Raw genomic sequence first — 72,089 nt, 5'->3', positions numbered from 1 at the left:
TATTGAATACAAACAAAGTATCGTTGACAGCGATTAACCTGTTAGTGTGTAGGGGGCGCTATTTTCACTTTGGGAAAAAATCGTGCCCAAATGAAACGGCCTTGTACTCTATTCTAGATCGTACAATATGCATATTATTATTACTATTGGATAGAAAACACTCTCAAGTTTCTAAAACCGTTTGAATTATATCTGTGAGTAAAACAGAACTCATTTTGCAGCAAACTTCCTGACAGGAAGTGAAAAATTAGGCTCTGTTCCAGGGCCTTCCTATTAATTTGCCTGAAATCTATGGATATACATGCACTTCATACGCCTTCCAGTAGATGTCAACAGGCAGTGGGAGGTGGAATGGGGTGTCTAGCTTGATCTGAGGCCGAACAAGAGCTTTTGGAATGACGTGACTGGAAATTTCATTGCATTCGAAGGCGCGAGAAGGAACCCCAGATTGCCTTCTGAAAAGCTTTCGGTATACACGTTAGATATCTCCGGCTCTGATTTTATTTGATAGATGTGATAAAAACATCATAAAGTAGTTTTTTTCAACCGAGTTGTATCAGTTTATTGAACGTTTATTTCGAGTTTTGCAATTTTCTTTTCTTTGCGTCAGGTGAAGTTGGGCACGTTTGCGCCACATGGCTAGCTATGGTTGCTAATTCGACAGGAGAAGAGGACATTCTAAAACCAAACAACGATTTATTCTGGACAAAGAACTCCTTGTACAAGATTCTGATGGAAGCTCAGCAAAAGTAGGAACCATTTATGATGTTATTTCGTATTTCTGTGGAAAATGTTTAGTTCTATTTTCCGCCCTCATTGCAGGCGCTGTCTCGCTATAACGTAAGCTGTATGTCGTACTAAAGTTATTTAAAAAAATCTAACACGGCGATTGCATTAAGAACTAGTGTATCTTTCATTTGCTGTACAACATGTATTTTTTATTAAAGTTTATGATGAGTTCTTTGATTAGATCAGGTGACTGTCCAAAATATCTCCGGAGAATTTTGTGCAGTTTGGCTACATATTCACATTGTAAAACCAGGATTTGTAGCTCTAAATATGCACATTTTCGAACAAAACATATATGTATTGTGTAACATGATGTTATAGGACTGTCATCTGATGAAGTTTGTCAAGGTTAGTGAATAATTTAATATATTTTGCTGGTTTTTGCAATCGCTACATTTTGCTGCTGATAAATGCGTTTGTGTGGTTGGCTAATGTGGTAAGCTAATATAATGCTATATTGTGTTTTCGCTGTAAAACACTTAAAAAATCGGACATGTTGGCTGGATTCACAAGATGTTTATCTTTCATTTGCTGTATTGGACTTGTGATTTCATGATATTTATATGCTATTATTTACTTGTGGCGCTATGCTAGGCTATGCTTGTCAGCTTTTCTGATGAGGAGGATCCCGGATCCGGGAGGGTGATGAAGTAGAGGTTAATGGTTCTTTCTCTGTCTCCCAAAAGCAATTGAAATTGAAATTGAAGGCGATAGCTTGCCCAACTTGGGGAACAGTTGATGTACTGTTAGAGGAAGTATGTTAAAGGACATTTTATTGGTCACATACATGTGTTTAGCAAATGTTATTGCAGGTGTAGTGAAATGCTTTTGTTTCTAGCTCCAACAGTGCAGTAATATATAACAAGTAATATCTAACAAATTCACAACAATACACACTAATCTAGAGTAAACAAATGGAATTAAGAATATATAAATATTTGGACAAGCATTGTCAGAGCGGCATATACTAAGATACAGTAGAACAGAATAGAATACAGAATAGAGTATATATATAATAGAATCCCTCCATAAGGCAATCAAACAGTCAAAACGTCAGAATAGAGAAAAAGTGGAGTCGCAATTCAACGGCTCAGACACGAGACGCATGTGGCAGGGTCTACAGACAATCACGGACTACAAAGGGAAAACCAGCCATGTCGCAGATGCCGACGTCTTGCTTCCGGACAAGCAAAACACAACATTCTTTGACCGCTTTGAGGATAACACAGTTCCACCGACGTGACCTGGGACCAAAGACTGTGGAGTCTCCTTCTCTGTGGCCGACGTGAGTAAGACATACGTAAGAATACTGTTCATTGACTACAGCTCAGCATTTAACACCATAGTACCCTCCAAGCTCATCATTAAGCTCGAGGACCTGTGTCTGAACCCCACCCTGTTCAACTGGGCCATGGACTTCCTGACGGGCAGCCACCAGGGTGGTGAAGGTAGGAAACAACACTTACACTTTGCTGATCCACAACACTGGGGCCCAACAAGGGTGCGTACTCAGCACCCTACTGTACTCCCTGTTCACCCATGACTGCGTAGCCACGCACGCCTCCAACTCAATCATCAAGTTTGCAGACGACACACCGGTAGTAGGCCTGATTAGGTAGTAGGCCAACAATGACGAGACAGCCTACAGGAGTTGAGGGCCCTGTGAGTTTGGGGTTTGAGTTCGGGTGGTGCGGTCTGCCCAACGCATCACCGGGTGAAAACTACCTGCCCTCCAGGACACGTACAGACCCCGATGTCATCGGAAGACCAAAAAGATCATCAAGGACAACAACCACCTAAGCCACTGCCTGTTCAGCCCGCTATCATCCAGAAGGCGAGGTCAGTACAGGTGCATCAAAACTGGAACCGAGACACTGAAAAACAGCTTCTATCTCAAGGCCATCAGATTGTTAAATATCCATCACTTGCACAGAGGCTGCTGCCCTATATAGACTTGAAATCACTGGCCACTTTAATAAATGGAACACTAGCCACTACTCATCTCATATGTGTATACACTGTATTCTATTCTGTTCTACTGTATCTTAGTATATGCCGCTCTGAAAATGCTTGTCCAAATATTTATATATTCTTAATTCCATTTGTTTACTCTAGATTAGTGTGTATTGTTGTGAATTTGTTAGATATTACTTGTTATATATTACTGCACTGTTGGAGCTAGAAACAAAAGCATTTCACTACACCTGCAATAACATTTGCTAAACACATGTATGTGACCAATAAAATGTAATTTGACATACTTCCTCTAACAGTAGATCAACTGTTCCCCAAGTTGGGCAAGCTATCGCCTTTGGTTGTCGACCCCCACACATATACACACATACAAGCATGAACCTTTCATCCAGAAACAGGCTCCAAACAGAACAACAGCTTTATCACTGGTGCGCAGGATATAACACGTTGCTCCGATTTCAGTAGATTTCAGAGGAACCACAGTTTTTGTCTGACTATCAGGAACCCATAAATTACGCTTGTCAGCTCTTGGCTGAGTGCCCAGACTGTAACGTTCGTCATTTTCTTCCTCCTCCTCGGATGAGGAGAGGCGAGAAGGATCGGACCAAAATGCAGCGTGTTGTGAATACATAATGAATTTATTTAAACAAACGAAAGACGAAGCACACTTGAATAATTACAAAATAACAAAACGACGTAAACAGACCTTAACGAACACAAAGAACGCACGAACATGAACAAACGATTACAGTCCCGTGTGGTACACAGACAGACACGGAAGACATTCACCCACAAACAAACGGTGTGAACAGCCTACCTTAATATGGTTCTCAATCAGAGGAAACGTATAACACCTGCCCCTAATTGAGAACCATATCAGGCAACACATTTAAGCCAACATAGAAACACAAAACATAGAATGCCCACCCAACTCACGCCCTGGCCATACTAAACAAATACAAAAACAAGGAAAACAGGTCAGGAACGTGACAGAACCCCCCCCCCCCTCAAGGTGCGAACTCTGGGCGCACCACCTAAAGTCTAGGGGAGGGTCTGGGTGGGCATCTGTCCACGGTGGCGGCTCTGGCTCAGGACGTGGTCCCCACCCCACCATAGTCAATCCCCGCTTTCGTAACCTCCTCCTAATTACCACCCTCCAAATTAAACCCACTGGATTAAGGGGCAATACCGGACTGAGGGGCAGCTCCGGACTGAGGGGCAGCTCCGGACTGAGGGGCAGCTCCGGACTGAGGGGCAGCTCCGGACTGGCTGACGGCTCTGGCTGGTCATGGCTGGCTGACGGCTCTGGCTGCTCATGGCTGGCTGGCGGCTCTGGCTGCTCATGGCTGGCTGGCGGCTCTGGCTGCTCATGGCTGGCTGGCGGCTCTGGCTGCTCATGGCTGGCTGGCGGCTCTGGCTGCTTATGGCTGGCTGGCGGCTCTGGCTGCTCATGGCTGGCTGGCGGCTCTGGCTGCTCATGGCTGGCTGGCGGCTCTGGCTGCTCATGGCTGGCTGGCGGCTCTGGCTGCTCATGTCTGGCATAAGGCTCTGGCTGCTCTTGTCTGGCGGAAGGCTCTGGCTGCTCCTGTCTGGCGGAAGGCTCTTGCGTATCCTGTCTGGCGGAAGGCTCTAGCGGCTCCTGTCTGGCGGACGGCTCTAGCGGCTCCTGTCTGGCGGACGGCTCTAGCGGCTCCTGTCTGGCGGACGGCTCTAGCGGCTCCTGTCTGGCGGACGGCTCTAGCGGCTCCTGTCTGGCGGACGGCTCTGAAGGCTCAGGACAGACGGGCGGCTTTGAAGGCTCAGTACAGACGGGCGGCTTTGAAGGCTCAGTACAGACGGGCGGCTTTGAAGGCTCAGTACAGACGGGCGGCTTCGAAGGCTCAGGACAGACGGGCAGTTCAGGCGGCGCTTGGCAGACGGACAGCTCAGATGGCGTTGGGCAGACGGGCAGTTCAGGCGCCGCTGGGCAGACGGCAGACTCTGGCCGGCTGAGGCGCACTGTAGGCCTGGTGCGTGGTGCCGGAACTGGAGGTACCAGGCTAAGGACACGCACCATAGGGCTAGTGCGTGGAGGAGGAACAGGGCTCTGGAGACGCACAGGAAGCCTGGTGCGTGGTGTAGGCACTGGTGGTACTGGGTTGGGGCGGGGAGGTGGTGCCGGAAATACCGGACCGTGCAGGCGTACTGGCTCCCTTGAGCACTGAGCCTGCCCAACCTTACCTGGTTGTATGCTCCCCGTAGCCCGACCAGTGCGGGGAGGTGGAATAACCCGCACTGGGCTGTGTAGGCGAACCGGGGACACCATGTGTAAGGCTGGTGCCATGTATGCCGGCCCGAGGAGGCGCACTGGAGACCAGACGCGTTGAGCCGGCTTCATGGCACCTGGCTCAATGCCCAATCTAGCCCTACCAGTGCGGGGAGGTGGAATAACCCGCACCGGGCTATGCACACGTACAGGAGACACCGTGCGCTTTACCGCATAACACGGTGTCTGCCCGTACTCTCGCTCTCCACGGTAAGATCAGGAAGTTGGCGCAGGTCTCCTACCTGACTTTACCACACTACCCTTTACCCCCCCCCCCCCCCCCCCCCCCCCAAAGAAATGTTTGGGCTTGACTAACAGGCTTCCTACCGCGTCGTCGTGCTGCCTCCATTCGCCGGTATCCCTCCTCACACTGCGCCAGAGAATCCCAGGCGGGCTCCGGCATTCTCCCTGGGTCAATCGCCCACCTGTCGATCTCCTCCCACGTAGTGTAGTCCAGATTTTGCTCCTGTTTCCGTGCTGCCTCCTCATACCGCCGCCTCTCGGCTTTAGCTGCCTCCAGCTCTTCACGAGGGCAGCGATATTCTCCAGGTTGTGCCCATGGACCTTTACCGTCCAGTATTTCCTCCCATGTCCAGGAATCCTGCGATCGCTGCTGCTGCTTTCTCCCACGCCGCTTGGTCCTTTGTGGTGGGTGATTCTGTAACGTTCGTCATTTTCTTCCTCCTCCTCTGTTGAGGAGAGGCGAGAAGGATCGGACCAAAATGCAGCGTGTTGTGAATACATAATGAATTTACTTAAACAAACGAAAGACGAAGCACACTTGAATAATTACAAAATAACAAAACGACGTAAACAGACCTTAATGAACACGAAGAACGCACGAACATGAACAAACGATTACAGTCCCGTGTGGTGCACAGACAGACACGGAAGACATTCACCCACAAACAAACGGTGTGAACAGCCTACCTTAATATGGTTCTCAATCAGAGGAAACGTATAACACCTGCCCCTAATTGAGAACCATATAAGGCAACACATTTAACCCAACATAGAAACACAAAACATAGAATGCCCACCCAACTCACGCCCTGATCATACTAAACAAATACAAGGAAAACAGGTCAGGAACGTGACACAGACATTATGGGGTCATACTTCCTTAACTAGGCTTCTTATGCTACAATGACAAAAGAAAGCAAAAACAGGCCTGCACTAATGCACACACAATTTCTATCTCATATGATCTAGTTTACTTAACAATCTCAACCTTAATTCCTAGACAACTAGGCTTAAAGAAAGTTATTTTAGTACACAAGCTGTAACGATTGTCGTCGGGATAAGGAGAAGAGGACCAAGGTGCAGCGTGGTACGTGTCCATATTACTTTTAATAAATACGAACACATGAACAAAAACAACAAAACGACAAATTTACAGTTCTGCAAGGTGCAATACACAAAACAGAAAACAACTACCCACAAACAACAGGTGGGAACAGGCTACCTAAGTATGGTTCTCAATCAGAGACAACGATTGACAGCTGCCTCTGATTGGGAACCATACCAGGCCCAACACATAGAAATACAAAACATAGAACAAAACATAGAACGCCCACCCCAACTCACGCAATGACCAAACCAAAATAGAGACATAACAAAGGAACTAAGGTCAGGGCGTGACACAAGCATTAATAGGGTTTAACAGAAATTTCCCTGACATTAGGCCCCTTACAATCTTTACTAGTGACATGCCACTGGCTGACATGCTTAACTTCACACGTCAGCTACTACAGTGAGTTAAATTATTGCAACAGTTAAAACCTGTTGGGGATGGGGGCGCTGTTTAGACTATTTATGCTAATGTGGCTAATTTTTTAAACGGCTTCCCACAAAATCCTTGATCGTACAATATGCATATTATTATTATTATTGGATAGAAAACAGTCTATAGTTTCTATAGGAGTTGAAATTTTGTCTCTAAGTGGAACAGAGCCCATTCTACAGCAATTTCCCTGACATGGAGTCAGATTTGAGAAATGTTGGCCACTTTTCTGAAGTCAGTTAAAAGGGCACTGTCGTTGCTATGACTATACGGACACTTCTTACGTCTTCCCCTGGATGCCTTTACGTGATGACGATTCCAACGGGGTCGATTGCTCGTTCACAGGCCCTACAAATGAAAAAAACCTTTAGCTAGCAAGTCTTTTCTTGCTGCGTAACGCGCGTGGAAGACACCGACCCTCTCCTGTTCCAAGCGTTAGTTTAGCCTGTTATATTTCTCCGGTCATCTTTTCACTCGTTATAGGAGTTACAAACATCATAAAGTAGTTAATTTAAAGCGTTTTATAGCAATTTATATCCGTTTAGTGCGATTTTGGGACATTTATTTTTGCAACGATGTGAAAAGTTGGGCACGCTTTTCAGTTCATCCCGAACGCAGTTGACATTTCCACATGGCAAGAGGACAGCTTTCCACCAAAAGACGATTTCTCCCAAGAAAGGATCCTTTGCCCAAGATACTGATGGAAGAACAGCTCAAGGTAGGACATTTTTATTATGATAAATCGTGTTTCTGTCGAAACATTTTAGTGGCTTAGGACGCCATGTTTTTTGACGTAGCTTCGCTTGGCGCAAACTGTATTGAAAAGTAAGGATAAATTAAAAAATGTAATAACGCAATTGTATTAAGAATTAAATTGTCTATCAATCCCTGTCCACCCTATATTTTTTAGTCACGTTTATGAGTATTTATGTATAAGAGTAGATCACTGTCTAAGTGGCGCAAGGACAAATTCTGACCAGCTGAGTTACATTTCACATTGTCTAACCATGATTTTGGTGGCTAAATATAAACATTTTCGATCAAACTGTATATGCATGTTGTAATGTGATGTTACAGGAGTGTCATCGGAAGAATTCTGAGAAGGTTAGTGAAAAAATTAATATCTTTTGGCGATGTTGACTTTTATCGCTCACTTTGGCTAGAATCAATGCTGGGCTGCTAATTGCTATGTGCTAAGCTAATATAACGATTTATTGTGTTTTCGCTGTAAGACACTTAGAAAATCTGAAATATTGTCTGTATTCACAGGATCTGTGTCTTTCGATTCGTGTATGCTGTGTATTTTTACGAAATGTTTGATGATTAGTAGTTAGGTAAACACGTTGCTCATTGTAATTATTCTAGTCCATTTGTGATGGTGGGTGCAATTGTAAACTATGAAGTCTACCTGAAATATGCACTTTTTTCTAACAAAACCTATCCCATACCATAAATATGTTATCAGACTGTCATCTAATGAGTTTTTTTGTTGGTTAGGGGCTATAAATATCTTAGTTTAGCCGAATTGGTGATGGCTACTGGTGTTGGTGGACAAATAAAAGATGGTGGATTATGCTAATGTGTTTTTAGGTAATAGATGTACATCTTTACATATTGTGTCTTCCCTGTAAAACATTTTAAAAATCGGAAATGTTGACTGGATTCACAAGATCTGTGTCTTTCATTAGCTGTATTGGACTTTAATGTGTGAAAGTTAAATATTTTAAAAATATATTTTTTTTGAATTTCGCGGCACTGGTTTTTCAGTGGGGGGGGGGGGGGGGGGGGGTGTGCCGCTAGCGCCACGCTGATCCTAGACAGGTTTTAACGTAGAGCTGCAGTCAGTTTCAGAATGTGCGGCAAGAAATAAGTTGGTCCTAAATATTTCAAAAACCAGAAGCGCTGTATTTGAGACAAATAATTCTCAAAACTCTAAACCTAAATTCAATCTTGTAATAAATAATGTGGAAATTGAGCAAGTTGAGGTGACTAAACTGCTTGGTGTAACCCTGGATTGTAAACTGTCATGGTCAAAACATGTTGATGAAACAGTAGCTAATATTTGGAGAATTAATATTAAGAATTTTTGTTTCTCAATTCCTGACATTTAGTCCTAGTAAAAATTCCCTGTCTTAGGTCAGTTAGAATCACCGGTTTATTGTAAGAATGTGTAATGTCAGAATAATAGTAAAGAGAATGATTTATTTCACCTTTTCTTTCTTTCATCACATTCCCAGTGGGTCAGAAGTTTACATACACTCAAATAGTATTCGGTAGCATTGCCTTTAAATTGTTTAACTTGGGTCAAACGTTTTGGGTAGCCTTCCACAATAAGTTGGGTGAATTTTGGCCAATTCCCCCGACAGAGCTGGTGTAACTGAGTCAGGTTTGTAGGCCTCCCTGCTCACACACGCTTTTTCAGTTCTGCCCACAAATGTTCTATAGGATTGAGGTCAGAGCTTTGTGATGGCCACTCCAATACCATGACTTTGTTGTCCTTAAGCCATTTTGCCACAACTTTGGAAGTTTGCTTGGGGTCATTGTCCATTTGGAAGACCCATTTGCGACCAAGCTCTAACTTCCTGATTTACGTCTTGAGATGTTGCTTCAATACAGTGGGGCAAAAAAGTATTTTGTCAGCCACCAATTGTGCAAGTTCTCCCACTTAAAAAGATGAGAGAGGCCTGTAATTTTCATCATATGTACACTTCAGCTATGACAGACAAAATGAGAATTTTTTTTCCAGAAAATCACATTGTAGGATTTTTTATGAATTTATTTGCAAATTATGGTGGAAAATAAGTATTTAGTCACCTACAAACAAGCAAGATTTCTGGCTCTCACAGACCTGTAACTTCTTCTTTAAGAGGCTCCTCTGTCCTCCACTCGTTACCTGTATTAATGGCACCTGTTTGAACTTGTTATCAGTATAAAAGACACCTGTCCACAACCTCAAACAGTCACACTCCAAACTCCACTATGGCCAAGACCAAAGAGCTGTCAAAGGACACCAGAAACAAAATTGTAGACCTGCACCAGGCTGGGAAGACTGAATCTGCAATAGGTAAGCAGCTTGGTTTGAAGAAATCAACTGTGGGAGCAATTATTAGGAAATGGAAGACATACAAGACCACTGATAATCTCCCTCGATCTGGGGCTCCACGCAAGATCTCACCCCGTGGGGTCAAAATGATCAGAAGAACGGTGAGCAAAAATCCCAGAACCACACGGGGCTGACCTAGTGAATGACCTGCAGAGAGCTGGGACCAAAGTAACAAAGCCTACCATCAGTAACACACTACGCCGCCAGGGACTCAAATCCTGCTGTGCCAGACGTGTCCCCCTGCTTAAGCCAGTACATGTCCAGGCCCGTCTGAAGTTTGCTAGAGAGCATTTGGATGATCCAGAAGACGATTGGGAGAATGTCATATGGTCAGATGAAACCAAAATATAACTTTTTGGTAAAAACTCAACTCGTCGTGTTTGGAGGACAAAGAATGCTGAGTTGTATCCAAAGAACACCATACCTACTGTGAAGCATGGGGGTGGAAACATCATGCTTTGGGGCTGTTTTTCTGCAAAGGGACCAGGACGACTGATCCGTGTAAAGGACAGAATGAATGGGGCCATGTATCGTGAGATTTTGAGTGAAAACCTGGAGTGAGGCTGGGGGCTGCATGCTCACTCCACGTGGACTCCTCTCACACTCCTGAGAGAAACATGAGAGAAAAGCAGTTGATAGCTTAGATCGGATACTGTGCACTGTAGCATTTCTGGCTCGGCTCTCTTCTCTCCGTAGAAGTGGTTCAGACAGGGCCTTATTCAACGCCTTTGTCACTCTTCTTCAGCCAGTTAGAGGGGGTTTTGAGGTACACACACAGTTCGGTCCAATTAACTCTTCATTGCATTACGATACCGTCTGATGTCACTTTTCATGATAACCTCGAAAGAACAGATCAGAACAACAGTTTAGTTCAGTTCATTAACTACATGATAAATTATTACTTTTACCAATTATTCTTAATACACATGTCTAAACATATTTCAAAGAGAATATCCACACATTTTATTGAAACTATTATTTCAAATTGGCTTATACTCCCTATCACACTGTCAACTCCATCGTAGAGCCAAAGGATCAGGAAGTTAGACCTACAACCCATCGCGAATAGAACAGCACAAACAACACAACAATACAATACACTCCTCCACATATCACTCAAGGTGTGTAAACTTCAATCCAAAACCTCAAAGAACTGAATCCTCACCCATTTTTAACAAATATCTCTCCATGAGAGTAATGTATAAAACAACACTACTACTGGTCAAAAGATAACACAATTTCAAATAACCTAATCAAATAAAATCACTACTCTGAAAAACTCCACAAAGAAAAATAATTTTACCCATATGGTCATCGGAAAATAGACTTAAAGCAGCCTACCCTTAGTTAATATGGCTAAGATCTATATTTATCAATTACACAAATGACCTTAAAATCAGTATTACCAATGACCATACATTCATTATCCAAATGGCTTTTCAATGAGGGTGATCAAGCCACAACAGAAAGTCATGATAAAGGTCATAGGTCATACAAATCCCTTCAAAGAAGTGTTTCTTACTATATTAGACAAAATACAAAAATAGTCAAACATTTCCTACATGTCGTATCCCAGGTTCCCAGAACATTCCTTTATCAAAAGAATTCACGTGTTTAATTAAAACTCAGAAAATAAAAAAACTCATAAAAATTCCATGTACGTGCGTGCCCCTTTAAGATACCTTGGCACTAAAACAAATGAACCACTCAACAAACCCAAAGGAAATTTTAAAACAAATCAAACATAGTATTTTAAAAACACCAACAAATAGTCACAACTAATGTGTTGTGTGTGTGTGTGTGTATTTGCAAACCTTAAGGTAAAAACACACAAAAACTTCCAGGCCCTTTTCAATTTGATAGTTTACGACCTCAATCTCACTCACTTTCCCAAAGATTTTAGTTCCAGGAAACATTTCAAAGGAAGACAATGACACCCCCATTTTCCCAGAAAAAAACACAAAACACTTCGTTAGCATTCATTATACTACACCGATTCAGTAACTCAAAAGTTAACTATAAACAAAACCTTATAATAATGATAATTCCACTGTACCTCAAATCATTAATCATACATTTTAATCTACACCAATGTATATATATGCTTAAGTGAACATACACTACCCTTAGATACAATTATCCTCATATCATTACTATCTAAATGTAACAATCTTTTCCTCTGTTGCAAATGTAGTACATTTCTCAGCGTAAGGAATCAGTGATATTTAATCCCAGGCATTTAAGAAAAGTGTAGACGTGTTCTCCCATGTCTCCTTTAACTTACATACTTTAGATAACTTCCATCCGTCCCGGAAGAAAGAATCCTACTCAAACACATCAGATAATACCATGTTTAATTAAGTAAAATCAACACCTAAAATAAACAATAAACAGTAAACAAATTAACAAACCCATAACCCCTTTAATCAGCAATCTAATCATTTCAACCTGTTGATATGTTTAGTGAAAACTATCCTGACTTTTTAACGAATATAAAATCTTTCAAAAGTTGGCGCTGTCTCATCAGCGTAAAAATCAAAACTAACTTTTTTCCACTCGTATCTAGAAGGTTTGTATTCCCCAAAGGTCAATACTGTTCAGCTCGTACATGAATGATCTTCCTTCTGTCTGTACAGGGTCTGAAGTTCCAATGTATGCAGATGATACAGTGATAAATGCATGCAAATAACAAACAACAAGCTACACAAGAACTCACTACTGTAATGGTTCAGATGACAAAATTGCCCAGAGACTCATGTTTGCATCTCAATTTAAAAAACACAGTCTGCATTATCCTCACAAAGAAAACAACTGATGCCCCTGAGACAGATGTCTATGTATCAGGGGAAAAGCTCCAGGTGGTATCTGATGCCCCTGAGACAGATGTCTATGTATCAGGGGAAAAGCTCCAGGTGGTATCTGATGCCCCTGAGACAGATGTCTATGTATCAGGGGAAAAGCTCCAGGTGGTATCTGATTTTAAGTACCACGGCATCATACTTGATTCCAACCTCTCTTTTAAAAAGGAAATAAAAAAGTAACTCAAATAACCAAATTATACCTAGCTAATTTCCAAAACATATGACATGGTTTTGACTACAGAGGTAACCAAACTATAATTAAAATCTATGATACTCCCCCACTTAACATACTACCTTACTAGTTTGGCCCAAGCTTGCTGTTCAACATTAAAACCCATTCAGTCTGTCTGCAAACCGGCTCTCAGAGTACTTGATATGAAACCCAATAGCTATAGAAAGCATAAGCTCCTGAGTTGGAAAAAATCTTATGCAATACACTGACGCCTAGCTTGTATTCAAGATTCTAAATGTCCAGGCTCCCACTCTCCTCAGTACTTTTGTTGAACAGAAAACCCAAACCTTATGGCATCAGATCCACAACATCCGCCATGAGAGATGACTGTATAGTTCCCTTAAAACTTCTTATGGCTGCAGTCCCGTTAACGGGACCGATATGACAACAGCCAGTCGAAGTGCAGGGCGCCAAATTCAAAAACCAGAAATCTCATAATTAAAATTCCTCAGACATTCATGTGTCTTATATAATTTTAAAGGTAATCTTGTTGTTAATCCCACCAAAGTGTCCGATTTCAAATAGGCTTTTCAGCGAAAGCACTACAAATGATTATGTTAGGTCACCACAAAACCACAATAATCACAGCCATTTTTTCCAGCTAAAGATAGCTTCACAAAAATCAGAATAGAGATAAAATGAATCACTAACCTTCGATTATTTTCATCAGATGACACTCATAGGACTTCATGTATGTTTTGTTTGATTAACCTTTTATGGCTACAGGGGCAGTATTGAGTAGATGGATAAAAGGTGCCCATTTCAAACGGCCTCGTACTCAATTCTTGCTCGTACAATATGCATATTATTATTACTATTGGATAGAAAACACTCTCTAGTTTCTAAAACCGTTTTAACTATATTTGTGAGTAAAACAGAACTCATTTTGCAGCAAACTTCCTGATCAGGAAGTGGAAAATCTGAAAACGATGCTCTGTTCTAAGGCCTGCCTATAAATGGGCTTGATATGTATTAGTACACATGCACGTCATACACCTTCCACTAGATGTCAATAGGCAGTGAGAGAAGAAATGGAGTGTTTATCTTGGTCTGAGGTGGAATAAAAGCTCTTGGCATGACGTGACACCCATTTCCTGTTTCCTGGAACGCGCGAGAAGGAGCCTGGGATTGCCTTCTGGAAAGCTGTCGTTATAGACCGCTAATATCTCCGGCTTTGATTTTATTTGATAAATGTGACAATATCATCGTAAAGTATGTTTTTTCAATATAGTTTTATTAGATTATTGAAATTTATTCGGGACGTTAGGCGTGTTGCGTTGTGTGCCTTTGTTCAGGAAGGAGAGCTTCGCGCTACTTGGCTAGTGTGCTTGCTAATTCAAGAGGGAAAAAGGACGTTCTAAAACCAAACAACGATTGTTCTGGACAAAGGACCCATTGTACAACATTCTGATGGAAGATCATCAAAAGTAGGACCCATTTTATGATGCTATTTCATATATCTGTCGAACTTGTGAACTATTAGTTTTGCGCCCAGGTTTTGGGCACTCTCTCGCCATAACGTAAGCCTTATGTCGTAATGAAGTTATTTTTAGAATTCTAACACGGCGATTGCATTAAGAACTAGTGTATCTATCATTTCCTATACAACATGTATTTTTTAGTAAAGGTTATGAATAGTTAGTGAGTGTCATAAACACACCCGGACAATCTGGGAAAAATATGCTACGTTAGCACAATGTATAACCACTGATATCAGCTCTAAATATGCACATTTTCGAACAAACTATATATGTATTGTGTAATATGATGTTAGAGGACTGTCATCTGATGAAGTTTATGAAGGTTAGTGAAATAATTGATATCTTTTGCTGGTTTATTAGCTATCGCTACCGTTTGCCTTGAATTTTTTAAATGTTCAAATGCTGTTGTGTGTTTGGCTATTGTAGTAAGCTAATATAACGCTATATTGTGTTTTCGCTGTAAAACACTTAAAAAATCGGAAATATTGGCTGTATTCACAAGATCTTTGTCTTTCATTTGCTATACACCATGTATTTTTCAGAAATGTTTTATGATGAGTATTTATGTATTTCACGTTGGTGTCTGTAATTACTCTGGCTGCTTCGGTGCTTTTTGTGACGGTAGCTGTGATGGTAGCTGCAATGTAAAACTGATTTATACCTGAAATATGCAAATTTTTCGAACAAAACATAGATTTATTGTATAACATGTTATAAGACTGTCATCTGATGAAGTTGTTTCTTGGTTAGTTTGGTTGGTTCTAGGTTAGTTTGGTTGGTTTTGTGCATGCTACCTGTGCTGTGAAAAATGTCTGTGCTTTTTTCTATTTGGAGGTGAGCTAACATAAATATACGTGGTGTTTTCCCTGTAAAACATTTAAAAAATCGGACATGTTGGCTGGATTCACAAGATGTGTATCTTTCATTAGCTGTATTGGACTTGTTAATGTGTGAAAGTTAAATATTTAAAAAATATATATTTTGAATTTCGCGCCCTGCACTTGAAGTGGCTGTTGTCATAAGTGTACCGACACCGGGCTGCAGCCATAAGAAGTTAAATTCATATTTATATCAAAAAATCTGAGTTTACATTGAGGCGACTAGATTCCTAGTTGCAAAAACATCAAGTGACTTTGCATAGCCACATCGTTTCAACAGAAATACTCATCATAAATATAGATGATAATACAAGTTATACACTTGGAATTATAGATATACCTCTCCTTAATGCAACCGCTGTGTCAGATTTCATAAAAACTTTACGGAAAAAGAAACGCACGCTATAATCTGAGACGGCGCTCAAAAGTAAAATACCACAGCTGCAAAGATGGCATCAACATAAACACGAAAATACGTGATAAAATTCCCTTACCTTTGATGATCTACATCAGAAAGCACACCAGGAATCCCAGGTCCACAATAAATGTTTGTTTTGTTCGAAAAAATCCATTATTTATGTTCAAATACCTTCTTTTGTTAGCGCGTCTGGTTTACATATCCAAACGCTAATTCTGGTCAGCGTTATATCGGACAAAAACTTCAAAGAGTGATATTACCGGTTGAAGAAACATTTCAAACTAAGTACAGAATCAATCATTAGGATGTTTTTAACATATAGCTTCAATAAAGTTCCAACCGGAGTATTCTTTCTTGTCTTCGTGAGCAATGGAACGCAATGGCTGCTTGATGGACACCTGACTGATTCTGATATCATTCTCTCCCACAACATCATAGAAGTCTCATTATAATTTATATAGATGGTTGACATCTAGTGGAACCCCTAGGCAGTGCACAATCATTCATATCTCAATGGGATTTCATTAGGGACTGGTAAATACATACAAGCTCAGATTTCTGACTTCCTGTTTTGATTACAACTCAGGATTTTGCCTGCCAATATGAGACAATCTCACAGACATAATTCAAACAGTTTTAGAAACTTTAGAGTGTTTTCTATCCAATACTAATAATAATATGCAAATATTAGCAACTATGACTGAGGAGCAGGCTGTTTGATATGGGCACCTTTCATCCAACCTACTCAATACTGCCCCTTCAGCCATAAGAAGTTAAGGAAAATCACTTTTAGTCAATCTGCTTTCAGTGTGAGAGCTTCCCATGTCTGGAATACCCTGCCATTAGACACACACAACTGTGATTAATGTGCACTGTCCCTGTAAAAATAAAAATTACTCAAACTGCAATCAACTTTAATGACCTGACATTGTTCCACGTAATGGAAACAGATTACAATGTTAGAATACAGTTCTTCCTGCTCAAATTCACTGGTGTTACCTAAACAATCAAACCAAGAATCAATAACCATCAGAATACATTATCACAATGTTTCCTTATTCACACCTGAATCGCTTTCAGCTTAAAAAGGCTAGGAGGCGATATTTTCATTTTTGGCTAAAAAACGTACCCATTTGAAACTGCCTATTTCTCAGCCCCCGAAACTAAAATATGCATATAAGTGTCAGATTAGGATAGAAAACACTCTGAAGTTTCCAAAACTGTAAAAATCTTGTCTGTGAGTTAAACAGAACTGATATTGCAGGCTAAAACGTGAGGAAAATCCAATCAGGAAGTGACCCTGTTTTTGAAACCTCTCTGTTCCTATGCATCCCTATTGCCCATTTAAAGGGATATCAACCAGACTTCTTTTTCTATGGCTTCCCTAAGGTGTCAACAGCCTTTAGACATAGTTTCAGGCTTTTATTTTGAAGAATGAGCGTGAACGACCACATTGCGTAAGTGGATAGGTGGGGGCTCTCAGAGTGAGTTCTGCGTAACAGAGAAAGGCGGCCATTGTTCCTCCCGGTCCTAGTGAAAGCCAACTGTCCCGGTTGATATATTATCGAATAGATATTTGAAAAAAACCCTGAGGATGGATTATAAAAAACGTTTGACATGTTTCTGTGGACATTATGGATATAATTTGGACTTTTTGTCTGCGCTGTCGTGACTGCTATTTCCGGTGGATTCCTGGGCATAACGCACCAAACTAACGGAGGTATTTGAATATAAAAAATGTCTTTATGGAACAAAAGGAACATTTGTTGTCTAACTGGGAGTCCCGTGAGTGAAAACATCCGAAGATCATCAAAGGTAAACGATTAATTTGATTGCTTTTCAGATTTTCGTAACCAAGTTACCTGATGCTAGTTGTACTTATTGTTTTGTCGAGCGATCGATAAACTTACACAAACGCTTGTATTGCTTTCGCTGTAAGGCATAATTTCAAAATCTGAGACGACAGGTGGATTAACAAAAGGCTAAGCTGTGTTTTTCAATATTGCACTCGTGATTACATGATATTATATTATATAATTTACCTGTGGCGCTATGCTAGGCTGTGCTAGGCAGCGTTTCTGATGACAATTATCCCGGATCCGGGATGGGTGGTTCAGAAAGGCTAACATATCCTATGTTTTTTTTCTTCCAGTGGGCAAAAATATAACCCCTCTCAAACAACGTTCTGCCTTACCTCTATCGTAAGATTAAAACCAAACTTTACAACTTTCTCTTCTCTTTCCTCTTCCCACTTATGAAATGTCCAAGACTTTAAAAATAACACGTACAGCGCCAAATTTATAACATATGTCAGTCAATCTATAAGAATGAAAAACATTTCGGTGGGCACCACTCTATCGCCATTATCTCTCCGCTATTATTTTGAATTTCTTTAACTTAGGTAACTGCCTCCTCTATGATACAGTAATTTAAATACGACTCCATTCTCAATACGTTATTCCAGCAGATTATTTAGGCAACAGACACCGTCTTGCATCGAAATTCGCTTCGCTATTATTTTTAATGAATTAGTCTCTCAATTTAACCTAAACAATCTATTAAATTATTACAAAATACTCACACAGAGTAACCCAGGGCATACCTGGCTAGCACATTTAAAATACCACCTCTGAGGGTCACTTAGACAGTCACACAGACACTTTCAGAATGACGTCCTTCTTCCAATAGGGCTTCACCAAGTACCGTGTTTCACACAGAACACACAGTCACCCTGGCCCCTCACCCCCACAGACCGCACCAATCCCCAATCCCCAATTCAATGTCAGGACGGCTCTAGGTCCCCCGCAACCGACCAATAGCAGAGTATCTTTGAGTCCGCTAACTCTCAGATTACTCTCCTCTGACTCGGCCCTGTTTACGCCTTCAAGGTGCCCTCCTCACAAAGAAATACACACTCAGAGCCTACGTAACAGAGGTTTTTCTAAACATTTGACTTCAAGTGTGTGTGGTTCGCTCACCTCTTTCTTTAAAAAAAACTAAGTTCTAGATGTGGTATCCACTTGGCTCGCTGCCTCTCAGATCAAAGGTGGGTCCATCTGCTTCGTTCCCAAAGTGTGGTTTCCCTGAGATCCCAAGTTTGAGGGATCCCTCGTGCATGATTTACCTAGGTCGTCAGGAGCGGTCACCGAGTGAAGATTCACATCCCATCCCCGTTGCCAAATGTCGTGGCATTTTCCTGTATTATCAAATGAGGAGAGTTACAAACCACACACTAGTCAGAGTTATACTTAAACTTCAACTTAATCTTAACGCTAGGGGTCAGATTTATTTTATTTTTTAAAATAACGTTCCGAAGGTAAACGGACATTTTCTCTGGCCCAGATCGTAGAATATGCATATAATTTACAGATTAGGATAGAAAACACTCAAAAGTTTCCAAAACTGTCAAAATATTGTCTGTGAGTATAACAATACTTATTCTGCAGGCGAAAACCTGAGAAAATCTAACCCAGAAGTGATATTTAAAAAACAATCTGTGTTTCCTGGACCGTCTATCCTCCATTTAAAGGGGTATCAACCAGATTCCTATTCCAATGGCTTCCTCAGGCTGTGACCAGGCTTTAAACATAGTTTCAGGCTTTTATTTTGAAAAATGAGCGAGATGTTTCAAAAGTAGTCAGGTGTCCTCTGAATAATTCCTGCGCGTGAGAGAGGGGATCCCCATTTTCCTTTTCTCTCTTAAAGAATAGGTTATGGTCCGGTTGAAATATTATCGATTATGTTTGTTAAAAACAACCTGAGGATTGATTATAAAAAACATTTGACATGTTTCTACGACCATTACAGATACTTTTTGGAATTTGTCGAACGGAACAAGGCTTTGGTTTTCTCAACATAATGTGCAACCCAAATGGCGTTTTTTTGTGATAAAAGTAATATTTATCGAACAAAAATAACATTTGTTGTGTAACTGGGAGTCTCGTGAGTGCAAACATCCGAAGATTATCAAAGGTAAGCGATTAATTTTTGTCACGATCGTTGTAAGAAGCGGACCAAAGCGCAGCGTGGTTTGAATACATTCTTCTATTTAATGAAGAACACTTAAACAAACTTACAAAACAAAACGAATAAGACGAACGTGACCGCTATATAAACAATGTGCTAACATGCAACATAACATAGACAATAACCCACAACACAAAACAGGCTACCTAAATATGGTTCCCAATCAGAGACAACGCAAAACACCTGTCTCTGATTGAGAACCATATCAGGCCAAACACATAGAAATATACAAACCAGACATACAACATAGAATGCCCACACAGGTCACACCCTGACCAACCAAAACATAAAACATACAAAGCAAACTATGGTCAGGGCGTGACAATTTTATTGCTTTTCTGACTTTCGTGACCATGCTAATTTGGGGCTAGCTGTTGTAGCATTGATTGATACACTCACAAAAGCTTACATTTCTTTAGCTTTAAAGCATATTTTCTAAATCTGACACGATAGGTGGATTAACAAGCTAAGCTGTGTTTTGGTATATTTCACTTGTGATTGCATGATTATAAATATTTTTTGTATTATTTATGCATTTGGCGCCTTGCAATTCTAGCGGTTGTTTAGGAAAGTGATCCCATAAAAGGGATCCGTAGCGCACAGAAGTTAACAAACATAATCGACAATATTTCAACCGGTCCATAACCTATTCATTAAGAGACAAAAGGAAAATGGAGAGCTCCCCTCTGGGATGCAGGCACTATTCAGAGGACACCTGACTACTTTTGAAAAATCTCGTTCATTTTTCAAAATAAAAGCCTGAAACTATGTCTAAAGCCTGGTCACAGCCTGAGGAAGCCATTGGAAAGGGAATCTGGTTGATACCCCTTTAAATGGAAGAAAGGAGGTCCAGGAAACACAGATTTTTGAAAACAAATATCACTTCCGGGTTATTTTTTCTCAAGTTTTCGCTTGCAGAATCAGTTTTGTTACACTCACAGACAATATTTTGACAGTTTAGGATAGAAAACACTCCAAAGTTTCCAAATCTGTCAATTATATGCATATTCTACGATCTGGACCTGAGAAATAGTCTGTTTACCTTGGGAACGCTATTTTAAAAAAATAAAAAAATATGACCCCTAGCGTCAAGAGGTTTTAAGGTCGTTGTCCTGTTGGACGGTGAACCTTTGCCCCAGTCTGAGGTCCTGAGCGCTCTGGAGCAGGTCTTTCATTAAGGATCTCTCTGCACTTTGCTCCGTTAATATTTCCCTCGATCCTGACTAGTCTCCCAGTCCCTCCTGCTGAAAAACATCTCAACACCATGCTTCACCGTAGGTATGGTGCCAGGTTTCCTCCAGACGTGACTCTTGGCATTCAGGCCAATGAGTTCAATCTTGGTTTCATCAAGCCAGAGAATCTTGTTTCTTATGGTTTTAGAGTCCTTAAGGTGCCTTTTGTCAAACTCCAAGCAGGCTGTCATGTGCCTTTTACTAAGGAGTGGTTTCCATCTGGCCATTCTACCATAAAGGTCTGATTGGCGGAGTGCTGCAGAGATGGTTGTCCTTCTGGAAGGTTCTCCCATCTCCACAGAGGAACTTTTTGGAGCTCTGTCAGAGTGACCATCAGGTTTTGGTCACCTTTCTGCCCAAGGCCCTTCTCCCCCAATCGCTCCGTTTGGCCGGGTGGCCAGCTCTAAGAAGAGTATTCCATTTAAGAATGATGGAGGCCACTGTGTTCTTAGGGACCTTCAATGCTGCATAATGTTTTTTGGTACCCTTCCCCAGATCTGTGCCTCGACACAATCCTGTCTCGGAGCTCTAAAGACAATTCCTTCGACCTCATTGCTTGGTTTTTGCTCTGACATGCACTGTCAACTGTGGGACCTTATATAGACTGGTGTGTGCCTTCCAAATCATATCCAATCAATTGAATTGACCACACATGGACTACGAACAAGTTGTAGATACATCTCAAGGATGATTAATGGAAACAGGATGCACCTGAAAGCAATTTTGAGTCTCATAGCAAAGGGTCGGAATAAATAAGTTATTTCTGTTTTTTACCTGTTTTCCCTTTTTCATTATTGTGTGTAGATTAATGATGATTCTATTTTTTAAATACATTTTAAAATAAAGCTGTAACGTATCAAAATGTGGGAAAAGGGGAGGGGTCTGAACTTTCTGAATGAACTCTGTTTTATTTTATTTAAAAATGTAATCTTTATTTAATTCACAATCACGGCCGGTTGTAAACACAGCCTGGACTCGAACCGGGGTGTCTGTAGTGACGCCTCAAGCACTGAGATGCAGTGTCTTAGACCGCTGCGCCACTCAGGAGCCCCAAAACCATGTTCTAGTGCTGTCCCCACCTAAAATAAATTGACCAAGAGTCGTCTGTTCATTCTACCAATCGATTGATTGAAATGTTTTTTGTGTTTTTCCATATATATACACACCTTTTATGTGTTTTAATAAAATCAACTATATGTACTGAACTGGTCTGATGCTTTAAGCATGCTGTTTGATTAAATAACGAAGACACACAAATGACTTGAGGGAGCCAGAGATCAAGATAACCTAACCAGAAGGAGAGAAATTCTGCCTTTATGCTCCTGAAGTTTCCGGTAATGGGCTACACCGGCGGTCGGCAACCTTTTCCATTTGGAGTGCCAAGTTATCTTACCATTTCTACCAATCTGCGTGCCAGTTCGGATTTTCATATGCATATTTTCGTGGAACAGTTTCATTTAATTTATAAATCAAATTTATTGTCTGTGATTAATCTACATTCTATCTAAATCTAAATGAAAATGATACAAATCTAAAAGTAACTTTTATTGCCATTGCCAACTATGTAAAAATTGCCTACATAAAGCCAACAAATAAAAACATTGCAGCCTGCAGGTAGAAAATGTCCTTTAAATCACATTTTCTGCACATGGCCTGTCTACAACGATCTTGAAACATTGTATCAACTATCAACTGGGTCCTCCGAAACTTGCTTGCAACATCGTATAAAATATTCTAGGCCCTCAGTTTCCCGGCACCAGTGAGTTCGGGACAGACACAGCTGTCGGCTATTTGTGCAAAGGATAAGAAGTAATCAGGTATTTTATGACATTTCCACTCGATCGGAGCATGACATTTTTCCCTTTCATGCCGAGTGGTTATCGAAAGTGTGAGAGCTGGAAATGTTTTACGAAAATACTTTGAGGAACTATTGTCATTCACAATTGATTTTGATTAGACTTTGTTTACTTGCTGTTTGTGTTGAAGAAAAATGTATTTGAGAAGCTCCACAACTCATTAGTGGTGGTGCGTTAAGACAATCAGAAATACTATCAGACATCCCCAAATGGGATAATTTATAGGCCTACATTTGTGTGCCGGCCAGGTAGACTAGTCCTACTTCTATATGCGTAATTAGGTGTGTGCGTCCTTACTCAATATTGACGGGAGTGTTTCAAACAAAAGACAATTAATAAATTGACAACTGACGCATCTTGCGGGGTCAGGTCTGGGTGGTCTGCCAGGGGCATTTAGTATCGTTTTGGTCGGCATGGGGAATGATTGTATTTTCGCATAGTATGTTTTACCGAAGTTTACCGACATAAAGGGAGTGTAACTTTATGACTGTTGGATTCCGGCTAAACTTTGAACATTGAGATATTAAAGACATGATAGATCAGACGCAGAGTATATAAAGGAGTGAGATCTGTAGAAAGACATAGTGGCTGTGGAATGTGCTAGGTGGACGGGAGGAGATCACAGGATTGCTTAAGGGGAAGCAAATAGACATCTGTGGATTAGGCGAAGGAGGGGTTGAGGTCAGGTCAGATCCCCTGAAGGGAGTAATAAGAGTTTAATATCCTGTTACCCTCTTCCTGTCGAACCAGAAGATGTAAGGATTGGAGAGAAGGAGGAGTGTCCAAAGTGGGGTTTATATACTTGTGATGGTGAGAACATGTTTTTGTCTGAATTACAGCTGTAACGACCCTTTGGGAAGAATTAAACTTGGTTAAGGTTCTCTAGTGTCCGTGAGTTATTTACTCTGAAAAATTAGAACCTAACACTATAATTACTGTTACCCGAAGGAGGGGCGAATTTGCCAATCTTGGTGTTCTCTGGCAAATACCAAACGTCCGGCACGGTATTGGGCTGTAAGCACAACCCCCACCTGTGGACGTCGGGCCCTCATACCACCCTCATGGAGTCTGTTTCTGACCGTTTGAGCAGACACATGCACATTTATGGCCTGCTGGAGGTCATTTTGCAGGGCTCTGGCAGTGCTCCTCCTGCTCCTCCTTGCACAAAAGCGGAGGTAGCGGTCCTGCTGCTGGGTTGTTGCCCTCCTACGGCCTCCTCCACGTCTCCTGATGTACTGGCCTGTCTCCTGGTAGCGCCTCCATGCTCTGGACACTACGCTGACAGACACAGCAAACCTTCTTGCCACAGCTCGCATTGATGTGCCATCCTGGATGAGCTGCACTACCTGAGCCACTTGTGTGGGTTGTAGACTCCGTCTCATGCTACCACTAGAGTGAAAGCACCGCCAGCATTCAAAAGTGACCAAAACATCAGCCAGGAAGCATAGGAACTGAGAAGTGGTCTGTGGTCACCACCTGCAGACCCACTCCTTTTATTGGGGGTGTCTTGCTAATTGCCTATAATTTCCACCTGTTGTCTATTCCATTTGCACAACAGCATGTGAAATTTATTGTCAATCAGTGTTGCTTCCTAAGTGGACAGTTTGATTTCACAGAAGTGTGATTGACTTGGAGTTACATTGTGTTGTTTAAGTGTTCCCTTAATTTTTTTGAGCAGTGTACTTTCCGGCAACCCACCTCACCCAGTGTGATACGGATCTGCTATTTTTTAGACCTTATAGTTAGAACCTCCATCAGCAGCTAGCCATCAGAAGCTAACCAGCTAATTAGCTACTAGCTATTTAGTCATTGTTAGACACTGCTAGCGGTCTTTACCTTTTTAGCTCAGACACAAGCTGCTTTTAGCCTGGATAATAGCTGCCAGACTGCACAGCGTGATATCAACCCTGAGCGTATCGGACTGTTTTTCTCCACTACATCACCGTATTCCTGCTGTAAGCTCTGGACCATTACACCAGATAATCGCAGCTAGCTAGCTGCTACCGAGTGGCCCAGCCTCGAAGCTAGCCTTGAGCCCGGCCCATCTCCCGGCCTGCTCAGTGGACCCTATGATCACTCAGCTACACAGCTGATGCCTCCCAGACTCTTCACTAAGACGACTAGAAGCCACTACATCACCGGATTCCTGCCGTAAGCTCTGGACCTTTGCACCGGATTGGCTATAGTGGCTGGCTAACGCCCTTGTCCCGAAGCTAGTGTGGGAGTAAATGAGACACATAAATAACACAGATGTATAGGACAGCACATAGACGTATAGGACAGCTGAACATTAAAAACAGACCACAGGAAGACAGGGAGACACATAGGCGTCTATGACAACTGGACACACTAAGGATAGGGGAGACACATGGTCTGCTGACACACTAATGATAGAGGGACCCATAGTCAGATGCTTCTAAAAAGACGTAGGCCTATAGGATAGATGTCTGCTGATTCCAATAAAGGCAAACAAAACAAAGAGTACATTGACACATTAATGAAAGGAAGAGACCCATGGTCTGCTGACACACTAATGATAGAGGGACCCATAGTCAGCTGCTTCTAAAAAGACGAAGGCCTATAGGATAGATAGACATATATTATTTTTAGGATAAGCGAGGGTCCGGTCACCATTATAATCTAACTGAAAGCAGATATGGGCGTTATTGGGCGTGAACAAGCAGGAAGCCTGAACTAAAAGATAATGGTGGCGAATGACTTAAGGGAAGAAACGTCATTTGCATGAGGGATGAACATAATGCTATGTGTGTATAAATATAAGAGCTAGGGCTCTGGGAAAGTGGGAGTTCCGCGGGCCATTCCGGCTTGCTATACAATTGTATTAAAAGCATATTTGATTTCACAAGTTCTTGTAAGTGTTATATTTGAACCGATTTTCCACGACACTAGCACCAGTTAGCCTCGAGCCAGGCGCATCTCCCGGCCAGCGTAGTAAAGACTACCATATCGGCTTCCCTGGTTCATATATTGCTGTTCACTGGATCCTATGATCACTTGGCTACATAGCTGATGCCTGCTGGACTGTTCATTAATCACGGTACTCCATTTAGTTTATTTTGTTTATCTGTCGGCCCCAGCCTCGAACTCGGGCCCTGTGTGTAGTTAACTGACCCTCTCTGCCCATTCATCGCCATTTACCTGTTGTTGTCTTAGCTGATTAACTGTTGTTGTCTTACCCGTTGTTGTCTTAGCTAGCTCTCCCAATCAACACCTGTGATTGCTTTATGCCTCGCTTTATGTCTCTCTAATGTCAATATGCCTTGTATACTGTTGTTTAGGGTAGGTCTCATTGTTTTATTTTACTGCGGAGCCCCTAGTCCCATTCAACATGCCTCAGAGAATTCTTTTGTTCCACCTCCCACACATGCGGTGACCTCACCTAGCATAACTGGTGCCTCCAGAGATGCAACCTCTCTTATCGTCACTCAATGCCTAGGTTTACCTCTATGGTACCCGCACCCTACCATAACCCTGTCTGTACATTATGCCTTGAATCTATCCTACCACACCCAGAAATGTGCTCCTTTTATTCTCTGTTCACAACGCACTAGACGACCAGTTCTGATAGCCTTTAGCCGTACCCTCATCCTACTCCTCTGTTCCTCGGGTGATGTAGAGGTTAACCCAGGCCCTGTGTGTCCCCAGGCGCTCTCATTTGTTGACTTCTGTAATCGTAAAAGCCTTGGTTTCATGCATGTTAACATCAGAAGCCTCCTCCCTAAGTTTGTTTTACTCACTTCTTTAGCACACTCCGCCAACCTTAATGTCCTTGCCGTGTCTGAATCCTGGCTTAGGAAGGCAACCAAAGATTCTGAAATTTCCATCCCCAACTACAACATTTTCCATCAAGATAGAACTCTCAAAAGGAGAGGTGCAATCTACTGCAGAGATGGCCTGCAGAGTTCTGTCATACTTTCCAGGTCCATGCCCAAACAGTTCGAGCTTCTAATTTTAAAAATGAATCTCTCCAGAAATAAGTCTCTCACTGTTGCCGCCTGTTATAGACCCCCCTCAGCTCCCAGCTGTGCCCTGGATACCATATGTGAATTGATTGCCCCCCTCTATCTTCAGAATTCGTTCTATTAGGTGACCTAAACCGGGATATGCTTAACACCCCGGCTGTCCTACAATCCAAGCTAGATGCCCTCAGTCTCACACAAATTATCAAGGAACCCACCAGGTACAACCCTAAATATGTAAACATGGGCACCCTCATAGATATTATCCTGACCAACTTGCCCTCCAAATACACCTCTGCTGTTTTCAATCAGGATCTCAGCGATCATTGCCTGCATCTGTTATGGGTCCGCGGTCAAACGACCACACCTCATCACTGTCAAACGCTCCCTAAAACACTTCTGCAAGCAGGCCTGTCTAATCAACCTGGCCCGGGTATCCTGGAAGGATTTTGACCTCATCCCGTCAGTAGAGGATGCCTGATTGTTCTTTAAAAGTAATTTCCTCACCACCTTTAAATAAACATTCCCCTTTTAAAAAATGTAGAACCAAGAACAGATATAGCCCTTCGTTCACTCCAGACCTGACTGCCCTCGACCAGCACAACAACATCCTGTGGTGTACTGCACTAGCATCGAATAGTCCCTGCGATATGCATTTTTCAGAGAAGTCAGGAACCAATACACACAGTCAGTTAGGAAAGCAAAGGCTAGCTTTTTCAAACAGAAATTTGCTTCCTGTAGCTCTAACTCCAAAAAGTTTTGGGACACTGTAAAGTCCATGGAGAATAAGAGCACCTCATCCCAGGAAACACTGTTACCCCTGATAACTCTACGATAATCGAGAATTTCAATAAGCATTTCTCTACAGCTGGCCATGCTTTCCTCCTGGCTACCCCAACCCTGGCCAACAGCTCCGCACCCCCTGCAGCTACTTGCCCAAGCCTCACCAGCTTCTCTTTCACCCAAATCCAGATAGCTGATGTTCCGAAAGAGCTGCAAAACCTGGACCCGTACAAATCAGCTGGGCTAGACAATCTGGACCCTCTCTTTCTAAAATTATCTGCCTCCGTTGTTGCAAACCCTATTACTAGTCTGTTCAACCTCTGTTTTGTATCATCTGAGATTCATAAAGATTGGAAAGCTGCCGCGGTCATCCCCTTCTTCAAAGGTGGTGACACTCTAGACACAAACTGTTACAGACCTATATCCATCCTGCCCGGCCGTTCTAAAGTCTTCGAAAGCCAAGTTAACAAACAGATCACTGACCATTTCGAATCCCACCGTACCTTCTCCGCTGTGCAATCCAGTTTCCGAGCTGGTCACGGGTGCACCTCAGCCACGCTCAAGGTACTAAACGATATCATAACCGCCATCGATAAATGACAGTACTGTGCAGCCGTCTTCATCGACCTGGCCAAGGCTTTCGACTCTGTCAATCACCGTATTCTTATCGGCAGACTCAACAGCCGATAAGAACAACCAATCAATCAACAACCGATCGCTGCCGGTTCTGACTTTGAATATGTGGGCAACTACAATACCTATCTCCAATCCAAAGACTCCTTCACTCATGCTGCCAAACAAACCCTCGTAAAACTGACTATCCTACCGATCCTTGACTTCGGCTATATCATTTACAAAATAGCCTCCAACACTCTACTCAGCAAATTGGATGCAGTCTATCACAGTGCCATCTGTTTTGTCACTAAAACCCCATATACCACCCACTACTAGAGTGACTTCCGGCGCCGACTGAGATGGCCGCCTCGCTTCGCGTTCCTAGGGAACTATGCAGTATTTTGTTTTTTTATGTGTTATTCCTTACATTGGTACCCCAGGTAATCTTAGGTTTCATTACATACAGTCGGGAGGAACTACTGAATATAAGAGCAACGTCAACTCACCATCGTTACAACCAGGAATATGACTCTCCCGAAGAGGATCCTGTGTTTTGCCTTCCACCCAATACAATGGATCTGATCCCAGCCGGTGACCCTAAACAACGACGCCGAAAAAGGGGCAAACGAAGCGGTCTCCTGGTCAGGCTTCGGAGACGGGCACATCGCGCTCCACTCCCTAGCATACTACTCGCCAATTTCCAGTCTCTTGACAATAAGGTTGATGAAATCTGAGCAAGGGTAACATTCCAGAGAGACATCAGGGATTGTAACGTTCTTTGCTTCACGGAAACATGGCTCACTCAAGAGACGCTAACGGAGTCGGTGCAGCCAGCTGGTTTCTTCACGCATTGCGCCGACAGAAACAAACATCTTTCTGGTAAGAAGAGGGGCGGGGGTGTATGCCTTATGATCAACGAGACGTGGTGTGATCATAACAACATACAGGAACTCAAGTCATTCTGTTCACCAGATTTAGAATTCCACACAATCAAATGTCGACCGCATTATCTACCAAGGGAATTTTCTTCGATTATAATCACAGCCGTATATATCCCCCCCCAAGCAGACACATCGATGGCCCTGAACGAACTTTATCTGACTCTTTGTAAACTGGAAACCACACAACCTGAGGCTGCATTCATCGTAGGTTGGGATTTTAACAAGGATAATCTGAAAACAAAACTCCCTAAATTCTATCAGCATATCGATTGTGCTACCAGGGCTGGTAAAACCTTGGATCATTGTTATACTAACTTCCGCGATGCATATAAGGCCCTCCCCTGCCCTCCTTTCGGAAAAGCTGACCACGACTCCATTTTGTTGCTTCCAGCCTACAAACAGAAACTAAAACAGCAAGCTCCCACGCTCAGGTCTGTTCAACGCTGGTCCGACCAATCTGATTCCACGCTTCAAGACTGCTTCGATCACGTGGATTGGGATATGTTCCGCATTGCGTCCAACAACAACATTGACGAATACGCTGATTCGGTGAGCGAGTTCATTAGAAAGTGCATTGACGATGTCGTACCCACAGCAACGATTAAAACATTCCCAAACCAGAAACCGTGGATTGATGGCAGCATTCGCATGAAACTGAAAGCGCGAACCACTGATTTTAACTAGGGCAAGGTGACCGGAAACATGACCGAATACAAACAGTGTAGCTATTCCCTCCGCAAGGCAATCAAACAAGCTAAGTCCCAGTATAGAGACAAAGTAGAGTCGCAATTCAACAGCTCAGACACAAGAGGTATGTGGCAGGGTCTACAGTCAATCACGGATTACAAAAAGAAAACCAGCACCGTCGCAGACCAGGATGTCTTGCTCCCAGACAGACTAAATAACTTTTTTGCTCGCTTTGAGGACAATACAGCGCCACTGACACGGCCCGCTACCAAAACCTGCGGGCTCTCCTTCACTGCAGCCAAGGTGAGTAAAACATTTAAACGTGTTAACCCTCGCAAGGCTGCAGGCCCAGACGGCATTCCCAGCAGCGTCCCCAGACGGCATTCCGAGCTGGCTGGTGTGTTTAAGGACATATTCAATCAATCCTTATCCCAGTTTGCTGTTCCCACATGCTTCAAGAGGGCCACCATTGTTCCTGTTCCCAAGAAAGCTAAGGTAACTGAGCTAAACGACTACCGCCCCATAGCACTCACTTCCGTCATCATGAAGTGCTTTGAGAGACTAGTCAAGAACCATATCACCTCCACCCTACCTGACACCCTAGACCCACTCCAATTTGCTTACCGACCCAATAGGTCCACAGACGACGCAATCGCAACCACACTGCACACTGCCCTAACCCATCTGGGCAAGAGGAATACCTATGTGAGAATGCTGTTCATCGACTACAGCTCAGCATTTAACCATAGTACCATCCACACACCATAGTACCCTCCAAACTCGTCATCAAGCTCGAGACCCTGGGTCTCGACCCCGCCCTGTGCAACTGGGTCCTGGACTTCCTGACGGGCCGCCCCCAGGTGGTGAGGGTAGGTAACAACATCTCCACCCTGCTGATCCTCAACACTGGGGCCCCACAAGGGTGCGTTCTGAGCCCTCTCCTGTACTCCCTGTTCACCCACGACTGCGTGGCCATGCACGCCTCCAACTCAATCATCAAGTTTGGGGACGACACTACAGTGGTAGGCTTGATTACCAACAACGACGAGACGGCCTACAGGGAGGAGGTGAGGGCTCTCGGAGTGTGGTGTCAGGAAAAGAATGTCACACTCAACGTTCAACCTCAGGAGGCTGAAGAAATTCGGCTTGTCACCAAAAGCACTCACAAACTTCTACAGATGCACAATCGAGAGCATCCTGTCGGGCTGTATCACCGCCTGGTACGGCAACTGCTCCGCCCACAACCGTAAGGCTCTCCAGAGGGTAGTGAGGTCTGCACAACGCATCACCGGGAGCAAACTACCTGCCCTCCAGGACACCTACACCACCCAATGTCACAGGAAGGCCATAAAGATCATCAAGGACAACAACCACCCGAGCCACTGCCTGTTCACCCCGCTATCATCCAGAAGGCGAGGTCAGTACAGGTGCATCAAAGCAGGGACCGAGAGACTGAAAAACAGCTTCTATCTCAAGGCCATCAGACTGTTAAACAGCCACCACTAACATACTGACTCAACTCCAGCCACTTTAATAATGGGAATTGATGGAAATTATGTAAAAACGTATCACTAGCCACTTTAAACAATGCCACTTAATATAATGTTTACATACCCTACATTACTCATCTCATATGTATATGTATATACTGTACTGTATATCATCCACTGCATCTTGCCATCTTTATGTAACACATGTATCACTAGCCACTTTAAACTATGCCACTTTATGTTTACATACCCTACATTACTCATCTCATATGTATAGACTGTACACTATACCATCTACTGCATCTTGCCTATGCCGTTCCGTACCATCACTCATTCATATATCTTTATGTACATATTCTTTATCCCTTTACACTTGTGTGTATAAGGTAGTAGTTGTGGAATTGTTAGGTTAGATTACTTGTTGGTTATTACTGCATTGTCGGAACTAGAAGCACAAGCATTTCGCTACACTCGCATTAATATCTGCTAACCATGTGTATGTGACAAATAAAATTTGATTTGATTTGATTACTGCGACCTGTATGCTCTTGTCGGGTGGCCCTCGCTACATATTTGTCGCCAAACCCATTGGCTCCAGGTCATCTATAAGTCTTTGCTAGGTAAAGCTCTGCCTTAACTCAGCTCACTGGTCACCATAGCAACACCCACCCGTAGCACGCACTCCAGCAGGTATATTTCACTGGTCATCCCCAAAGCCAACACCTCCTTTGGCCGCCTTTCCTTCCAGTTCTCTGCTGCCAATGACTGGAACGAATTGCAAAAATCGCTGAAGTTGGAGACTTATATCTCCCTCACTAACTTTAAGCATCAGCACTCTGAGCAGCTTACCGATTGCTGCAGCTGTACACAGACCATCTGTAAATAGCCCATTCAACTGCCTACCTCATCCCCATGTTTTTATTTATTTTTTCTGCTCTTTTGAACACCAGTATTTCTACTTGCACATCATAATCTGCACATCTATCTCTCCCGTGTTAATTTGCTAAATTGTAATTACTTCACTACTATGGCCTATTTATTGCCTTACCTCCGTACTCCATTTGCACACACTATATAGATTTTTCTATTGTGTTATTGACTGTACTTTTGTTTATACCACGTATAACTATGTTGTTTTTGTCGCACTGCTTTGCTTTATCTTGGCCAGGTCACAGTTGTAAATGAGAACTTGTTCTCAACTGGCCTACCTGGTTAAATAAGATGAAAAAAGATATATATAAATAAAAATATGGGACCTTTATTGACAACACCCAAATGGATACTGTAATTAACGCGGTTCTTCAATAATTACACATAATTCTTAATACTGTAGCTGTTTTGTTAGTCACATGTTCAACTATCATCAGTTGATCCAGGAAATCATTTTCTGAATGCCAGTCAAATGACAAACATCACCTTTGGTCGTCTTTCCTTCCAGTTCTCTGCTGCCCATGACTGGAACGAACTGCAAAAATCTCTGAAGCTGGAGTCTCACATCTCCCTCACTAGCTTTAAGCGCCAGCTGTCAGAGCAGCTCACATATCACTGCACCTGTACATAGTGTAACGAAACTCTAAATCTTCCTCCTCCTCAGACGAGGAGAGGAGAGAGGGATCTGAAGACCAATGTGCAGCGAGGTATGATGCCATAATAATTTATTTACAAGAACAAAACGAACTATACTTGAAATGATACAAAATAACAAAACGAAAGTAGACAGACCTGAACATGGAACTTACTTACAACATGAAGAACGCACGAACAGGTACACGACTACAAACAAACGCTACAGTCCCGTGTGGCACGAACATACATACAGACACAGGAGACAACCACCCACCACGAACACTGTGAAACAACCTACCTAAATATGACTCTCAATTAGAGGAACGCCAAACACCTGCCTCTAATTGAGAGCCATACCAGGCAACCCTTAAACCAACATAGAAACAGACAACATAGAATGCCCACCCAAACTCACGTCCTGACCAACTAACACATACAACAAACTAACAGAAATAGGTCAGGAACGTGACACATAGCCCATCTGTAAACAGCCCATCTATCTACCTACCTCATCCCCATACTGTATTTATTTATTTATCTTGCTCCTTTGCACCCCAGTATCTCTACTTACACATTCATCTTCTGCACATCTACCATTCCAATGTTTAATTGCTATATTGTAATTACTTCGCCACCATGGCATATTTATTGCCTTAACTTACCTCATTTGCACTCACTGTATTTAGACTTTTTATTTTTGTTCTACTGTATGTTTTGTTTATTCCATGTGTAACTCTGTGTTGTTGTATGTGTCGAATTGCTATGCTTTATCTTGGCCAGGTCGCAGTTGCAAATTAGAACTTGTTCTCAACTAGCCTACCTGGTTAAATGAAGGTGAAATAAATAAATAAAATCACGACATGCAACAACAACCAAAGTGCTTCTTCATTCATTACTCTGGTAAAGACAGTTATGCCGTGCTCCACGTTGGATCCAACATCCCTACTTTGTTCATAATGTGTAGAGAACTGTTCCTTGATGGATAGGCTATTGTACAACACACAGCGCTATTTTCCTATATTTGTTGTTAGGTGAAGTTTTGGGCCAATTTGGCAAACCGTGTACAAACCCTCATTGTCAGGCTGATGGAAAAGCTAGCCAAAGAGCATTTTACTGGTCGAAGTGTTTTTTTAAAAGTACAAAGCGGTTGATTTGCGATGATGACACAAACATTATATTAAGCAGGACGTTCAAACGAGCCTTACAATTATAATCCAAAGTAGTGTGAAATGCACTCATAAGCAACCTGGAAATGGAGGTTACTCCCCTGAGTTTTCCCCCGTTCACATTCAGAATACTTTGTGTAAAACTAAAATCTTTGATCACCATTTTTGCTCCAGGCAGAGTTTCTACAACCAAATTGTATGTGCATTGCCCTCATGCCGCAATTTTATCAAACACATGTAACAGTATAACTTTAGACCGTCCCCGACACGGGCGCAAACCAGGGACCCTCTGCACACATCAACAACAGTCACCCACGAAGCGTTGTTACCCATCGCTCCACAAAGGCCGCGGCCCTTGCAGAGCAAGGGGAACCACTACTTCAGGGTCTCAAAGCGAGTGACGTAACCGATTGAAACGCTATTAGCGCGGACCACCACTAACTAGCTAGCCATTTCACATCCGTTACACTCACCCCCCTTTCGACCTCCTCCTTTTCCGCAGCAACCAGTGATCCGGGTCAACAGCATCAATGTAACAGTATAACTTTACGGCGTCCCCTCGCCCCGACCCGGCCGCGAACCAGGGACCCTCTGCACACATCAACAACGGTCTCCCACGAAGCATCGTTACCCATCGATCCACAAAGGCCGCGGCCCTTGCAGAGCAAGGGGAACCACTACTTCAGGGTCTCAAAGCGAGTGACGTAACCGATTGAAATGCTATTAGCGCGGACCACCGCTAACTAGCTAGCATATCACACGGGATAGAAACCGTACTGGTGCTCTGACTGCGGGAAATGTTTCTCAAGATCAGATTCACTAAAAGTTCACCTGAGAATACACATGGAAGGGAAATCTCACTGCTGCTCTGAAAGTGGGAAGAGATTCAACTCTTCAGTAGACCTTAAAATGCATCAAAGAATTCACACAGGAGAGAAACCTTTTGGCTGTGATCACTGTGGAAATAGTTTTTCTTAGCAAAGCAACCTGAAATCACACCAGAGAATACACACTGGGGAGAAATCTTATGGCTGTGATCAATGTGGGAAGGGTTTTACTTTGTAAAGCTGCCTGATAGTGCACCAGAGAACACACACATGAGATAAACATTTTAGCTGTAATCAATGTGGGAAGAGTTTTACTCAGTCAAGCAGCCTGATAGTACACGAGAGAACACACACACAGTAGAGAAGCTTCAGCATTGTTCAGATTGTGGGAAAAGCTTTTCAAAATCACAGCTGTACCAGAGCACACACAAAGGAGAGAAATCTCTTAGCTGTGATCAATGTGACAAGAGATGCTCTGATAAAAGATCTCTGATCAAACATCAGAAAATACATGAAGAAGTTGTTTCATGATATCAATGAAATAATGTCACAATGTAGAATGTTTTAACAGTGTAGTAGGAGTGTTTTAATAATGTCACAATGTAGAATGTTTTAACATATGGATATTAGCCTCATTGGGGGAAATCCAGGCTCTGAATTGAAAGAGTATTATTTATAGGATTTAACAAAAAGTGACTAACAAAAAAAAAAGTTGTGTTACACTTACCACGTTGGTGACGCACTTGAATCAAAATGTAGCTAGCTGTTTTCTACAAGTTGTCCTCTAACCAGTGATGTACACATTATTCCCAGATTCCGTGTGTTTTTTGAGCTGTTAGTTTTAACAGGACGTGCAACCTCATCTCCCTCCTCTCGCACAAATGATTTCAACGTGATATCGATGAGAGATGACAAATAAGTGTTGCGTTCCTTTGTTTAGCGACCCCTAAATCTAAATGCATCACTCCAAAATGTAGCTGACTGTCTTCTGCAGGTTGTCCTCTAACCAGTGAGGTGAAAGATATCTCCCATTTCCATTTGTTTTTTTAGTTGTGTTAGTTTCAACAGCAAGTAGATCTGAATTCCCCCCTAATCGAAATCAGTGATTTATTGCTACTTGTCCAAAAAACAGCGTTTTTGGTGCTTGCGCAATTTATAAGGTACTTGTTTAAAAAAATACAAGTAATATGATTGTTGTGGCAGATGTTTGTGTAGATAGTACGTTTTAGGTTTTAGGTTTTGAATATATCACAAACTGTTTCTGCATGTTGGTTATTGATTTGGATACGTTTAAACTGTGTTTTGACATTGGGCTATCCCACCTAGCAAAATGTAATTGAAAAGACGTTGAAAATAAGACTATGCCCAACTTCCAATATAGTTTGCTTTTAGTTGAAAGTGAAAGTTGAGAAGATGTCTTTTCGGGTCATTATTTCAATGACTTGAATTTTTTAAATTTCAAGGTACTTGTAGCCTATACACATGGACGCAGTATAATACATTTGTCTGTACTCAATTTTATGAACAATCCTACATCACTCCAGTATTTCGTGATAACATTCTAATGCTAATTGTCTTTATTCCACTACTGAAGAAGCATGATTCAAATCACCTCATATTTCAAACATTCAGCATGACAAAATATACATTTTTATTATTCCATGCCTCACCATTAAGTTAATTACTGCCAATACATATTAACAAAGGGGTGTACATTTGTTTTTGATATTTCATATTTACAATTCATGTAACATTTAGTAATCATAATTATTTATGTAACCAACTGACAATTTTTTGGTACAATTATATTGACATTGTTGCCCTGCTTTTAGAATATCAGGGTTCATTCTTAGATGTGCCAAACCAAATGTACTAGAGCATGACATTGGGGACTGGGCCCCGATCCAACAACATACCTATCGAGTGAACCCTGAAACGAGAGAGAAGCTACGCAGTGAGCTGGAAAGTTACTACGGATTTAAGGAGTTTCCGCTTCTCTCTTTCTAGAAACTAGTGAGTTTTAGGAAGACGAGAGATCTAGAAGCTAGTGAGTTTTTCAAAAAATAAGATTGTAGAAAAATATATAAATTTTGAAATGTGTTTTTTCTGTTTTTAATTGTTGACAGCCAGTAGACAGATACCATGTTTATATTGGTGAAGGTGAAGCATTGTAGTTGATTATAATGTGAAATGGAAGTTGTTTTCTGTTGGTGGTAAGCAAACTTGTCCAACAAAAATATAGGATATGTTTGTTGTCTTAAAGCGGGAAGGTGTTACAGGCTTTGGTTTTTCCATTTATGTTTTGAGGTTGGACTTTCGCACGTATAGCTCGTTAGCACGTAGGACGCACTGATTGGTGTCACCTCTTTAGTCAGTATGTGTTACACCTGTGCTGGCTTGTCCATCTCTTTAGTGGGAAGGTGTTTCACCTGAGCTGGTCCCGGTTCTATTTAAGAGTGTCTGGCCCAGTGCTATAGTTGTATTGATAGATGTGGAGAGTCAACAACTTTTAGTTGCTCCACCTTTTTTGGTTTGCTTCCTGTTTTGTATTGTGTGTTTTTTTTCTTCTTTTGTTTGCTTTTTGGGAATTTTTGGTGGGTCTCATGGTGGGTGTATTTTATGTCCCAGTTGTTGTTACCAGTCAATTTTCAGTGGACACTGAGAGCAAAATTGCAAGATTATGTTATAATACTTTTATTGCATCAAATGGTTGTTTTATGTAACAGAATAGAGGGTTTTTATAACTATTGTGTCTGTGTGTTCTACTGAGGATGGGCCTCTGGGAGATAACACTGACAGGAGATTTACAATGTCTTTTGGGTGATAAAACCTAAAGAGACCGCATTCCAGAGCATGAGTTAATGTTTCTGTTCTATATGGTACCAGGGAGAGATGACCTCAGGGCCAGACCCTGGTCTCTAAACAAAGAGTACTGTTTTTACAGCAGATACTGTCTGCTTAGAATTATAACTATCTTTCATACAACTCTTAACCTTGTGACTCGTTCTATACATCTGTTCGTCATGTAGGTTGAAAGGGGTGTATCTTGGCTATAAAATACTTTTGTCTCTGGGCTCTCAACGAGTCATCTGAGGGTGATTTGTCAACCAGCCATCATTATCGTAGAGCACTCAATTGATTCACTTTATATGTTTGCGTTGTATTGACCTGCTCCCTTATTAATAAGTGAATAAAGATTTAGTTTAAGAATAACTCTGACTTGTGTGATAAGTTTGTCTCATCATTTGATATGAAAGAAATTAACCACCACATTTGGCGACGGGGATGTGAATCTTCACTTGGTGACCGCTTCTGACGACCTGGGTAAATGGTGCTCCAGGGATCTCAGGGAGACCACACTTCGGAACGGAGCAGATGGACCCACCTTTGACCTGAGAGGCAGCGAGCCGAGTGGATACCACATCTCAAATCTAGTTTAAATTAAAGAATGAGGTGAGCGAAACACGCAAAGTGTAGTTTTTAGAAATGCCTCGTAGGCTCTGAGTGTGTATTCCTGTGTGTGAGGGGGCACCTTGGAGGTGTAAACAGGGCCGAGGCTGTAGGCTCAGAGTGTGTATTCCTGTGTGGAGGTGTAAACAGGGCCCAGTCAGGAGGCTCTGAACTAGATGAAAACTAGAATCTGTGTTTACTAGTTCAGACCATTTAGGATATAGTATAAGATAGTAAGGTGCACCTGTAATTATTTTAAACCTATAATTGTTTTAAACCTGGACCCCATTTTAAAACCTTTTGTCAATAGGGGGGCGCTGTTTTCACTTTGTAAAAAATCATTCCCAAATTAAACTGCCTCGTACTCAATTCTTGCTCGTACAATATGCATATTACTATTACTATTGGATAGAAAACACTCTCTAGTTTCTAAAACCGTTTGAATTATATCTGTGAGTAAAACAGAACTCATTTTGCAGCAAACTTTCTGTCAGGAAGTGAGAAATCTGAAATCGGGGGCTCTGTTCCAGGGTCATCCTATTAATTTGCATGGAATCTATGGGTCTACATGCACTGCATACGCCTTCCACTAGATGTCAATAGGCAGTGAGAGGTGGAATGGGGTGTATAGCTTTACCTGAGGCCGAACAAGACCTCTTGGAATGACGTGGCCAGTCTTGGTTGATAATTCGGCAGATGAAGAGGACATTCTACAACCAAACAACGATTATTCTGGACAAAGGACCCCCTGTACAAGATTCTGATGGAAGCTCATCAAAAAGTAGGAACCATTTATGATATTATTTCGTATTTCTGTCAAATGTGTGGTCGTATTTCCCGCCCCGATTTTGGGCGCTGTCTCGCTATAACGTAAGCTGTATGTCGTACTAAAGTTATTTAAAAAAATCTAACACAGCGGTTGCATTAAGAACTAAGCTATCTTTAATTTGCTGTCCAACATGTATTTTTTAGTAAAGTTTATGAATAGTTATTTGATTAGATTAGGTGCCTCTCCAAGATTTCTCCTGACATTTTTATTGCATTTTGCCTACGTTTTCACATTGTATAACCACGATTTGTGCCGCTAAATATGCACATTTTCGAACAAACCATATATGTATTGTGTAATATGATGTTATAGGACTGTCATCTGATGAAGATTGTGAAGGTTAGTGAAAAATGTATATCTTTTGCTGGTTTATTCGCTATCGCTAACGTTGTGTTGAATGAATGCGGTTGTGTGGTAGGCTATTGTAGTAAGCTAATATAATGCTATATTGTGTTTTCGCTGTAAAACACTTAAAAAATCTGAAATATTGGCTGGATTCACAAGATGTTTGTCTTTCATTTGCTGTACACCATGTATTTTTCATAAATGTTTTATGATGAGTATTTAGGTATTTCACGTTGTTCTCTGTAGTTATTCTAGCTGCTTTGGTGAGACTTGTGATGGTGGCTGCAATGTAAAACTATGATTTATACCTGAAATATGCAAATTTTTCGAACAAAACATATGCTATACAATAAATCTGTTATAAGACTGTCATCTGATGAAGTTGTTTCTTGGTTAGTGACAATTTATATCTTTATTTGGTCGAATTTGTGATAGCTACCTATGCTGTAAAAAAAATGGTGAAAATATGCGGTTGAGTCTTTTGCTATCGTGGTTAGCTAATAGAAATACATGTTGTGTTTTCGCTGTAAAACATTTTAAAAATAGGAAATGATGGCTGGATTCACAAGAGGTGTATCTTTCATCTGGTGTCTTGGACTTGTGATTTCATGATATTTAGATGCTAGTATTTACTTGTGGCGCTATGCTAGGCTATGCTAGTCAGCTTTTTTACTGATGAGGGTGCTCCCGGATCCGGGATTGTGACTCGTGAGAAGTAAAGTATTGAAAGATGTAAATGTATGAGATGCATTATCCTAGGAACTAACCATGAGATAGAAATGTGAATATATTCCTGCAGGTTAAAATATTGTTGAAAAACAACTCATTTATTAGGTATGTTTGAGAATAGCATTGTGTGACTGTGATATGAGTTGTGTGAATGTGGAAATGAGTCTTAATCTGACGTTTGGATAGTAACATATAGAAATATACTTAATCAGATGATTGAAATTTGGATAATAAGCGGGATGATATTTTAGAAAGCAGCGGAAGGTCTATAGTTCCTGGGAGGCTTGATTCTGCCGTGGTCTCTGGGAGGTTAGAGAACCGTTGAGGATCCGGTCATTGTCCGGGAAACAAACGTATATTTTTTTGGTTCTGCTGGAAGTATGTTTGAAGAGCTGCTTCGTAGCTATGGAGAGTCCTTGAAAAAGCAAATGGAATGTTTGTCGTGAGTACCTGAGAATTTCTTACGTTTTATATGGATACTGTTAATATATGAAAATGATGAATTGTACGTGTGTATAATGATTACTAGAGATTTGTTAAAGTAATACTGGGAATATAATTAGATACAATTTAATAAACAACTGATATGTAGACGAACATAGGTTTTGAGTTGGTATCTTTAATGGATAATTTGATAAAGATGAGGTTTAAGCATTATTGAACAGTCTACAAAGTCTGGGAAATTGTCTCAGAAACTGATGGGAGTGTGTCCACTTTAGGGTAAGTTTCCCTAAGGATGAAACTATAAAACGCTTATTGGATTTTCCCTGTCCGGGTACTACATTTGAAATAAAACTGCCCTTATTGCCTGGGGGGGTTCTTCGCAGTATGAGAGGAGTTGCTAGATTTATTGAATAAACCTTTTTCCATAAAGTTAGAGTGAACCATGGTGGCTGACTAGCTGTTGATGTTGAAGAAGCGTCCCGTCCACTAGAATATATGTCACAGTGGCAGAATCACCTGAAAGACGCACATCGCCATCTGCTGACTGGAGTTGGTATCGCAGTTGAGAAAATACTTTCAGACAAAAAGCTAAAAAGCGACTGCCCCTAAAAACCAACGACTCCCTTTAAAAAAGGGCGATGTGGCATCAGAAACATGTATTATAGTGTAAAAATGTACTACAAAGTGTAGCTAAATAGAATAACTTTGGTCATACCCCGTCCAAGGACGTTGAATTATGGCCAATATCAGGTCTGTCTGTTGTGGCCGCTATTTCGCCCTAAAATAGTCATCCCAAATTTGGCTGTGTATAACTATGTAAATGTCTCTCGGACAAGGTGACTTTTATCAATATACACTCTAAAAAGTAAAGGTTCCTGGAGTATCCTTTAGGGGTTCTTCAAATTGAAACTGTGGGGGAACCCCTAAAAGTTATTTGAAGAACCTTTTGTGGGAACCCCTATAAGTTCTTTGAAGAACCCCTTATCATGGTTCCTCAAAGAACCTTTTGGGGTTCATTTTTTTAACTCCCTGTCCACCCTCCCTCCACTATAAAAACATATTTGAATAATAATAACAATTTTGATTTAAATAATTAATTGTTTATTTAGTGGCACCACAAATGTGAATTAATATTTACAAAACAATTTACCAAATAAAACACATTACAAAATTGCAACATTTCTGCAGACATGTCAGACCATAATAAATAATACATTTACTTTGTATAGTGCTTTTCATGACATTTAAAATATATAAAATAATGATGTACAATAAAAACAACATACATTAAAAATGAATCATAGTTAAACTAACAACATTGTAGACTTGATGCTAAATACAGATTTTTCAGCTTTAGTGTGTATATCATATTCACTTAGCTATGTTAGGAAGTTTGCCATCTTTATGACCGGCCCTGGTAACTCCACCCCAACTTCTCTTATCCCCAGAACACAGTAACTTAACAACATAAGTGTTTTTCTGACATTTTTGGGAAATTGAATGGAAAATAAAAATCCAGCCTTAGCAGAGCCCCAAGTCCCATTGGGACGTCCTCAAGGGCGTGGATGTTCTCCCTATCAAAGGCCAGCGGGATTTCTCTCTCATGGTGAAATGGATTTCCGCCAATGTGCAGTAAAGGAGTGAAAAGCGGTGAAATCTGTGTTAACAAAAGTAAGAAAAGATGAATACACATACAAAGAACATAACAAATATTCAGCTGTAGTTTTATATAAGCATGCACACCTATGTTTACGAAGAAACAGATGATTGGTGCATAGGCATACCTTGTCACGGACATAAAGGCCACTCGGGTCCTCATTGAAGAGGTAGGGCAAGAGCAGAATCGCTGCTGTGGTCTCCAGTCCTAGTAAGGTAAAGCAATGATCTTACTACACTTGCTAATTTTATTACAAAATACATTAGTGAAAGGGAAGGAATAAGAGCAAATACCTCTTCTGTATTGTCCTTCAGGGACTGTCAAAATAGCAGGATGATGTCCTCACCCCTGCCTCGCCTCTCTACCTCTTCTAGTCCTTGAATTATCTTTTTGTCTATATCCATTCCATAGACTTGATTCATTTCTGAGAAGATCATTTCCACACATTTGTATCCTAATAGATTTTTGACACAATAGGCTGGAAAGCGACAATACTTTAAGAAGCTTTGTTTCCCCATCACTACTTTTCAGCATGTTCTCTGTGTAGTAGACTATTGGAGTTTTGCAACTTTTTCCACCTTGGCTTACTGCTAGCGCACTAGCTGACTGATCTGGAATCTATCTATTTTGGATATTGGCGATTTTCCCAGCCACCATTCTGTTTGTCTCTGCTCTTTTGATCTGCAGTTTTGTTTAAGTTGGGTTTTGTTAGTTGGGTTGTAACTGGTCTCCATTAGTATGGCTCCAGCTCGCTGACCATAGCTAGTTGGCTAACTGCATATAGCTAACATTCTTTGATATTTGGTTAGATGGCATTATGTATTTCCAAAACTTTGGTTTACTTTAATCACTCCATATTATGGCAAGAACAGCTCAAACAAGCAAAAAGAAATGACAGTCCATCATTACTTTAAGACATGAAGGTCAGTCAATATGGAAACTTTCAAGAACTTTGAAAGATTCTTCAAGTGCATTTGCAAAAACAATCAATTGCTATGATGACACTGGCTCTCATGAGGATTGTCACAGGAAAGGATGACCAGCAGAGTTACCTTTGCTGCAGAGGATTAGTTCATTAGAGTTAACTGCACCTCAAATTGCAGCACATATAAATGCTTCAGAGTTCAAGTTACAGATACATCTCAACATCAGACTGTGTGAATCAGGCCTTCATGGTCAAATTGCTGCAAATAAACCACTACTAAAAGGACACCAAGTGGTGCAGTGGTCTAAGTCACTAGAGATCCTGGTTCGAGTCCAGGCTCTGTTGCAGCCGGCCACCACCGGGAGACCCATTGGGCGGCGCACAATTGGCCCAGCGTCGTCCAGGTCAGCGGAGGGTTTGGCCCGCAGGGATATTCTTGTCCCGTCCTGCACTAGCGAATCCTGTGGCGGGGCGGATGCAATACACGCTGACACGGTCGCCAGGTGTACGGTGTTTCCTTTGACACATTGGTGTGGCTGGCTTCCGGGTTAAGCGGACATTGTATCAAGAAGCACTGTGTCTTGGCTGGGTTGTGTTTCAGAGGACGCACGGCTCTCGACCTTCGCCTCTCCCGAGTCCGTACGGGAGTTGCAGCGATGGGACAAGACTGTAACTACCAAATGGATACCATGAAATTGGGGAGAAAAAGGGGTAAAAAAAATAAAATGAAATGAAATAAAAAATAAAATAAAGAAAAGACACAAATATCAAGAAAAGACTTGGGCCCGAGCAATGGACATTAGAAACCCGAGCAATGGACATTAGAAACCCGAGCAATGGACATTAGATCAGTGGAAAACTGTCCTTTGGTCTGGTTCCAACCGCTGTATCTTTGTGAGATGCAGAGTAGGTGAACGGATGATCTTCTCATGTGTGGTTCCCACCGTGAAGCATGGAGTAGGAGGTGTGATGGTGTGGGGGATGCTTTGCTGGTGACACTGTCTGTAATTTATTTAGAATTCAAGGCATACTTAACCAGCATGGCTACCACATCATTCTGCAGCGATACGCCATCCCATGTAGTTTGTGCATAGTGGGACTATCATTTGTTTTTCAACATGACAATGACCCAAAACACATCTCCAGGCTGTGTAAGGGCTATTTGACCAAGGAGAGTGATGGAGTGCTGCATCAGATGACCTGGCCTTCACAATCACCTGACCTCAACCCAATTGCGATGGTTTGGGATGAGTTGGACCGCAGAGTGAAGGAAAAGCAGTGCTCAGCATATGTGGGAACTCCTTCAAGACTGTTGGAAGAGCAGTCCAGGTGAAGCTGGTTGAGAGAATGCCAAGAGTGTGCAAAGTTGTCATCAAGGCAAAGGGTGAATACTTTGAAGAATCTCAAATATAAAATATATTTTGATTTGTTTAACACTTTTTTGGTTACTACATGATTCCATATATGTTATTTAATAGTTGTGTTGTCTTCACTATTATTCTACAATGTAGACAATAATTAAAATAAAGAAAAAACATTGAATTTGTAGGTGAGTCCAAACAATTGACTGGTACTGCAGGAACAACTGTCTGTGTTAAAAAGGCCCAGCTGGATTGAATTTAGCTATTTAAAATGACATATTTGAATGTTAAATGATTTGTTCTGTTTGTCAATACAAGACAGGGCCTGTGGAGGCTTGGGCTATTAGTGGTAGATTTGGGGGAATAGTGATAGATTTTGGAGAGACCCTTGTCATTACAGCCAATCAGTGAGCAGCTTCCCTTCCCCCAGATTCTCTGACAGTTCTGTTACAACACTTCCCCTGCTTTCCTCAACAATGGAGTAGCTTCTCCTGCTTTCATCAACAATGGAGTAGCTTCCCCTGCTTTCCTCAACAATGGAGTAGCTTCCCCTGCTTTCCTCAACAATGGAGTAGCTTCCCCTGCTTTCATCAACAATGGAGTAGCTTCCCCTGCTTTCCTCAACAATGGAGTAGCTTCTCCTGCTTTCATCAACAATGGAGTAGCTTCCCCTGCTTTCCTCAACAATGGAGTAGCTTCCCCTGCTTTCCTCAACAATGGAGTAGCTTCCACTGCTTTCCTCAACAATGGAGTAGCTTCCCCTGCTTTCCTCAACAATGGAGTAGCTTCTCCTGCTTTCATCAACAATGGAGTAGCACACTGAGCTAAAGCCTTGCCATATATTTTTTTTAAAGGAGTGGGGCATTTTTTACAATTAGGAAATAATATGTCATATTTTACTCGTACCTCAGCCAGCATTGTGAATGGTGTCTGAGGCGGTGACATACTAGACCGTGGCAGTAAATCTAATACTTAGGTGTTTTTAGTCATGCATGAAACGGCTGGGGTGGTTCTGTGGTTATAAATTACTGACCTTGGAATACATTTCTGGCCATGCTGGCAGGGTCTGAATCAAACCCAATGTCCACCTGGCACACTGGCAGGGTCTGAATCAAACCCAATGTCCACCTGGCACACTGGCAGGGTCTGAATCAAACCCAATGGCCACCTGGCACACTGGCAGGTGAATCAATCCCAATGTCCACCTGGCACACTGACAGGGTCTGAATCAAACCCAATGTCCACCTGGTACACTGACAGGGTCTGAATCAAACCCAATGTCCACCTGGTACACTCTGGGCTTAACTTTACTGTCTCTTTCCATGAAACATGGATGCCAAATTAATGTGCTTGGGGACCAAACAAGTCTTCAGGCAAGGTTACTCATGTGGTTAACCAAACCATCTCTATTAGACGTCACCTCTTTGGACCTCATCTCAGTGAGTTTAGGTTGGGGAAACTGTGGAGGAGAGGGCTTTGGACCTCATCTCAGTGAGTTTAGGTTGGGGAAACTGTGGAGGAGAGGGCTTTGGACCTCATCTCAGTGAGTTTAGGTTGGGGAAACTGTGGAGGAGAGGGCTTTGGACCTCATCTCAGTGAGTTTAGGTTGGGGAAACCGTGGAGGAGTGGGCTTTGGACCTCATCTCAGTGAGTTTAGGTTGGGGAAACTGTGGAGGAGAGGGCTTTGGACCTCATCTCAGTGAGTTTAGGTTGGGGAAACTGTGGGGGAGAGGGCTTTGGACCTCATCTCAGTGAGTTTAGGTTGGGGAAACTGTGGAGGAGAGGGCTTTGGACCTCATCTCAGTGAGTTTAGGTTGGGGAAACTGTGGGAGAGAGGGCTTTGGACCTCATCTCAGTGAGTTTAGGTTGGGGAAACTGTGGAGGAGAGGGCTTTGGACCTCATCTCAGTGAGTTTAGGTTGGGGAAACTGTGGAGGAGAGGGCTTTGGACCTCATCTCAGTGAGTTTAGGTTGGGGAAACCGTGGAGGAGTGGGCTTTGGACCTCATCTCAGTGAGTTTAGGTTGGGGAAACTGTGGAGGAGAGGGCTTTGGACCTCATCTCAGTGAGTTTAGGTTGGGGAAACCGTGGAGTAGAGGGCTTTGGACCTCATCTCAGTGAGTTTAGGTTGGGGAAACCGTGGAGGAGAGGGCTTTGGACCTCATCTCAGTGAGTTTAGGTTGGGGAAACTGTGGAGGAGAGGGCTTTGGACCTCATCTCAGTGAGTCTAGGTTGGGGAAACCGTGGAGGAGAGGGCTTTGGACCTCATCTCAGTGAGTTTAGGTTGGGGAAACTGTGGAGGAGAGGGCTTTGGACCTCATCTCAGTGAGTTTAGGTTGGGGAAACCGTGGAGGAGAGGGCTTTGGACCTAGTTCGTGGCATTGAGGAGGAGAGAGCAGCTGTAACACAGTACCTGGTCTAGTACATGACATTGGGAAAGGGACAAGGGGGATACCAAGAGTCTGTTGATTGGTCGGTCATTGGGTTAATTTGTTTTACAATATGTTCAAATCAAGCTTTATTTATACACCACATTTCAGACATGGATGCAACAATGACTTCATACAAAAAAAACGATGAATATAAACAGAAATATTTAGTACACAACAAACATAAGAGGATAAAAAACAGAAGAATAACAACTGAAAGACTAATGAACATTCTAAGGAAATGCCATTGATTAAAATATGAATAATATCCAACCCAAAATATAAGCTTGTTTTTTAGGAGGGTCTCTGATAGACACTATGGGAGTGTCCACTGAAAGTTGACTAGTGACAACAACTGGGAAGTAAAAGCCACCCACTAAATCTGCCCAAGAAGAGGCAAACGAAAGAAAAACCCACACCAAACGTAAAGACAGGAAGCAAACCAAAAAGGTAGCACAACTAAAGGTGTTGACTCTCCACATCTATCAAGACAACTGGAGCACTGGGCCAGACACTCTTAAATAGAACCTGGACCAGCTCAGGTGAAACACCTTCCCACTAACAAGATGGACAAGCCAGCACAGGTGGCTAAAGAGGTGACACCAATCAGGGCGTCCTACGTGCTAATGAGCTATACGTGCTAAAGTCCAACCTCAAAACATAAATGGAAAAACCAAAGCCTGTAACACCTTCCCCCTTAAGACAACAAATATATCCTATGTTTTTGTTGGACAAGTTTGCTTACCACCAACAGAAAACAACTTCAAGGCTCCCGAGTGGCACAGTGGTCTAAGGAACTGCATCGCTGTGCAACCGGAGACTCTTGGTTCAAGCCCAGGCTTGAACCAAGAGACCAGGCCGAGACCAGGAGGCCCATGGGGCGGCGCACAATTGGCCTAGTTAGGGAGGGTTTGGCCGGCAGGGATATCCTTGTCTCATCGCGCACTAGTGACTCCTGTGGCGGGCTGGGCGCAGTGCACGCTGACTAGGTCACTAGGTGTACGGTGTCTCCTTGGTGCTGGCTTCCGGGTTGGATGCGTGCTGTGTTAAGAAGCAGTGCGGCTTGGTTGTGTTTCGGAGGACGCATGACTTTCGACCTTCGCCTCTCCCGAGTCTGTGCGGGAGTTGTAGCGATGAGAAAAGAAAGTAATTACTAACTATCAACATGCGTCAACAACAAAAAACATATTGTATTATTTTTTAATCCCTTTTCTTTCGATAGAATCCTAAAACTCCCTAGCTTCTAGAACTCTCGTCCCCTTGAAACGAGCCCAAACAAAACTCATCTCCAATAGGAAAAACATGCAGTCAAAATAAATTGTGATCCATTGTAACGCACTGGCTAAACACAAATCTTTTTGACTGCTCACCTTTGAGACAATCAGCAACCAAGTTGTCCTTACCACAGACATGTCTGATTTCAAGAGGAAACTCCTGCAATATCTGTAGTAACTTTCCACCTCACTGCGGAGCTTTTCTCTCTTTTCAGGGTTCCCTCAATAGGCATGTTGTTGGATCAGGGCCCAGTCCCCAATGTCATGCTCTAGTACATTTGGGTTGGCACATCTGAGAATGAACCCTGATATTCTAAAAGCAGGGCAACAATGTCAATATAATTGTACCCAAAAATTGTCAGTTGGTTGCAAAAATAATTACGGTTACTAAATCTAACATGAATATTTAACATGAAAAATCTAAACCAAATGTAGACCCCTTTGTTAATATGTATTAGCAATAATTCACTTAATGGTGAGGCATAAAATATATCTTTTGTCAGGCTGAATGTTTGAAATATGAGTAGGTGATTTGAGTCATGCTTCTTCAGTAGTGGAATAAAGACAATTAGCACTTGAATGTTGTAAATAAATACTGGAGTGATGTAGGATTGTTCATAAAATTGATTATAGGCCAATTTATTATACTGAGACCATGTGTATAGGCTGCAAGTACGTTGAAATTAAATAGATTTATTTCCAACTTTCACTTTCAACTAAAACCAAACTTATAGTGTATGTCGGGCAATGTCTTATTTTCAACGACATTTTGCTCGGTGGGATAGCCCCAATGTCACAGTTTTAACGTGTCAAAAATCAATAGTCCAAATGCATAAACAGTTTGTGATAAATTGAAAAAATAAACATAAAATGTACTATATTCACAAACATCTGCCACAATAATAATATTACTTGAATGTACTTATACAAGAACCTTATAAACTGCACAAGCACCAAAAACGCTGTTGTTTTGACAAGTAGCAATAAATCACTGATATCGATTAGGGGGGGAAATCAGGTTGTACTTGCTGTTGAAACTAACATAAAAAAAAAAACATGGAAATGGGAGATATCTTTTAGCTTACAGGTTAGAGGACAACTTGCAGAAGACAGTCAGCTAAATTTTGGAGTGATGCATTTAGATTTAGGGGTTGCTAAACAAAGGAACGCAAGACAAATTTGTCATAAATCCTCAATATCATGCTAAAATCATTTGTGCGAGAGGAGGGAGATGAGGTTGCACGTCCTGTTAAAACAAAAACCACACGGAATCTGGGAGTAATGTGTACATCCCTGGTGTACATCCCTGGTTAGAGGACAATTTGTAGAAAACAGCTCGCTACATTTTGAAGTGTTGCATTATGATTCAAGTGGGTCACCAACGTGGTAAGTGTAACACAACTCTTTTGTTAGTACATTTAAAAAAAAATCTTAACAGTACTCTTCCAATTCAGGGCCTGGATTTTCCCCCTGAGGCTAATATCCATATCATGTTGAAATCAATTGATAAGGGGGCAAACGTTTAGGGTTCTACATTGTGACATCATTCAAATACTCCTACTAGAATGTGTTAACATTCTACATTGTGACATTAATTCATTGATATCATGAAACAACTCCTTCATGTATGTATTTTCTATTACTTGATCAGAGATCTTTTATCAGATTATCTCGAGATTTATTTCCTGTGTGTGTTATCTGGTGTTGTACCAGGCTGTTTGACTGAGTAAAACTCTTCCCACATTGATTACAGCTATAAGATTTATCTGCTGTGTGTGTTCTCTGGTGTACTGTCAGATTGCCAGATTGAACAAAACTCTTCCCACATTAAGTACAGCTATAAGGTTTCTCTCCTGTGTGTGTTCTCTGGTGAAGAGTCAGATTGCTCGAAGTAGTAAGACTCTTCCCACATTCATTACAGCTATATGGTTTATCTCCTGTGTGTGTACTCTGGTGTGATATCAGGCTGCTTTGGTAAGCAAAACTCTTCCCACATTGAGTACAGCTATAAGGCTTCTCTCCTGTGTGTATTCTCTGGTGTGTTTTTAGGCTGCTTCGCTGAGTAAAACTCTTCCCACATCCATCACAGCTATAAGGTTTCTCTCCTGTGTGTGTTCTCTGGTGTATCTTCAGATTGCTAGATGTAAAATAACTCTTCCCACATTGAGTACAGCTATGAGGTTTCCCTCCTGTGTGTGTTCTCTGGTGATGAGTCAGATTACACACAGTTCTAAAACTATTCCCACATTCATCACAGCTATATGGTTTATCTCCTGTGTGTGTTCTCTGGTGTGAAATCAGGTTGCTAGGCTGAGTAAAACTCTTCCCACATTGACCACAGCTATAAGGTTTCTCTCCTGTGTGTGTTCTCTGGTGTATCTTCAGATAGCTAGATGTAAAAAAACTCTTCTCACATTGATTACAGCTATACGGTTTCTCTCCTGTGTGTGTTCTCTGGTGTATCTTCAGATGGCCAGATGTAAAAAAACTCTTCTCACATTGACCGCAGCTATACGGTTTCTCTCCTGTGTGTGTTCTCTGGTGTGATATCAGGCTGCTTAGCTGAGTAAAACTCTTCCCACATTGAACACAGCTATAAGGTTTCTCTCCTGTGTGTGTTCTCTGGTGTGATATCAGGCTGGCTGAATGAGTAAAACTCTTCCCACATTGAGTACAGCTATAAGGTTTCTCTCCTGTGTGTGTTCTCTGGTGTGACATCAGACTGGTTGAACGAGTAAAACTCTTCCCACATTGAGTACAGCTATAAGATTTCTCTCCTGTGTGTGTTCTCTGATGAATTTTAATGCCTGCTGAGGAGGTGAATCTCTTCCCACAGTCAGCGCAGCAGTGAGGATTCTTCCCTGTGGATCTCTGCGGGTGTTTCTTGAGGTGTTCTAATGTGGAGAGACTCTTCTCTGCCTTGTTAGCATCATGAGGTTGTTGAGGCTCCCCAGAGGATCCACGATAGTCCCGTCTCTCTCCTGTGTGAACAACAAAGTCAGACAGATGGTTAAAGGCCCACAACAGCAGACATCTACTGTAAAAGGTGATGCCAACAGTGTAGCCATGATGTTGTACAACAATTGACGTCTGTACTGAATGTAATAATTATTTGACATTTGTCTTAAAATGAGCAAGAACAGTCATATTTTGTCTTGTTTTCACATTAGTAGTAACATCTAAGATTGTAGACTAGAAATAAGTTATTCATGCTGTTGAAACTCTAAGTAGTGTGCCAGACGACTTTTGGTCTCCAATATAGGCCCCATTTTGTGTTTTCTAAAATTGCGGCATGAGGGCGATGCACATGCAATTTGGTTGTAGAAACTCCTCCCTGCTAATGAGGAACCGATAGTTATGGATGTAGTATATCTGCCAGGAGCAAAAATGGTGAGCAAAGATTTTAGTTTTTCACAATGTATTCTGAATGTGAATATGGGAAATCTCAGGGGAGTAACCTCCATTTCCAGGTTGCTTATGAGTGCATTTCACACTACTTTGGATTAAAATTGTAAGGCTCGTTTGAATGTCCTGCTTAAAATAATGTTTGTGTCATCATCGCAAATCAACCGCTTTGTACTTAAAAAACACTTCAACCAGTAAAATGCTCTTTGGCTAGCTTTTCCATCAGCCTGACAATGAGGGTTTGTACACTGTTTGCTAAATTGGCTCATAACTTCACCTAACAACGAATCTACCTATGTAATGAACGAAGAAGCACTTTGGTTGTTGTTGCATGACATACATAGTGTATTCTAGGACCCATAACAATAACATAGACCTACCGTAGGACCCATAACTTCCCCTAACAATAACAGACCTACTGTAGGACCCATAACTTTACCTAACAATAGCATAGACCTACTGTAGGACCCATAACTTACACTAACAATAACATAGACCTACTGTAGGACCCATAACTTCACCTAATAACATAGACCTACTGTAGGACCCATAACTTCACCTAACAACAAATATAGGAAAATAGCTCTGTGTGTTGTACAATAGCCTATCCATCAAGGAACAGTTCTCTACACATTATGAGGTAAGTATCTCTGTGTCCAAACAGACTAACGAGACCCTACTGTAAATCAAGCAGACAATAACACACTATAAACATCAATTTGTTAGGGATGTTGGATCCAACGTGGAGCACGGCATAACTGTCTTTACCAGAGTAATGAATGAAGAAGCACTTTGGTTGTTTTTGCATGTTGTGATGTTTGTCATTTGACTGTCATTCAGAAAATGATTTCCTGGATCAGCTGATGATAGTTGAACATGTCTAGAAGAAAAATAAACGCACACCTATTTAGGCGAGGTGCTGGCTAGCGGAGTAGAAAACTTGAAAGGAGAGCCGCACACTCTAGGAGCTCAGATGCAAAAATATAATATCCAACGTTTCGACAGCCAAGCTGTCTTCAGCAGGGTATAATCACAAACACTGTGGGATGACTCGTTTATATAGTGTCAATAGACACACAGGTGTCTGTAATCATGGCCAAGAGGGGCCTAATATCATTGGTTAATTCTCAAATATTAAAATGGCATACAAAGAACAGCATACAAAAAACAAATGGATAGCATACGATCATAGATTCATTTTAGACTACACAAGCTTACAAACAATTACAATGGCAAAGTCACAATAATCACAAGAATGGCTTCAGATCAAAGTCTACGTTGAGACCGAAGGGAGCAAGGGTGTTTAAGTTAAAGATCCAGGCAGCCTCTCGTTTTAACAATCAATTATCAAGGTCACCCCCTCTCCTAGGGAGGGTGACATGTTCGATGCCAATTTAACGCAGAGACGAAATCGAGTGGCCTGCCTCCAAAAAGTGGGCCGCAACTGGGTAAGTCAAGTTTTTGCACCTAATGGTGCTACGATGCTCTGAGGTACATACTTTTAATTCGCGCTTTGTTTTACCCACATCATTTTTACCACAAGGACAAGTTATAAGATAAATACCTGCCTTAGTGGAGCACGTAATAACGCCTTTGATTGGGATTGATTTCCCTGTTTGTGGGTGTTTAAAGGATCTGCATTTATAAGTGCCATTGCATTGAGCACAGCCATTACACTTGTGATTTCCATCCAGTAGGGCCGCAAATAGACGTTGTTCAGGAATATCTTGGGGGGTTAAATCAGAGTGTACCAATTGGTCTCTGAGATTTCTACTAAGATGACATTGAATGTTCCTGAGTGGCCCATTACCGAGACTATCATCGGATTTTAGAATGTGCCAATGTTTGTGAACGATTCCCTTAATTTGTTCAGAGCGCTTTGAATAGCGGGTAGTTAGAATGCAAGAACGCGTTTTTTTGCGAGACTACCCTTGAAAAGGGTAATGTCTAGTTTTTAGTTTTTTTTCTCAATGGCAATATTAATCTGATCATATTTGTACCCCCTCTCCTTGAACTTTCTTTGAGTCTCAGCCATATTTCTGTCGAAATCTGATTGTTTTTTGCAAATTCTTTTGATTCGACAGAATTAGCTGTAGGGCAAACTATTTTTCAAGGGAAGTGGGTGACAACTGTCAGCTCTCAACAAACTGTTACGATCAGTAGGTTTCCTGTAAAGATCAGTGTATAGAACATTATTTTCACACAAGATCAGAAGATCAAGAAAAGTGATTTGAGGTGTATCAGATTGCATAGTAAATCTCAAATGTTCAGAACAGGAGTTAAGAAAAGCATAGAACGCCTGGAGCTGTTTTGCATCACCCCTCCATAGAACAAAAATATCATCAATATACCGTTTCCAAATAATGATGTTAATCAAGAAAACATTTTTGAGAGGATTGAAAATAGACTGTTTCTCCATGTAACTCACATACAAATTAGCATAGGAAGGAGCCATGGGGGATCCCATAGCAGTACCCTTCGTCTGAATAAAGAAATAATTTAGAAACATGAAATAGTTGTGTGTGAGTACTATTCAGCCAATGTTATAATGCATGATGCACTGGAAGGTAGTTCATTAGGGTCACGTTGCAAAATAAAATGTTCCATAGTTTCAATACCGCCCTCGTGTGGAATATTTGTGTACAACGACTCAACATCAAAAGTAACTAACAAGGTATTCTCAGGGAGAGGATCAAGAGATTCAATGATAGAGATCATACTGCTTAACTTAAATACCCATCTAGGACAGTAACGATAGTGTTCGGAAATTGGGAAGCAGGGTCACTTCTGAGTTTCTTGTAAAAGGTGTTGTCAAGCAGTTGTCTATGACACTCATTTACATAAACTGTCCTATCCATCAGTACAACCGACCCACCCTTATCGGCAGGACGAATAAGGACTGAGGTATCGGATTTTAAAATCAAGCAAAGCTTGTTTTTTCTCCTTAGGTAAATTATGGAAAGATTTGGACTCCTGTTTGTTCTTAAGGAGATGAGCAACATCTTTTTCAACAAGTCTACAATATGTCTCGATAGAGTGATTGCGATTGGTTGGAGGAATAAAATAACTCTTGCTTCTAAAAGGAGACGGAGTATGTCTAGGTAAGCAACAGCTCTACAAATAGCTGTTAATGATGATGGCATATTCAATGAACTGATGAAAACTAACCAAGCGCTCCAGGACAAGTTGTCTACAGAAATAAAGGAACTTAAAATCAAGAAATTCAACCAAGACAAAAAAAGACAAGGCCGAGGACAAAGTCTACTTCTGGAGAAACCCTGACAAGGGAGGTCCTGCTCCTCCTCTCCATGGCAGACGCAGGAGGGATGCCGCTAACTTCGATCCACCCCCGTCTGATCAACACTCTACAACCAGCGCCTCATCGGCTTCCAGTGATAGTTTTTTTTCAAAGAGAGACTGGATGGACGGAAGGGCGGAGGTGGCCGCAGGCATGCGCATCGACGAGATGCCGCACCCGACGGGGTAAGAAGAAACGACTATCAGAGGCAGAGGAGACCGTTCACACGGTCCCAGAACCCACGGGACAGAGTGTCTTTAATTTATCAAGCAAGATATTGAGCCCTGCCCATGTCTCTTTGCTTAATAAAGGGTTATCTTTTGTGCCTACAACCCAGTGCAACGATTTTGATGTTAAGGTAGACATGTTTAATTTTTTTAGAAACATCCGTTTAAGGGAATACTTTAGTGTGCGGCTCTCCTTTATTTTCAAGATAGTTGAACATGTGACTAACAAAACAGCTACAGTATTAAGAATTATGTGTAATTTTTGAAGAACCGTGTTAATCACAGTATCCATTTGGGTGTTGTCAATAAAGTTAAGGTGACTCTCGGTTAGAACCTTTGGATTTTGCATACTCTGAAATGATTTAGAATTTCTGTGCCAATGAAAACTGTTTTCCCAGCGTAATATAAGGAAACTAAATGTTACGTAGGTAGAGTGCATCTCAGTGATCTGAATACAAAAACTGTACTAACAGGACAATAACCTAAACCACAAGGCCAAATCTACACTGGAGGAGCTTACCAAGATGACATTGAATGTTCCTGAGTGGCCTAGTTACAGTTTGGACTTAAATCGTCTTGAAAGTCTATAGCAAAACTTGAAAATGGCTTTCTAGCAATGATCAACAACCAACTTGACAGAACAGGAAGGATTTTAAAAAGAATAATGAATATTCACATGAAGATCAGTCGCCTATTGGATGACATCACGACTTCCCATCAAGCCAACTCCTTGAATGCCTTACTATGACATCACTCACTCCTTCAAGTTCGCAGTTGTCTAAAAAAAACACTATTTTACTTTACTGTATTTATATATCACTTTTCAACAAGATTTTTTTTTTTTTTTATCCCTGGAGGACGTCATGAACAATTCATACATTTTTGTTTTTTTTCACCTTTATTTAACCAGGTAGGCCAGTTGAGAACAAGTTCTCATTTACAACTGCGACCTGGCCAAGATAAAGCAAAGCAGTGTGACACAAACAACAGAGTTTCACATGGGATAAACAAAAGTACAGTCAATAACACAATAGAAAAATCTATATACAGTGTGTGCAAATGGAGTACAGAGGTAAGGCAATAAATAGGCCATAGTAGCAAAGTAATTACAATTTAGCATTAAGACTGGAGTGATAGATGTGCAGATGATGATGTCCAAGTAGAAATACTGGTGTGAGCAAAAAAAGTAAATAAAAACATGGGGATGAGGTAGGCAGTTGGATGGGCTATTTACAGATGGGCTGTGTACAGCTGCAGTGAATGGTAAGCTGCTCAGATAGCTCAGATGGATCAAGAAATCACCCGCAGCAAGAGCAACATCGTTGGTACATACAGAGAAAAGAGTCAGCCCGAGGATTGAACCCTGTGGTACCCCCATAGAGACTGCCAGAGGTCCGGATAACAGGCCCTCCGATTTGACACACTGAACTCTATCTGAGAAGTAGTTGGTGAACCAGGCAAGTCAGTCATTTGAGAAACCAAGGCTGTTGAGTCTGCCGATAAGAATACGGTGATTGACAGAGTCGAAAGCCTTGGCCAGGTTGATGAAGACGGCTGCACAGTACTGTCTTTTATCGATGGCGGTTATGATATCGTTTAGTACCTAGAGCGTGGCTGAGGTGCACCCGTAACCAGCTCGGAAACCGGATTGCACAGCGAAGAAGGTACGGCGGGATTCAAAATGGTCAGTGATCTGTTTGTTAACTTGGCTTTCCAAGACTTTAGAAAGGCACGGCAGGATGGATATAGGTCTGTAACAGTTTGGGTCTAGAGTGTCACCCGCTTTGAAGAGGGGGATGACCGCGGAAGCTTTCCAATCTTTAGGAATCTCGGACGATACGAAAGAGAGTTTAAACAGACTAGTAATAGGGGTTGCCACAATGGCCGCGGATAATTTTTTAGAAAGAGAGGGTCCAGATTGTTTAGCCCAGCTGATTTGTACGGGTCCAGGTTTTGCAACTCTTTCAGAACATAAGCTATCTGGATTTGGGTGAAGGAGAAGCTGGGGAGGTTTGGGCTTGTAGATGCAGGGAGTGGGGAGCTGTTGACCGGGATTGGGGTAGCCAGGAGGAAAGCATGGAGGACCCGGTTACGAACTCGGGTCTCCGGTGTGAGAAACAGTCACTTCGCAAACTGAGCCACTAATAGTCGGCAGAACCCAGAAGATGAGGCAGACACAGCAGTACTTGAGACGGTGTTTAAATAAAGAAAAAAGGAAAGTTCTTCAGGCAAAAATATAAATCCACAACATCAAAAGTAATTCCAAGAGAAGAAGGAAATCCTCCAAGTCAAAAGGTAACTCCACAAGGTGGTAAGTACAGCAGGAAAAAGCCTCAAAAGATAATCCAAAATAAATAAACGAGAACAAAAACAGAACAATAACAGTATCACAAGAGAGTCCAACTGGAGCAACAAATGTTCACAGCATCGCTAGGGCTGGGTGCTAACATTCAAACACAGAGCAAAGAACTGAGGAAAACTAAGGGTTTAAATACATTCAAGGGAAACGAGGCACAGGTGCAAATAATAACTAGAAACAAGGGAAAACAAAAGGGTCAAAAAAGCACAACGGGGGCATCTAGAAGCCAAAACCGGAACAATCCTGGCCAAATCCTGACAGAAGTTCTCAATTATCGTGGATTTATCGGTGGTGACAGTGTTTCCTAGCCTCAGTGCAGTGGGCAGCTGGGATGAGGTACTCTTATTCTCCATGGACTTTACAGTGTCCCAAAACTTTTTGGAGTTAGAGCTACAGGATGCAAATTTCTGTTTGAAAAAGCTAGCTTTTGCTTGCCTAACTGACTGTGTGTATTAGTTCCTGACTTCTCTGAAAAGTTGCATATCGCAGGGACTATTCGATGCTAGTGCAGTACGCAACAGGATGTTTTTATGCTGGTTGAGGGCAGTCAGGTCTGGAGTGAACCAAGGGCTATATCTGTTCTTAGTTTTACATTTTTTGAAAGGGGCATGCTTATTTAAGGTGGTAAGGAAATTACTTTTAAAGAACAACCAGGCATCCCAGTTTAAGTCACCTAGCAGAACGAACTGTAGATAGAATGGGGGGAAATCGATTCACATATGGTGTCCAGGGCACAGCTGGGAGCTGAGGGGGGTCTATAACAGATGGCAACAGTGAGAGACTTATTTCTGGAGAGATTCATTTTTAAAATTAGAAGCTCGAACTGTTTGGGCTTACACCTAGAAAGTAGGATAGCACTTTGCAGGCCATCTCTGCAGTAGATTACAACTTCGCCCCCTTTGGCAGTTCTATCTTGACGGAAAATGTTGTAGTTGGGGAAGGAAATTTCAGAATCTTTGGATTCAGGATTCAGACGCGGCAAGGACATCAAGGTTGGCGGAGTGTGCTAAAGCAGTGAGTAAAACAAACTTAGGGAGGAGGCTTCTGATGTTAACATGCATGAAACCAAGGCTTTTTCGATTACAGAAGTCAACGACCACATTTTAAAAAAAGTAAAGGCCGCTAGGAGTGGCTAACAATGACTAAATAGCTAGTAGCTAATTAGTTGGTCAGCTGGCTAGCTGCTGATGGAGGTTCTAGCTATAAGGTCTAAAAAATAGCAGATCGGTATCACATTGGGTGAGGCGGGTTGCTGGAAGGTATATTTAATTTTAAAATTGAAAAAGAGATTGAAATATATTGCAAAAAATGATGAAAAAAACATAACATTTACAACAAGCACATTTTACTGCTACGCCATCTTGGATTACAAGATGACTCTCAGTTAAAAACCATTGGATTTAGAAAACTGAAATGATTTAGTATTTCTGTGCCCACGAAAACCAGCGTAACATAAGGAGCCACTAAATGATACGTAGGTCGAGTGCATTTCAGAATACAAAAAAACTGTCCGACAGCAAGATCCCCTATTTAAGTTGAAGTTCATCATATGACCAGCGTAACGTTATGACTATAACTACTGTTCGCTGAAGGAGGGAAACTAGGTACAACATACTATTAAATTCACGCCTCGCTGGAAGCCCTGCCTTCTACAGGTGATGAGCGTGAGGCTCGGGTTTATTCCTTAAATTTAATACCACTCTTCACCGACCCAGGAAGGGGTGGGGCCAAACAGGTGTTGTACCTCGTTTCCCTCCTTCAGGGAACACTAATTATAGTGTTAGGTTCTAATATTTCAGAGAAAATAACTCACGGACACTAGAGAAGCTTAACCAAGTTTAATTATTCCCAAAGGGTCGTTACAGCTGTAATTCAGACAAAAACATGTTCTCACCATCACAAGTATATATACCTCACTTTGGACACTCCTCCTTCTCTCCAATCATTACATTTCCTGGTTCCACAGGAAGAGGGTAACAGGATACTTAACCCTTATTACTCCCTTCAGGGGATCTGACCTGACCTCCTGACCTCAACCCCTCCTTCGCCTAATCCACAGATGTCCATCCGCTTCCCCTATAGCACTCCTGTGATCTCCTCCCGTCCACCCAGCACATTCCACAGCCACTCTGTCTTTCTACAGATCTCACTCCTTTATATACTCTGCGTCTGATCTATCATGTCTTTAATATCTCAATGTCAACTTCGGTAAAACATACTATGGGGAATTACAATCATTCCCCATGCCGACCCAAACGGATACTAAATGAAACACCCCATGGCAGACCACCCAGACCTGACCCCGCAAGATGCGTCAGTTTTGTCAATTTATTCATTGTCTTTTGTTTGAAACACTCCTGTCAATGTTGAGAAAGGATGCACACCTGATTACGCATATAGAAGTAGGATTAGTCTACCTGATTAGCCATATAGAAGTAGGATTAGTCTACCTGGCCTGCGCGCAAATTTAGGCCTATGAATGTGCCCATTTGCGGTTGTCTGATAGTATTTCTGATTGTCTTAACGCACCACCACTAATGAGTTGTGGAGCTTCTCAAAGTAATTTTTTCTTCACCTCAAACAGCAAGTAAACAAAGTCTAATCAAAATCAATTGTGAATGACAACAGTTCCTCAAAGTATTTTCGTAAAATATTTCTAACTCTTGCCCTTTCGATAACCACTCAGCATAAAAGGGAAAAATGTAACGCTCTGATCCAGTGGAAAGTCATAAAATACCTGATTACTTCTTATTCTTTGCACAAATAGCCGACAGCTGTGTCTGTCCCAAACTCACTGGCGCAGGAATATTTGATATTATACAATATTTTATACAATGTTGCAAGCTTGCTATCTCCAATTTTGGGCCGACCCAGTTGATAGTTGATACAATGTTTCCAGTTAGTTGTAGACAGGCCATGTGCAGCAAATGTGATTTATAGGATATTTTCTACCTGCAGGCTGCAATATTTTAATTTGTTGGCTTTATGTAGGCTATTTTTACATAGTTGGCAATGGCAATAAAAGTTACTTTTAACCTTTACTGCTCAGGTGTTCCACCAGTGGAACTCCTCCCACATTCCACTGAAAAGGCAGAGCGCGAAATTCAAAATATATTTTTTAGAAATATTTAACTTTCACACATTAACAAGTCCAATACAGAAAATGAAAGGTACACATCTTGTGAATCCAGCCAACATGTCCGATTTTTTAAATGTTTTACAGTGAAAACAGCACGTATATTTATGTTAGCTCACCACCAAATACAAAAAAGTACAGACATTTTTCACAGCACAGGTAGCATGCACAAAGCCAACCTAACTAACCAAGAACCAACCAAACTAACCAAGAAACAACTTCATCAGATGACAGTCTTATAACATGTTATTCAATAAATCTTTGTTTTGTTCGAAAAATGTGCGTATTTCAGGAATAAATCATAGTTTACATTGCAGCTACAATCAGAAATTGCACCGAAAGCAGCCAGAATAATTACAGACACCAACGTCAAATACCTAAATACTCATCATAAAACATTTCTGAAAAATACATAGTGTAGAGCAAATGAAAGACAAGCATCTTGTGAATCCAGCAAATATTTCCGATTTCTTAAGTGTTTTACAGCGAAAACACAATATAGCGTTATATTAGCTTACCACAATAGCCAGAAACACAAGCCATTTCCCAGCAGTAAAAGTTAGCGATCGTGACACACCATCAAAAGATATATAATTTTTGACTAACCTTGATAAGGTTCATCAGATGACAGTCCTATAACATCAGGTTATACATACACTTATGTTTTGTTCGAAAATGTGCATATTTAGAGCTGAAATCAGTGGTTATACATTGTGCTAACATAGCTACTTTTTCCCACAACGTCCGGATTTTTTTCTGACACTTTTTCTGACACATATTCTGACCAAATAGCTATTCATAAACATAACTAAAAAATACATGTTGTATAGGAAATGATAGATACACTAGTTCTTAATGCAATCGCCGTGTTAGAATTCTAAAAATAACTTCATTACCACATAAGGCTTACGTTATGTCGACCGAGTGCCCAAAACCTGGGCGCAAAACTAATAGTACACAGTTCGACAGATATATGAAATAACATCATAAAATGGGTCCTACTTTTGCTGATCTTCCATCAGAATGTTGTACAAGGTGTCCTTTGTCAAGAACAATCGTTGTTTGGATTTAGAACATCCATTTTCCCTCTTGAATTAGCAAGCGCACTAGCCAAGTGGCGCGAAGGTCTCCTTTCTGAACAAAGGCACACAACGCAACACACCGAACGTCCCGAATAAATTTCAAAAACCTAATAAAACTATATTGAAAAAACATACTTTACGATGATATTGTCATATGTATCAAATAAAATCAAAGCCGGAGATAGTAGTCGCCTATAACGAAAGCTATTCAGAAGGCAAATCCAGGTCCAACCTCGCGCCTTCCTGAAAACAGGAAATGGGTGACACGTCATTCCAAGAGGACGTATTCCATCTCAGACCAAGATAAACACTCCATTTTTTCTCACACTGCATCTTGACATTTTTATTTTTATTTATTTCACCTTTATTTAACCAGGTAGGCAAATTGAGAACACGTTCTCATTTACAATTGCGACCTGGCCAAGATAAAGCAAAGCAGTTCGACACATACAACAACACATAGTTACACATGGAGTAAAACAAACATACAGTCAATAATACAGTGAAAAATAAGTCTATATACAATATGAGCAAGTGAGGTGAGATAAGGGAGGTGAAGGCAAACAAAATATATATATAAATAAATAAAAATATAAAAAGGCCATGGTGGCGAAGTAAATACAATATAGCAAGTAAAAAATAACACTGGAATGGTTGGTTTGCAGTGAATGAAGGTGCAAAGTAGAGATAGAAATAATGGGGTGCAAAGGAGCAAAATAAATAAATACAGTAGGTAAAGAGGTAGTTGTTTGGGCTAAATTATAGATGGGCTATGTACAGGTGCAGTAATCTATGAGCTGCTCTGACAGCTGGTGCTTAAAGCTAGTGAGGGAGATAAGTGTTTCCAGTTTCAGACATCCAGGGGAAGGTGTATGATGTGCATGTATACTAATAGGTATCATGCCCATTTATAGGCAGGACCCAGAAGAGAGCATCGATTTCAGATTTTCCACTTCCTGGTCAAGAAGTTTGTGCCAAATGAGTTCTGTTTTACTCACAGATATAATTCAAACGGTTTTAGAAACTAGAGAGTGTTTTCTATCCAATAGTAATAATAATATGCATATTGTAAGAGCAAGAATTGAGTACGAGGCCGTTTAAATTGGGCACGTTTTTCCCCCAAAGTGAAAACAGCGCCCTCTGTCCTCATCAGTTTAAATTTGTATAATTTCATTTAGATTTATATAAAATGTAGATTAATCTACATTCTATAATTTTGAGATACTATTATGAATTAAATTAAACTGTTCCAGTAAAATGTGCAGATGAAAATCCTAACTGGCACGCAGATTGGTAGAAATGGTAAGATAACTTGGCACTCCAAATGGAAAAGGTTGCCAACCTCTGGTGTAGCCCATTACCGGAAACTTCAAGAGCATAACGGCAGTATTTTTCTCCTTCTGGTTAGGTTATCTTGGCTCCCTCGAGTCATTTGCGTGTCTTAATTATTTAATCAAACGCGTGCTTAAAGCATCAGACCAGTTCAGTACATATAGTTGATCTTATTAAAACACATGGGGTGTGTATATACACTGCTCAAAAAAATAAAGGGAACACTTAAACAACACAATGTAACTCCAAGTCAATCACACTTCTGTGAAATCAAACTGTCCACTTAGGAAGCAACACTGATTGACAATCAATTTCACATGCTGTTGTGCAAATGGAATAGACAAAAGGTGGAAATTATAGGCAATTAGCAAGACACCCCCAATAAAGGAGTGGTTCTGCAGGTGGTGACAACAGACCACTTCTCAGTTCCTATGCTTCCTGGCTGATGTTTTGGTCACTTTTGAATGCTGGCGGTGTTTTCACTCTAGTGGTAGCATGAGACGGAGTCTACAACCCACACAAGTGGCTCAGGTAGTGCAGCTCATCCAGGATGGCACATCAATGCGAGCTGTGGTAAGAAGGTTTGCTGTGTCTGTCAGCGTAGTGTCCAGAGCATGGAGGCGCTACCAGGAGACAGGCCAGTACACCAGGAGACGTGGAGGAGGCCGTAGGAGGGCAACAACCCAGCAGCAGGACCACTACCTCCGCCTTTGTGCAAGGAGGAGCACTGCCAGAGCCCTGCAAAATTACCTCCAGCAGGCCATAAATGTGCATGTGTCTGCTCAAACGGTCAGAAACAGACTCCATGAGGGTGGTATGAGGGCCCGACGTCCACAGGTGGGGGTTGTGCTTACAGCCCAACACCGTGCAGGACGTTTGGCATTTGCCAGAGAACACCAAGATTGGCAAATTCGCCACTGGCGCCCTGTGCTCTTCACAGATGAAAGCAGGTTCACACGCACATGTGATAGACGTGACAGAGTCTGGAGACGCAGTGGAGAACGTTCTGCTGCCTGCAACATCCTCCAGCATGACCAGTTTGGCGGTGGGTCAGTCATGGTGTGGGGTGGCATTTCTTTGAGGGGCCGCACAGCCCTCCATGTGCTCGCCAGAGGTAGCCTGACTGCCATTAGGTACCGAGATGAGATCCTCAGACCCCTTGTGAGACCATATGCTGGTGCGGTTGGCCCTGGGTTCCTCCTAATGCAAGACAATGCTAGACCTCATGTGGCTGGAGTGTGTCAGCAGTTCCTGCAAGAGGAAGGCATTGATGCTATGGACTGGCCCGCCTGTGCCCCAGACCTGAATCCAATTGAGCACATCTGGGACATCATGTCTCACTCCATCCACCAACGCCACGTTGCACCACAGACTGTCCAGGAGTTGGCGGATGCTTTAGTCAAGGTCTGGGAGGAGATCCCTCAGGAGACCATCCGCCACCTCATCAGGAGCATGCCCAGGCGTTGTAGGGAGGTCATACAGGCACGTGGATGCCACACACACTACTGAGCCTCATTTTGACTTGTTCTAAGGACATTACATCAAAGTTGAATCAGCCTGTAGTGTGGTTTTCCACTTTAATTTTGAGTGTGACTCCAAATCCAGACCTCCATGGGTTGATAAATTTGATTTCCATTGATTATTTTTGTGTGATTTTGTTGTCAGCACATTCAACTATGTAAAGAAAAAAGTATTTAATAAGAATATTTCATTCATTCAGATCTAGGATGTGTTATTTTAGTGTTCCATTTATTTTTTTGAGCAGTGTATATGGAAAAATACATACAACATTTCAACCAATCGATTGGTAGAAAGAACAGACGACTCTTGGTTGACCAAGTTTTATTTTAGTTGGGGACAGCACTAGAACATGATTTTTGGGCTGCTGAGTGGCGCAGCGGTCTAAGACACTGCATCTCAGTGCTTGAGGCGTCACTACAGACCCCCCTGTTCGAGTCCAGGCTGTGTCACAACCGGCCGTGATTGTGAATTAAATAAAGGTTACATTTTAAATTAAATAAAACATAGTTCATTCAAAAAGTTCAGACCCCTCCCCTTTTCCACATTTTGTTACGTTACAACTTTATTTTAAAATGTATTTAAAAAATAGAATCCTCATACAATAATGAAAAAGGGATAACAGGTAAAAAACAGAAATAACTTATTTATTGCGACCCTTTGCTATGAGACTCAAAATTGCTTTCAGGTGCATCCTGTTTCCATTAATCATTCTTGAGATGTATCTACAACTTGTTCGGAGTCCACCTGTGGTAAATTCAATTGATTGGATATCCTTTGGAAGGCACACACCTGTCTATATAAGGTCCCACAGTTGACAGTGCATGTCAGAGCAAAAACCAAGCAATGAGGTCGAAGGAATTGTCCTTAGAGCTCCAAGACAGGATTGTGTCGAGTCACAGATCTGGGGAAGGATACCAAAAAAATTCTCCAGCATTGAAGGTCCCTAAGAACACAGTGGCCTCCATCATTCTTAAATTAAATACTCTTCCTAGAGCTGATAACCCGGCCAAACTGAGCGATTGGGGGAGAAGGGCCTTGGTCAGGGAGGTGACCAAAAACCTGATGGTCACTCTGACAGAGCTCCAAAAAGTTCCTCTGTGGAGATGGGCGAACCTTCCAGAAGGACAACCATCGCTGCAGCACTCCACCAATCAGACCTTTATGGTAGAGTGGCCAGACGGAAACCACTCCTCAGTAAAAGGCACATGACAGCTTGCTTGGAGTTTGACAAAAGGCACCTAAAGGACTCTCAAACCATGAGAAACAAGATTCTCTAATCTGATGAAACCAAGATTGAACTCTTTGGCCTGAATGCCAAGCGTCACGCCTGGAGGAAACCTGGCACCATCGCTACGGTGAAGCATGGTGGTGGCAGAATCATGCTGTGGGGATGTTTTTCAGCTGCAAGGACTGGGAGACTAGTCAGGACCACAGAGTGCTCAGGACCTCAGACTGAGGCAAAGGTTCACCGTCCAACAGGAGAACGACCTTAAGCACACAGCCAAGACAACGCAGGAGTGGCTTCGGTAGAAGTCTCTGAATGTCCTTGAGTGACATAGCCAGAGCCCGGACTTGAGCCCGATCTAAAATCTCTGGAGAGACCTGAAAATAGCTGTGCATTGATGTTCCCCATCCAACTTGACAGAGCTTGAGAGGATCTGCAGAGAAGGATGGGAGAAACTCCCCAAATGCAGGTGTGCCAAATAAATTAGCTAAATTAAGAATTTAATCAATTTTAGAATAAGGCTTTAAAGTAACAAAAACGTGGAAAAAGTCAAGGGGTTTGACTACTTTCCCGAATGCTCTGTATACAGCAACAGCTCCCCCATAAGCATTCCTGTCTTTTCTGTAGATGTTATATCCCTGTATTGCTACTGCTGTATCAAAGGAATTACCTCAGTGAGTTTCAGAGATGAACAGTACAGTGCATTCCAAATTCAATAGGCAGGCACATTGTCATGCTGTGACACGCATTTCCTAAGCTAATTCTCACGAAATCCCTTTTTAAAGCCGGGGTACGAGTCGAGAAACATGCTTATTTTCCTTGAAAGTACATAATGTCACGATTGCAAAGCTATACAATATTACAGAGAACAAGTGAATTATCTCACATCTCTGAAATATTTGTATTGTTGTGCTTCTTGTTCACAGATGGTAATTCATGCCAATGTTATTTTATTTAAGCTGTTAATACGAATTGAAAGGAGTTTCCAATATCCTAATTTCTTAAAGTATTTCTGGTGATAGCAAGTGATAGTGATACACAAGCTAGGTCTATTTGAAACATTGCCATCCCATGGCAGCATTTACCAGCCACCAGGTTCAGAAGCTTGAAAAACACGTAAAAAATATTTAAAACCCAATTCTATTTTTGTCCAAAGTTAAGATATAAATTATTCAAACTGAACATAATATTATTATTTAATATAATATTATTTTAGGCTATTTTAGTTTTGGAGTAAAAGATAGTTTTGGAATAGTTTTCATTTTTCAAACAGGTTTGCTATTTTATTTCAGTTTAATAAATAGTTTTAGTAGTTTTCCTCTAATTACTTTTTCTATAATAAGCATGGAGGTTTCCCCTATGAACCAGTCATAGGTACTGGCAACAAAGCGCCTCGTAACCTAGCTGGGAACGGGACAGATGGAACCCTTCTGTGGTAACAGACAGGGGCGATTTGTAAACAAATCTAATTCCCAGGAATGGGGTTCATATGAACCACAGAGACTGTGTGTGGGATAATAACATGGCCGTGTCCAACCCTGCTTGTTCCCTCGACTCCGCTACCAACCACCAATCTCCAACAGGGCCCTTTAACCTGTATCACTAGACACTTTACAGTGAGCTACAGGTAGGAATCAGAAATGAATCCCAATAATGAGACACCTCTGGAGAGGGGTGTCAGCAACACACAAAAAAAAAATATATATATACAGTGGGGAGAACAAGCATTTGATACACTGACGATTTTGCATGTTTTCCTACTTACAAAGCATGTAGAGGTCTGTAATTTTTTATCATAGGTACACTTCAACCGTGAGAGACGGAATCTAAAAAAAAATCCAGAAAATCATATTGTATGATTTTTAAGTAATTAATTTAAGTAATTAATTTGCATTTTATTACATGACATAAGTATTTGATATCAGAAAAGCACAACTTAATATTTGGTACAGAATCCTTTGTTTGCAATTACAGAGATCATACGTTTCCTGTAGTTCTTGACCAGGTTTGCACACACTGCAGCAGGGATTTTGGCCCACTCCTCCATACAGACCTTCCTCAGATCCCTCAGGTTTTGGGGCTGTCGCTGGGCAATACGGACTTTCAGCTCCCTCCAAAGATTTTCTATTGGGTTCAGGTCTGGAGACTGGCTAGGCCACTCCAGGACCTTGAGATGCTTCTTACGGAGCCACTCCTTAGTTGCCCTGGCTGTGTGTTTCGGGTCGTTGTCATGCTGGAAGACCCAGCCACGACTCATCTTCAATGCTCTTACTGAGGGAAGGAGGTTGTTGGCCAAGATCTCGCGATACATGGCCCCATTCATCCTCCCCTCAATACGGTGCAGTCGTCCTGTTCCCTTTGCAGAAAAGCATCCCCAAAGAATTATGTTTCCACCTCCATGCTTCACGGTTGGGATGGTGTTCTTGGGGTTGTACTCATCCTTCTTCTTCCTCCAAACACTGCGAGTGGACTTTTTTAGACCAAAAAGCTCTATTTTTGTCTCATCAGACCACATGACCTTCTCCCATTCCTCCTCTGGATCATCCAGATGGTCATTGGCAAACTTCAGACGGGCCTGGAAATGCACTGGCTTGAGCAGGGGGACCTTGCGTGCGCTGCAGGATTTTAATCCATGACGGCGTAGTGTGTTACTAATGGTTTTCTTTGAGACTGTGGTCCCAGCTCTCTTCAGGTCATTGACCAGGTCCTGCCGTGTAGTTCTGGGCTGATCCCTCACCTTCCTCAGGATCATTGATGCCCCACGAGTTGAGATCTTGCATGGAGCCCCCAGACCGAGGGTGATTGACCGTCATCTTGAACTTCTTCCATTTTCTAATAATTGCGCCAACAGTTGTTGCCTTCTCACCAAGCTGCTTGCCTATTGTCCTGTAGCCCATCCCAGCCTTGTGCAGGTCTACAATTGTATCCCTGATGTCCTTACACAGCTCTCTGGTCTTGGCCATTGTGGAGAGGTTGGAGTCTGTTCGATTGAGTGTGTGGACAGTTGTCTTTTATACAGGTAACGAGTTCAAACAGGTGCAGTTAATACAAGTAATGAGTGGAGAACAGGAGGGCTTCTTAAAGAAAAACTAACAGGTCTGTGAGAGCCGGAATTCTTACTGGTTGGTAGGTGATCAAATACTTATGTCATGCAATAAAATGCAAATGAATTACTTAAAAATCATACAATGTGATTTTCTGGATTTTTGTTTTAGATTCCGTCTCTCACAGTTGAAGTGTACATACGATAAAAATTACAGACCTCTACATGCTTTGTAAGTAGGAAAACCTGCAAAATCGGCAGTGTATCAAATACTTGTTCTCCCCACTGTATATATAGTGTTTTATGACAAACCGTTTTTTACAAATCCGTCAAGACACCAACTTAGACTTTACCGTGAAATGCTTTACTTACAAGCCCTTAACCAACAGTGCAGTTCAAGAAGAAGGAAATGTTAACCAAGTAGACTAAAATAAAAAGTAATAATAAAAAGTAACACAATGAGAATAACGAGGCTATATACAGGGGGCACTGGTACCGAGTCAGTGTGCGGGGGTACAGGCTAGTTGTACAAGTAATCTGTACATGAAGGCGGGGGCGTAGTGACTATGCATAGATAACAAACAACCAGCGAGTAGCAGCAGTGCACAAAAGGGAGTGGGGTGGGTCAATGTAAATTGTCCGGTGGCGATTTTATGAATTGTTCAGCAGTCTTATGACTTGGGGGTAGAAGCTGTTGAGGAGGCTTTTGGTCCTAGACTTGGCGCTCCGGTACCGCTTGCCGTGCGGTAGCAGAGAAAACAGTCTATGACTTGGGTGACTGGAGTCTCTGACAATTTTGTGGGCTTTCCTCTGACACCGCCTATTATATAGGTCCTGGATGGCAGGAAGCTTGGCCACAGTGATGTACTGGGCCGTTCGCAATACCCTCTGTAGCGCCTTACGGTCAGATGCCGAGCAGTTGCCATACCAGGCGGTGATGCAACCGGTCAGGATGCTCTCGATGCTGTGTTACCTTTTCAGGATCTTGGGACCCATGCCAAATCTTTTCAGTCTCCTGAGGGGGAAAAGGTTTTGTTGTGCCCTCTTCATGACTGTCTTGGTATATACCCACGTGGGTGATTGAAAGATGAACTGAGGTCCATACTCCAGTCCAGTTGATGGTGGTAATGCACCTTAAAGTTGGTTTCCAATCGCCATATAAAGTCCAAAGAAGAAAAAGAAGCCTGAAGGAAGGAGAAATTACGAGAAACAAATTCTGTTTACCGTTTGGGGCGTCGCGACTTGTTACCTATTTTGATGTGATATTAAAGTATTAAGTGAAATTATTTTGATGTGATATGAAAGTACAGCGATTTATGTTTCTAGAAACGTATCGCAATTGAGAATCGATTCACATTTAGGTGGATTATTTGACTATTTTACCTGCCAGAGCCAGTCTACCTCTGAAAATAACATACAGTCCTTGGACCTTGAGGAGTAATGGGGGCATCAATCAGCAGTAGCAACAATAACAAAGCGTACTCCCTGCCCGTTTCGGTAAAAAGCTGAGGGATGGGGCTGGAGAAATGTAACCATCCATGATATCAACAATATAGTTTTAACCATGTTTTGAGGATATACGGTGTTTGTTTATATTTACTGACAACATTGGAGTAAAAAAAGCTTATATTTGGGGTTCTGATGGGGTATGACAGTTGAACTAAGCTCATGATGCATTTATAAGTGAATTCTTCAAGAAACAGATGTGAACATATTAATGTATAAATCCCTAAATGGATGTAACAACTGCTGATTGCCCCGTTAAAACTACATATTGGGCTAATCTAATAGGAGATATTGAGGACTACAGTATTTCAGGAATTGTCATTGGACGCATTTGATCAATTGTTAACGTTTGGTTGATGGTCCACTCTTGATGTTCTACACATTACAGTGTAGCTTCAGCCATTCCTACAGAACAACATTAAAGTGTAGAACCCCTAAACTGCATATTGGTTCAACGACTGCAGAGACGGTACTTACTGGTGTTAAACAGATCTCCAACCTCCTCTTCTTCCTCCAATGTGACAGTAATCTCCCCCTCCTCCTCTTTCACTCCAAAAACTGCCTCCTCCTCTTTCTCTTCCTCCACTTCTGTTACTGTAACATCCTCCTCCTCTTTCACTCTGAACGCATCTTCCTCTTCTTTCACTGAAACGTCTTTCTCTTCTTCTTTCACGGTAGCAGCCTCACCCTCTACTTGTTTTTGTACTGTAACATCCTTCTCTTCAACCTCCTCTTTCATGATAGCTTCTTTCTCCGTCCAGCAGACCCCCTCTTCTTTAGCAGGAGGAGAGTAGCTTAGTGAACTCATGGTCGGGGATGTTAGCTAGCTAGCATTAGCGACTAGCCTAGTTCTAAGCTAACTTAGCAAACCAGCTAGCTGATCAAAACAACGTAAATATATAATTGAATGGGCCAACAAGTACATACGACAGAAGTGTGTAACAGCGACTAATATACGCCAAAACAGTGTAAAGAGCGTGAATGTTGTAGCTATATTTGCTAGAAAGCTACCGAGGTGTCTGACTAGCTGTTGTTGTTGAAGGAGCGCCACGTCCACTAGATTATACGTCACACTAGCAGCATCGCCTGAACCTAAAAGACGCACGTCGCCATCTGCTGACTGGTGTGGGCAACGCAATTGAGGAACCAAAATTGTGTTTTTCATTGATTTCCTAAAAGTTGAATATTATATTAAGTAGTTCAAAGAGAAGCATTTGTTGATTGATTCGTGTTTAATGAGTGTGAAATTAAAACAAACTTTACACCCACTACATATTTGCATTGAACCATACTTCTGACATGGATCATTTTGACCACAGAGGCATATCTTTGATCATAGCCAAAATGTGGTTTATTCAAATCTTCCAATTTTTCATGACTTTGTCAATCAACTTGTTCTTAATCAATCTAAATCATGGTTTAGTGTTTCTGTATCAAAATGGACTTTTAACAAATTCAAATCCTTTGGAGTCATTTTGACCCCAGCCAAAATGCACCTTTGATAAATAGGACGTTTATTTC

At 41.7% G+C, this 72,089-nt stretch overlaps 1 protein-coding gene across 1 annotated transcript; it reads right to left on the bottom strand.

Moving 5' to 3' along the window:
• Positions 1-47,236: 47,236 nt before the first annotated feature.
• LOC129860429 (zinc finger protein 883-like) lies at positions 47,237-71,645 on the bottom strand. The gene is made up of 2 exons (XM_055930816.1): positions 71,046-71,645; positions 47,237-51,415 (listed from the first exon to the last, which is right to left on the bottom strand). The coding sequence occupies exons 1-2, from the start codon at positions 71,374-71,376 to the stop codon at positions 50,262-50,264; spliced, it is 1,485 nt and encodes a 494-aa protein (XP_055786791.1). The 5' UTR covers positions 71,377-71,645; the 3' UTR covers positions 47,237-50,261.
• Positions 71,646-72,089: the final 444 nt, after the last annotated feature.

Source organism: Salvelinus fontinalis, chromosome 8, assembly GCF_029448725.1.
Source record: "Salvelinus fontinalis isolate EN_2023a chromosome 8, ASM2944872v1, whole genome shotgun sequence".
In the NCBI taxonomy this organism is placed as follows: Eukaryota; Metazoa; Chordata; class Actinopteri; order Salmoniformes; family Salmonidae; genus Salvelinus; species Salvelinus fontinalis.
Note: the sequence above shows the minus strand (reverse complement) of the source record. Positions and strands in the feature narration are given on the sequence as shown.

Excerpts from the sequence above, each read along its gene's own strand:
- LOC129860429 (XM_055930816.1), bottom strand. The coding sequence starts at position 71,376 with ATGAGTTCACTAAGCTACTCTCCTCCTGCTAAAGAAGAGGGGGTCTGC. Across the intron at positions 51,416-71,045 it reads TGGAGATCTGTTTAACACCA|GAGAGAGACGGGACTATCGT; the intron begins GTAAGTACCGTC and ends TTGTTCACACAG.